Source organism: Ursus americanus, chromosome 17 (assembly GCF_024610735.1).
Source record: "Ursus americanus isolate L20-20 chromosome 17, mUrsAme1.1.p, whole genome shotgun sequence".
Taxonomy (NCBI): Eukaryota; Metazoa; Chordata; class Mammalia; order Carnivora; family Ursidae; genus Ursus; species Ursus americanus.
In genome coordinates, this window is record NC_142143.1 from 46,340,278 (window position 1) to 46,412,366 (window position 72,089).

At 40.4% G+C, this 72,089-nt stretch overlaps 1 long non-coding RNA gene across 1 annotated transcript; it reads right to left on the minus strand.

The window, feature by feature from the left end:
* Positions 1–21,889: 21,889 nt before the first annotated feature.
* Positions 21,890–38,096, minus strand: LOC123787290 (uncharacterized). The gene is made up of 3 exons (XR_006778138.2): positions 37,962–38,096; positions 23,752–23,879; positions 21,890–21,984 (listed from the first exon to the last, which is right to left on the minus strand). It is a non-coding gene; the product is annotated as an uncharacterized LOC123787290 (long non-coding RNA).
* Positions 38,097–72,089: the final 33,993 nt, after the last annotated feature.

Genomic DNA, 72,089 nt, shown 5'->3' on the forward strand with positions numbered 1-72,089 from the left:
GCACTAAGGAAGGTCAGCAGAACTTGGAATGGACTAACCAGGGTTAAATCATGGAAAACACCAGAGGTGTCAGGAGAACAGGGGCCAAGAGGAGTTTCACAGAGTCGACAAAAAACAGGATCGGCTGAACATTCTCCGCTGTGGGTAAATGGAGCTGGTCACCACTTGATATGATTTCGGAGCCTCTCTAGGTGTCCTCCGATGGCTTCACACAGGGCCAGAAGTTCTAGTTCCAAGCCCAACTTCCTCTTTCCAGTAAAGGCAGGGTGTGGTGCAGCATTTTCCAGAGTGTTCTGTGGAACAGTAATCCCCTGAGATGCTCCTTGAGGAAAGGTTTCCATGGCTGAATAACATTGTGCAATGCTGTGTGCTCTAGCTTGCTCGAGAAGATTCTCGGGAGTGCATTTGTACGTTAGAGGCTCTCAGAAGTTCTGCCTTACCCACAGCCTCAGAAAGTTACTGGGCCGCAACATGCTTCTTTCAAGTAACACCCAATAACAACTAGTAAAATTAATGTTCCATGGACATACTGTTCCTTCAACCCGCCAGGACACACCCACCTCAGGATCTTTGTCCTTACTTTTCCCTCTGGCTGGAATGCTGTTTCTGTGGATGTTCCCAAACTAACCCCCCAGTCTCTTCAGATCTCTGCTGCAGGGATGTCTTTCAGGACTACCCTATCTAAAAGAGCCCCTTCTTTCGCCCCCATCCATCTTTCTGTTTATGTCTTTATCCTGCTTCATTATTTTTTTCTTAGCATGTATACCTCTCGGACATTACAAATCATTTATATTATTACATAAGAATTAGTTTATTTTCAGTAAGTCTATTGTAACTGAAATGGAAGCTCCATGTTGGCAGAGACGTTGCTTTGCTCTCTGACGTATTTTCGGCTCTGGAATGGCGAAGCTGTGGCTCGACAGACGGCTGTTGGATGAACAGAACAGTGGAAAAGAGCAAGGGCTCTCAAGGCAGAAGACCTGGCACCGATCCCTGACTCTACCTCTTACTCTCTTGATGTGACCTTGAGCAGATCCCTTCATTGCTTAGACCCTCGAGGAGAAATAATACCAGTGTTTCCTTGTTAGAGGAACATGAGGAGGAACAAATGAGAGCTTGGCTAGGATGGTGCTTTGTAAACTGTCAGAGGCTGCTTAGTCCCTTTAAGCTGCTATAACAAAAATACCGCTGACTGGATGGACCGCTTATATGAGCAACAGAAATTGATCTCTCATAGTTCCAGAGGCTGGGATGTCCAAGGTCAGGGGGCTGACAGATCCTGGGTCTGGTGAGAGCCTGCTTCCTGGGTCACAGATGGCTTTTTGCCATGTCCTCTCATGGCAGAAGTACAGAGGGCTGTCTCTGGGGTCCCTCCTCTAAGGGCACTGATCTTGTTCATGAGGGATGTATCCTCCTGACCTCATCACCTCCCAAAGTTTCCACCTCCAAATACCATCAGCTTGGGGGGTAGGTTTCAGCACATGAATTTTGGAGGGACACACACATTCAGACCATAGCAGAGGCTGAGCAAATGCAGGATGTTGTTATCAAAGACAAAATGCAGCAAAAGAAAGGGAAGTAGCCCCCATGGTAGGAGATCAGATTCTTTGGGAGTGTGAGGTTAGGTAATTTTGACAGAAAAGAGGGACTGAGTAGGAAAAACCCAGAAGAGGTAGAATGGTGTAGGGAGGAAAGACCCCTGGATATAGTCCATAATCAACAGGGAAGCATCCTTAAGAGGGGGGAAGAAATATGCACAAGTAGAGGCTGGTGAGCATTACCATGGCTCTGATACTCAGCTTTTTAAACAAAGTTGATTTCATCTGCATGAAAACTCTCCATCTAGGTTTTATTTGTGAGGACACAGAGGCAGGCAGAGTGTCACTGCTATACCCAAGGCCATGTAGGAAGTGAGAGTCCAGATCTCAGTGCTGATCTGAGGCTGGGTTACAATGCAGTGTCGGCTCCCGCAGAGCCCACTGGGGTCTGCTCCTCCCCCTGTTGGGATGTGCTCTGTAAGAGCAAGGTCAGGGTTAACCAGGGAGCACCTGTAAGCCTTCTCAGCTCTGCGCAGGAAAAGAGCTTGAGCTGAGGAAGAGTTTATGCTGAGCCGTAGGACCACCCACAGGGGTTGCTCTAGTAGGGGGGCAAGGGAAGGAAAGAGGAAGGTAGGAAGTTGTTAGGATGCAGCACCAGTTTTGACATTGTTGTTGGCGGAAATGTGCATCTGTGCTGCAAAGGAAATTGTTGAGCCTGGGGAGCATGGAGACTACCGCTAGCCTTGTTTACTTGTGTTATTTTCTGTTGCTAGGGTTGATTTCTTCTCATATCTTGTTTCTCTTTATTTTTTTTAATCACGTGTTGATATTACTGTTTGCATTAACTAGTTATCTGTGTGTCTCCATCTGAGTCCAACTAAAAATCATAAATGACTTCAGTAACAAATCTGGGAATTGAATCAATGGAAAGAGATCTAATTTTCTTCTCTTAATGAGGACTTAAATCAATTTTGAAAAACCTTAATTTATTTGGGTACTACATTCACTAAAGGCAGCCCACCAATCCAGCTGCTCGACCTAATGTGTGAGAGTCACCTGCGTTGTAGACACTGGGAACTTTGCCCTTAAAATAGGGGACCGTGATTAGAAATCAAATCTTGACAATTCTAGAATATCGGATAGTTAACATCTCTGGGATAGCTTGAGCATGATCAAAGTGATTTCTATTTCGTAGAGCTCATTTTCCTCGTAAAAGTTGTCAGAGTGTGAGTCTGGAGGGAGGCGGTGGCTCCGTGTATAAAGCGGTAAATCTAAGCAATGATCAGGGTAATTCAGCCCTAAAACTCTTCTTAAAATAAATTGATCAATGATATTTAGAAGCGAGAATGGGAATGGGGACATATTTTTCCTCTCATGTTTTCTTTGAATCATGCTTTCAGTTTTCTCAGTTCAAGTGAAAGGACACTGTGCTTGTGTGTGTGTGTGTGTGTGTGTGTGTGTGTGTGTGTGTGTTAGAGAGATGAGAGAGCATTCCAAGCTTTTCGAAGTTTCCCTCCTAGCTCTCTCTACTCACGTGCTGTTCCAGCACGGTGATCACGGGCGCACTGTAGTGAATGACTTAGGGACGGAAATGCTGACAACAGACTCAGCATTTGAATCTTGGCTTCACCACTTTCTTCTGGCCTTGGCACATTTTTTTAACCCTTCTGTCTCCATTTCCTCATCTGCAAACAAAGATAATAACAGTCATTATATCTTAAGGTTGTGCTGAAATAAATTTCTAGGCCCAAGGTGGAGCCACTCCTGCCCAAGTTTCCCCATCAGCAAACCCAAACTTCGAGCACTTTTGTGTCCCTGTAAATGGTTCTGCTTGACCAAAAATAGTCTATTCAGTCAGCCACCCCCAAACTCTGGGCCAAGCCAACTCTGGGCCTTCTCACCCCAAACAGGGTTGACAATGTGGCCCCAGACAATCAGATATTTTTTATTTATCTCTTTCTAGTTCTTTATTTTTCATCTTAGAAAAGTTTCTTGCTTTCCACCCCATTTTGCAGGCCTCAGAAAGGAGACTGTCCACTTCGTGAAGTGTTAAATTGTTTGTTTCTTTCACCTGAATTGTCCTCTTTAATCATTTTTCTAGATAGTTGTTCATGCAGACTCCATGAGGTAATGCACGTGGGGCATCTGGCACATGGTAAACACTCGGTAAATATTTGTCAGGGTTATTTTTACCACTAACATCTTCTCCATTCTCTGTGACTATATGCTTTCTTAAGGACAAGAATGATTTTACACATGGGACCCTCATGATACCTTGTGGATAGTAGGTGTTTAATAACTGTCTATGGAAGGGAACAGAATCCACATGTTAGAGATACTCCGTGTGTTGCGACTGGCCCTCAGGCTTCTTGAAAAGACGCCTGTCAGGAGGCAGGTTGAGAGTTTGAATGCTCCACTACCCTAAAAATAAATTCACAGTGTATTTTTCAATATCCTAGACAACTAATTGTCATCTTATTTTTTAAACATGCACTAGTTAGTTGGATCCTACTGTTCTGCGGTCTTCCCTGAGAGCCTGATTTTTATGGGGCTGGTAGGGGCCCCGGGAGCATGAAGAGATTCACAGTTGTGGAAATCAAACCACTGAAGTTCTGAACAGCGTGGCTGGGAAAATGGTCATTTCTGTTTCCGCTGGGTCTCATTCTTGCGCTTGCTTTTCCATGAGGTGGTCAAACAGAGGCAGAGAGAAAACTGATTAGGTGAGTCATCTCTATTATTATTAATAGCTTTGGAAGTCCTTTGGGCATTTGCTAAGGAGAACTGCTTCCCTCCCCTCGGAAACTGAACCCAGCGTGCATTAGCCTCTCCAACACCCCTCTTTGCAAGGGGCCCCAGCCCAAGAAAGAGAGCGGTTCTGCCTTGGTGCTTCGGCCAGGGCTCCCTGCCACCATCCTGCTCCTCCAGTTAGCCCTCCTCTTGGCTCCCTGCTGAACCTGAAGGAGGTGCTCACCCCTCCTGCATTGTTCTTTGGGCCCTCTGCTCCCTCTGCTCCCCAAGCTTCTCCTGGGTGTCCTTTTGTTCTGGGTTGGGAGGGGAGCGTGTTCCCATTCTTTCTGTTTCTTCGCAAATGAAAGAGCTCACTGTAAAACATTTTTATAAGCTCTGAATAAATTCAGTCTGAATTTAAAAAAAATCAATCACTCCCTGTCCACGTGGGACAATCTGTGGTACTGACTGCAGAGATCATTTAGTCCCGCAGATCAGACTACTGAACAGCATTTCACTGCAGAGAGATGGCAAGAACGGACTCTTATTAAGAAGCACCGTGAGGCTAAAACGTGATTAAAGTGAGTCGGAAGAAATTACCAAGCAGGGGTCAAGAAAGGAGAGAGGGGGGCTTGATCATAGAAATACAGGCCCAGCTGAATTATTTCTATGGGCATTTGTTTATCATAATTGAGCATAAACATTTGAGTAATAATCACACCTCCAAATTATGTGAAAATGATGCTCTTTCCAATGGCACACAACAGTTTACATGCCCATGATCCACTTAGCCAAGGAACATGTAATGACGTAAAAGCGAAGATCGCCAGGTAATGTTTCCATAAAAAATGAGTCAGTGTTTCCTTTACTTTATATTTACTTGTCAGTTTCAAAGGAATCAAATTTCATTATATCACATAAATAAAGTATCCTAAAGGCATGAGCTCCTGCTGTTTCAGGAAGCTACCTTATATTAAGAAATTTTCTGTGGTTTTCCAATAAATATATTTCCTTTCGAAAAGCCATTCTCACCACCTAACCTGAGTAGATAGAGTAGAGGCTGTTTCTTTTTTTCTTTTTTCTTTTTTTTATTTTAATGTTTTTTTTATTATATTATGTTAGTCACCATACAGTACATCCCCGGTTTCTGACGTAAAGTTCCATGATTCATTAGTTGCGTATAACACCCAGTGCACCATGCAATACGTGCCCTCCTTACTACCCATCACCAGTCTATCCCATTCCCCCAATCCCCTCGCCTCTGAGGCCCTCAGTTTGTTTTTCATAGTCCATAGTCTCTCATGTTTCATTCCCCCTTCTGTTTACCCCCCTTTCTTTATCCCTTTCTTCCCCTACCGATCTTCCTAGTTATGTTCCATAGATGAGAGAAATCATATAATTGTCTTTCTCTGCTTGACTTATTTCACTTAGCATTATCTCCTCCAGTGCCGTCCATGTTGCAGCAAATTTTGAGAATTCGTTCTTTCTGATAGCTGAATAATATTCCATTGTGTATATGGACCACAACTTCTTAATCCAGTCATCTGTTGAAGGGCATCTCGGTTCCTTCCACGCTTTGGCTATTGTGGACAATGCTGCTATGAACATTGGGGTGCATATGGCCCTTCTCTTCACTACGTCTGTATCTTTGGGGTAAATACCCAGTAGTGCAATGGCTGGGTCATAGGGTAGCTCAATTTCTAACTTTTTAAGGGACCTCCATGCTGTTTTCCAGAGTGGCTGTACCAACTTGCATTCCCACCAACAATGTAGGAGGGATCCCCTTTTTCCACATCCTCTCCAACAATTGTTGTTTCTTGCCTTGTCTATTTTTGCCATTCTAACTGGCGTAAGGTGGTATCTTAGCGTGGTTTTGATTTGAATTTCCCTGATGGCTAAAGAGTAGAGGCTGTTTCTAATGAAACCCAGGGATTCCTGATGTCATCTTGGATGTGGCAATCCCTCAATTAAGAGAGGAGGATCAGAAAATGCAAAGCCTTATGGTTATACAGAGCAACTCGAAAGAAATGTGTCAAAAGCTCATTATGCACGGTCAAAGTTTGCAGCAAAATACGATCCTATAGAAAGTGAAAAGGTCCACTCTTCTCTGCATGCAACTTGTCTTTGGAAGCGGGCGGTGACAAACCTCGCAGATCAACAGCCTCCCCTTTGAGCAAATGTGGAAAACCACTTGTTAGTTCCTCCCCTCTGAGCACCCCTCCCTGTGGCTCCACTTTGTTTTCAAACTATTTTCTTTTTGGTAAAAGTCAGGCTCAGCAAGCTCTCAAATACACGAAACCTCCTGAGGTCTCTTCCAACACCGGGTGGCCCCAGTATGAGAATTAGTGCATCATGTGCCGTCAGGCAAAGGAACGTTATTTTATTAGCAGTTTGCACCAGAATTTCTCTCCGAAAGGGGGTTGTATTTACTTTGAAAAATACCCTGATGAGAGCGGGGAGAGGAGAAGCGAGCCCCGGAGGGGCTAGGGTGTGGGCGGAATGTTTCTGAGACAAAGGGAGCAATTGGGCAGGGACTTCCCAGCAGAGGGAAAGGAGAGACCGGGAGGGCTGCAGCCAATGGGAGGGCCGAAAGCGGCTTCCATCTGTCCTGACGCTTCCTCTCCTCCCTCCCACGCAAATCTTAGCTGAAAGTAAGGAACTGGTTTCATATTTGGTGGAAGTGTGTTTTTTTTTTTTTTTCTTCTTAAACTTGCGTCAGGGCTGGGCTTGTGTCCAGATCAATGGAGTAGGACAGAGTTACCTTGTGTGGACCCACGCAGAGAAAAACTTCTGAGAATAAGTATTTAGTAATTAAAAAAAAAAATGTAGGGAGGCCTCTAGACACAGATCTAGAGGGGTTTACTGAAATCTTTGAGGGGTTCAGAGGGGTAAGAGAGCTTTTTATGGCGTGTCGGTCAAGCCAGCTACTTTATGGGAAATCTCATTGGTGGGAACTACGGTGTGTCTTAAGCTAGGTCATGGACAGGTACTTAGAAACATGATTCTATAAACACCCAGCATTATAGTTGATTCTGCAGTCTTTGAACTGGCTAGACTTCAAAAATGATGTTAATTTAAGAGTCTGGCTGATGGAAAATAATGATTCCTGCATCGAAAAACAAAGGACTTTAAGATCCTAGTCTTAACATTTGTAAACATCCAACACCACCAGTGTTTCCAACATCAACTCAGAATCCTTGAGAATGAGGGATGAATTCAGAACCAGCTAAACTGGACACCTAAGATTCCCAAGGGAGTCTTCATTAGCCAAGGTTGCTAAGGTGCAGGTGAGGATGGGTCAATATATAGACCCTTTGCACATGAACATCACATCCGTGCTAGGATAGAATCTAGACTACCACTGCGTAAACCAAGAAACAAAAATACATTTGCCAATGTTTTACGGTGTGTCTTAGAATTATAGAGGTTTAAAAATTAGTGGTACGTCGCCTAAAGAAATGATTCGATGTCATCCGGTACTTCCTCCAACTGGAATGCTCTGATCCAGAGTTTCAGATTCTATCACCTCCTGAGAGATGCCTTCCCTGACCACCCCTTACAAAGTTGTCCCCTGCACATCACTCTGGATTTTCTTCACAACACTTATTACTACGAGAAATAATCTGTTGCTGTTGTGTTTTTTTTAACCTGTTTTTGGTCTGTCTGCCAACCATTGCAATATGAAGACCATGAAAGCAAGGAATTGACATTTCTTGTTCATTGCTTCTCAAGCTCTAGGATTGATGCCTGGCGCCTAATCAGAGCTCAGTAAATATTTGTTGAATCATCTAATGAATTTCACTCAGCCTTTAATCTACAGATTATCAAAATCCTCATAGGCCACTACAAATATAGTGTAGCTATTCTTATAAAGGAAATATGTATTGAAAGATTCTTTAGTTGGTGTTTTGATCTAATTTCTTTTTATTATCATCCTAATCTTGGATCATGTAAAGGATGATCACATTATACCCATCAGGATACTTTGCAAGAAAGAAATTCAGAATTATAGCAGCAATTTGGCAGTAACTTCCCAGTGCAGTTGGGAAGTGATACACTGAAAGTGAATCTAAAGATTCAATTAAATGATATAACAGTACAGTTCAGTTTTCATATGGAGGAATGTTTTGATGTTCAATTTTAGCTTTAGGTTAATAGCATTATAAGATTACATTCTTGGGTCATTAGAAGGATGAGTTTATTTTTTTTTTTTTTGTAATATAAGAAAAATGCAGTGGTGGAAGCTAGATAGCAATTCCTATTCACAAGATTTAGCAAGAATTAATATTACTTTTGATTTCAAGTTTATTTGAAAATATGATTATGACTAGGGGATATATAAATGTCTTCAAAATGGGAACAAATAACAAGAACGTTCTTTAGCTCCATGTTATGGATAATTAAAGGAAGATGTATTTCAGAATAGAAATGCACTGTTTTGAGAGAGACTGTTTTTCTCCTTTATACCTTATTGCTTTGATTTTTTTTTTTTGAGGATCTTATTTGTGATGTGTTGTCATAGGAGCCTTGTTTTATAATGTAACTAGGCTTGTTAAACATAAGAATATTAATTTTATTCTATGTATATTATTTTCTCCATCCTCATATGAGAACAATAACAGAAGCACTGCTGAATTAAGCTGAGTGCAGAAAAAGAAAGTTCCAGAAAATTTTTCAAAATTTCCTTTCCAGAATTGGTGTGTACATATTTACTACTGATGGAGTAAAGAAAGAGCTATTTTCAGGTGTTTATGTATGTACAAATTGTTTTGGTTTTGTTTCCAAAAAGGCATTTTAGTTATCTATTTTTCCATAACAGATTACCAGGAAACTTAGTGGCTTAAAACAATAATAAATATTTATCTCTCACAGTTTCTGTGAGGAATTAGGGACCAGCTAATGTTCTGCTGGGGAGTCTTTCATGAAGTTGCAGTCAAGATGTTGACCAGGGTTGCAGTCATCTGAAGGCTTGACTGGGGCTAGAGAGTCTGCTTCCAAGATGGTGCACTCTCGTGTCTGGAAACTATGTGCTGTTTGTTAACAGGAGACATTGTTTCCTCATGATGTCTACTTCTCCTTGGGCTGCTTGAATGTCTTCACAACATGATGGTTGACTTCTCCCAGAGCAAATGATTCAAGTAAACAATGTGGAAGTTGCTATATTTTTTATGATCTTACCTTAGGAGTCACACCATCACCTCCGTCAAGTTCTACTAGTCACACAAATCAACCTTCATACAATGTGGGAAGGGACTATGTGAGGGCGTAAATACCAAGAGAAAAGAATCATTGGGGATCATCTTGGATGCTAACTATCACGGTGAGAAATAGCAAGGTTATCTTAAAATCTACCACTGTTATGAATTTTGAATTGATTATCCATGTTCACTAAAACCTGCTTCGCAAATTATGGACTGGTGATGAAAAAATGGAAACAGCATTTAACAAAAAGGCCTGATAAGTATATAAATAACATTTCCCCCCGAATATTATGAATAATGTATATCATCACATTGGATAAGGCAAATAAGTAATTATTATTGAATCTGTTTCATTGAACATGGATGATCAATTAAAAACTCATAAGACTATAAACATTTTGGTGGGAAATGAGATCAGATCATTAAAAGGAAAAAATGGAGGAAGGGAAAGATCGGAAAACAAAATAATAGGATCCAGAGAAAGAATCCAAAGAAAGTAGTAGCAAAAGAGAAGGGAAAGGACAGGGAAAACGGGGATGAGAAAAGACAAACAGAGATAACAGCACAAGATATAGAAGACAAAGATATAGAAATAAATGACAAAAGAAGTAGAGGAAAAAGAGATAATTTGCACAAAAGAGAGAAGAAAGAAAGGGAGAAAAGAACATGAGAATGGCAGAGAGAGTTTATTTTATTTTAAAGATTTATTTATTTAATTTAGAGAGAGAGAGCGGGAAAGGGTGGAGGGAGAGGGAGAGAAAGTTTCAAGCAGACACCCTGCTGAGCATGGAGCCCGACATAGGGCTTGATCTCATGACCCTGAGATCGTGACCTGAGCTGAAATCAAGAGTCCAATGCTCTACTGACTGAGCCACCCAGGTGCCCCAAAGGAAAGAGAATTTAAAAAGGAAAAAAAAATGTAGGGATCAGCCTTCTCATTACTTTCCTCTGCTGGTGTTTTGATCCTTCACCACCTCAGATCAGGGCCAGGGACTTGCAGCCTCTACGTTGGTTTTCTCCCCGTTTCTCAGCTTCTCTGGAGTTTCCTTTAAGGCCTGGTCCTCAGAATCCTGGTTTTCAGCTTGTTGTGCAGACTGAGTTGGCCAAGTGGTTCTGGAGAGAAGAATGGAATGACCATTTTATTTAATATCCTACTTGTTCTTCTTAAGGACATACTATCTTGCTGGATAATATTTTTCTAAAAGTATTGAAAAATTATAATTTATCTGAAAAACAAACAGACATAAGCAAATAATTTTCTGAGAGATTTTGGTTCTGTAAAAAGTTATTACCATACTTGTGTTTGGTTCCCTTTGTGTTTCTGCAGATTAATATAGTTTTTTTTTTTCTTTTTGGGTTTTTGGTTCAGGATTTACTTTAGTTCAGTTTCCTGATTCAATTCATGTTTCTGTGATTAAAGAAAAATTCTGGTTAAAAAAGTACTCAGATGGTTGTTTCCTTAGCCAAGACTTTTTTTTTTTTTTTTAAGAGGAACATTACATAATTTGTCTTTCAATAATGTTTAACTTACAGATTTAAGGAAAATTTGGCTAAGCAGTTTTCATATATTGAAATATTAAATGAGCAAACTGATATCTGTTTTTTAATATGTTCTCCATGAACTTAAAAAAAAAGATTTATTTATTTATTTTAGAGAGAGAGAGAGTGGGGGGGTAGAGGCAGAGGGAGAAAGAATCTCAAGCAGTCCCCACGCCCAGCTGAGCCCAATACGGGTCTCAATCCCAGGACCCTGAGATTATGACTTGAGCCAAAATTAAGAGTCAGATGCTCAACCAGCTGAGCCACCCAGGTGTCCTTCCTCAATGTACTTTTTGATGTACAGGTTAACTCATGAAGGTAAAGGTTTCTATGCTAATTCAAACTGTGGGGTCCTCTCCTCTTCCTTTTCCATTTCATTGATTTTTTGTTTGTTTGTTTGAGTCTGTTTATAGGGGAATATAAGTGAGCTGAGGTTAGTTAATTAACAAGCATTTATTGGATATCCATTACACACATAATGAGTAAAAAAACATATGTAACACTTAACAAAGCATCTGGGGTGAAATAGAAAAAATATTTTTCTATTCCTGGGAAACTTAGAATGTAAATAGGTAGAAACAAAGTGAGAACAAATACGAGATGATATATGAAGTGTGAAATAATTGAGAACATATTAAATGTATCACTAGAAGAATACAGAGTGAATGATTAAAGCAGAACTGGGCCAGTCTTAGAAAACTGTCTTCAGCTGGAGAATATTGAATCAAAATTTGAAATTGGATTTGGTCCAGTATTAATGGGGATGAGTGAGATTGATTTCCTTGGTGTGGTGGGAAGTATGGGGGACAGTGGTAGCTTGGTCAGTACAAGGGGATTGCCAGTGAAGGTAAACACATATCTCTAGTGACTTGGGAAATGATTTAAAGAAGTGAATCTGGAAAGATAAATTTAAATGCACAATCTGTGACCCAAATTTTTTTAAACGAATCCTTTCAAAATGTTACAGAAGGCTTGTTGTTTGAGAAGAAGTGTGTATTTGTTCCGTCTGAAACAGTTTGAAATGATGATAATGGATAGCAGAGCTTAAATAAATGACAAGTAGCAAAATCTATATATATTTATTATCATATACCTAACAGATGAGTGTACAATATGAATGTCTTATTTCTTGAAGCAGAGAAATAATTGAAACAACACGGACACTTTTGGACTCTCTGTATCACTCAGATGTGCAAATGTACACTCAGAAGACCACTGTGATGAGCTCTTGTCTTGGAGTCCGTAGACTGGACTTCAAATCCCAGTCTATTTATTAAGACAGCTCTAACTTTGGAAAAGTTGCTTCCCTACATTCAAACTCAATCTCCCAGGGGTCTGTGAGGATCAAATAAGCCAATGTATATGAGATTACCTGGCATATGGTAGGCACTCAAAGCGTTTTTATTTCTTTATTGTTTTCCCTGAGAAGCAGTGGGTCTTTCTGGAGAATGTTGTCAGGCCAAGGTGGGAAACACAGATGCTTTGATTCATATTTTAAGTAAAGGGTGAAGCATGTCTCTTACAGTCTTTTTAATGGAAGGATTCAGGAAGCTCCATACCTCTAAACATCACTGAGTTTTCTGGAAACGGGTCTGGGGGAAAATAAGCCTACTCATAGCCAGTCACAAGGATTGGTCTTTTACTGCACAGAGCAAACATTTACAAAAATAGCTTTTTTCCTCCTCGTAGAACTTAGTTTCTTGTAGAAAGTTTGGAAAATCCAGAAGGTGAAGAGCACCAGCAATCTCACTAGCCACAGAAAACCATTTTGGTGTATTTTCTTCAAGTTCTTTTATGCAACATAAACCTACATTGGAATTAGCCGTACGTATCTTTTGTAACCTGATGTTTTTCATCTTACACTGTATAGAAAGCACATTCTTTTTTTTTTTTTAGCTTTCATTTTTTTTTTAATGATTTTTTATTATATTATGTTAGTCACCATACAGTACATCCCCGGTTTCCGATGTAAGGCTTGATGATTCATTAGTTGCGTATAACACCCAGTGCACCATGCAATACGTGCCCTCCTTACTACCCGTCACCGGTCTATCCCATTCCCCCACCCCCCTCCCCTCTGAGGCCCTCAGTTTGTTTCTCATAGTCCATAGTCTCTCATGTTTCTTTCCCCCTTCTGAAGAAAGCACATTCTTATGCCACTACACAGAAGAATTTTTTGAAAACATAATTTTGAATGGTTATGCAGTATATCCCACTGCATGGCTCTACCAATAATTTATCTAATTATTTCCCTATTTTTAAGGCTACTTAGAATATTTGCCATAATACATATGGCAATGATTATCAGTATACATAAATCTCTGATGATTTATTTGAAATAGATTTCAAGAAATGGAATTATTATACCACAAAGCATAAACACTTGTAAGCCTCTTAACTCACATTGAGGATTATCCTATGGAAATGTACCAGTTTTATGCTCCTCTTCCCAGTGTATGACACTCAGCATTTCCCAGAACCCTTGCAGAGAAGCATTTCTATGAAGGCTTCTTTCACAAGTGTTTGCCATGCTCATCTGGGCTGATTAATTTCTGGAAACCTTTGTCAATGGTTATTTATTAACAATCACTGCCATTGTACCTGAGGCTTTTCATTTCTTCTTTATCTTCATTATAATTTACATGTTTCCTTTTAAAGTGTCTTCTGAAAAACAGCAAAGAAGTAAATGGCTACTAAAACTAAAATTGAGATTTAATTTCATAGATAAAATTGAGGCAGGCTGACAAACTCAGACTTGTGGGTAGGCTGGATGGATGGTTGCCTGGCAAATACTTCGTGAGTCATTGTTTTTAAAACCTCCAGAGCCAGGAAGAAAGGGCTGATTAGCTGGAATGAGTTATCATATTCCCATTCCATATATTTCTAGAAGCAGTACAGTTTTGTGAATGTGTTAAATGGTCCCAAATTAATAAATAATGATAAAAGCAGAAGATGAGCTCTAGGCAAATTTGGCCCCATGACCTAGTTATGAACCTCTCTCAAGTAGGGTGAACAGTCCTTCTATAGCAGTCCCTTATGCATTTGTATTTATATGTGTACATGTCTGCTCCCTTACTGGTTGGTAGAGTTCCTTGAGATGGAGAATGAGTGTTTTCATCTTTCTTTTGCTGCTCAGACTAAGGAACAATACTTATAATAGGATTATGTAGATGAACAATTCCCTAATGGCTGGCTAGAAAAGGAATTTTTGAACATGGTAGCAATAAAAGAAATCCCAAAGGAAATTACTGAAAGATTTGAATATATAAGAATTTAAAATGTCTCTATATATCTCCTCTTCCATAAATGTCCAAGCTCATAAACAAACTTAAATGTCAAAACAAATAGGGGAAAATATTTTCCATAAATTTGACAGCAAGAGATTTAATGCCTTAATATATAAAGAACTCATAAAAATCAATAAGAAAAAATATTAAGAGCACAATAGTTAAATGGACAAAGGACATAAATACATAATTCACCAAAAATAAAACAGATGAATAAATATTAAAAATGTCCAACTTCACTTTTCAAAAAAAATTTTTTTTATTGTGGTAAACTACACATAACAGAAAATTTACCATCTTTACCCTACCATTTTTTAAGGGTATGGCTCAGTAGCCAACTTCATTTTTACTTGAAGAAATGCAGAATAAAACAGTCAGATACCATTTTGATCATTAGATGAAAAAAAATTCTTTTTCTATTCTAAAAAATGATAATAAGCCTGGCAAAGGCAGAGTGAATGGGAATGTAATTTGGTACAACCTTTCTGGAAAGCAATTTGGGAATATGTATCAAAAACTTTAAAGATGTTCATACTCTTTGACATAAGAGTCCCACTTTTAGAAATTTATCCTGAGGAAATAATATGAAATGTGAATAAAGGTTTATAGTACACAATGCTATTTACCTTAACAAAATAGTAGAAATATTTAAAAATTCTATCGTAAGAGTTAATCAAATAAATTTTGGTATAGCCAGACAAATAGATTATTAACATCTTTTAAAATGCCAACGGAAATTTTTTAATAACATGGCAAAATACTTATAATTTGAAGTGAAAAGTATAAAATAGTCATTAATACATACATGTGTATCTGCATAGAAAAATTACTAGAAAGAAATATACCAGCCTATTAGCAAGAACTACTTCTGGATAGTGAAATTACATGTAATTTCTCCTTCATACTTCCATGTATTTTTGAGCTTTTAACAACAATAATGTATTGCAAATAGTACTTGAAGTTAGCAGTAGTTTTTATCTCAAAGGAAGTTGGTTGTTAAAGAAAATCAAGGAATAAGCAACACATGGAAGGGAGTTCTTTTTAATATGGGAGACTTTTGAAAGCAATATGCTGCCGAGAAGAGTGGAGAGGGACAGGTTAAAGGTATAAGAAGAGGCTTCATTGGGGCTGAGCTCCTGGGGCACAGGCTTGGGTGAGACCTGAGGAGGCACCTCCTCTACCAAAGCCTGAGGGAGGAGGACACAGACATGTTGGTCACTGGCAGTGAGGAACTAGAGAGATTCTTGCCTGATGACTGCTATTTTCCCTGAAGGAGAAACAAGAGAGAATCTCTGCTGGGCGTCTTTGGTGAAGCTTGAGAAAAGTGAGCTTTGAAATTGCCACTGAGCACAAAGGAAGGACCTCATGTGTTATTTGCTTTCAAAACCTGCTCCTTCTTCTTATCCTCTGATTGGTGACTGGCAGCAATGATCTAAGACAGAAATCTGGAAATCATCCTTCCCATTCCTATCGATCAATAAAGTCCTCATAGTCCAATCCCCGAAACATCTCTCGAACCAATCTTCTCTCCATCTCCTCTCCATCTTCTTGCCTGCATTGCTCTAATAGATTCTAAACTGGTCTCTCTAGGCTCCTTTGTATCCTCACCTTTCAAAAACCCAATAGGGATTTTGTCATACTTCCATTTAAAATACTCCACGGCCTTCAGTTTCCTTTAGGATAAAAATCCAAATTCTGTAACAGGATATACAAGGCACTTCTTGATCTGGTTCTTGTACCTTTTCAACTCTATTTTTTTCCCATCCTTTGTATGTCCATCCATCCATCCATCCATCTATCTATCTGTTCATCTATTCCATTCCAGGCCATCCATCCTTCCATTCACAAGTGCCAACAAGATGCTGGAAACTGTGTAGGCTAAGTGTTAGGGAAATAACACAAAGAAGTCTAGACATGGTGTCTGTGCAAGAGCAACTTACAGCCTGGGGAGGCAAATAGAAACACGTGTGATACGTGCTATAGTTATCACGATGTGTTAAGGATGCAGCTAACGCACAAAGGAATCAGTCTTAGGTCCCTGAGGCATGGGTTGGGCAGGGAGATGGAATCAGAAAAAGTTTCCTAGAGGATATGACCCTTGAACTGAATCTTGAAAGGTACGCAGATTTTTTTTTGTCCTCCTTCTTCCCCTCCTCCTCCTCTTCCTCCTCCTCCCCTTCCTCCTCCTCCTCCTCCTCCTCCTCCTTCTTCTTCTACTACTTCTACTACTACTTCTTCTTTTTCTCCTACTTCTACTACTACTACTTCTTCTCCTTCTCCTCCTTCTCCTTCTTCTCCTCCTCCTCCTTCTTCTTCTTTTGTGAAGAAGATGGAGAAGGGTGTTTCAGGTAGAGGCATTAATGTGAGTAAAGGCATGGAGGTGTGACACAGCTAGTGGTGTTTGTGGACCTGCATGTCCTTTGGTATACCTGTAGCACAGAGTGCAAGACTGTGTGTGTGTGTGTGTGTGTGTGTGTGTGTGCGCGCACGCGTACGTGCGTGTGCTGGGGCAGTGGAGGAGGATGTGTAGGGAGAAAAGAGACTGGAAAAGGAGGCAGAGGTCAGATGGTGGAGTTCTAGGCTATGTCCTGAAGGCAAAGGAAAATAATTGACAAGGTTTTGATGGAAGAGTAACGTAATTAGATAAGGGACTTAAAAAGATCTGGTTGGCTATAACATGGAGAATGGATTGGAGGAACATATGGTACTGGAGGCAGTGAGACCATTTTGAGGTTGTTGCTTAGAAGAGAGATGATGAAGGTCTCAGAGCTGAACTAAGGAAAGAAAGTGGAGTGTTTTAGAGATGCTAAGGAGGTATTATGTTCTGTAGCAGTGCTTCTGCAAGTATGGTTCCCGGACTGGTGACAGTCTGTAAACTGGTTGTTACTCATCTACTATAAGATAAATACAGAAATTGACAGTAAGAATTTAGAAACTTTTGTAGCAAGTTAAAGGAGTAATCTTTTATCTGTTAAATCCAATAATGAAAAAATTGGACTTGTGTTTTGTAGATCTTTGCTTTTTATTTCATTTATCTAGTAATTAATTTGTATTGTATTTTATCTTAGTATTGGACCATATGGGCAAGCAATACAAAGTGGACCTCAGCACAGTTGCAGGAGGCACTCAGCTGCCGGACTTGGTGTTTGAGTAAATGTTGGAGTGGGTGGAAGGAAGGGTGTAAGATGACTCTTGGGTCTGACAACTGGGCGTGATAGTTACAGAAAGTTAAAGAAGTGGCCATTTTTTTGGCAAGAGGGTAAATTTGCACTTCCCTATTATTTTGGACTACAGTCATATATTTTTTAAAAGATTTTATTTATTTATTTGAGAGAGCGAGAGAGCACGAGTGGGGTGGGGAGAGGCAAGGGAGATGGAGAGGGACAAGCCGACTCCCTGCTAAGCAGGGAGCCTGACATGGGGCTCGATCCCAGGACCCTGGGATCATGACCTGAACTGAAGGCAGACACTTAACCGACTGAGCCACCCAGGAACCCCGGGGCTACAGTCATATTTTTAAAAACGCATTTGGGGAAACATGTTATAATCTTTTATGCATCTACGGTTTGCACGCACCATTTTCTCTATCAGTAACATTTTCCTTACTCCCTTCTTCACTTGACTAATACTTAATATAAAGACAAATGTTGTAAAAGCATTTATGTATCATCAGTATCAGGCTAAATGCCTTACATTCACTAATTTCATTCAATCCTCACAATAACCCTATGAAGGAGGGATCTCATTCTGTAGATGAGAAAATGGAGGTTCAGAGAGGCTAAGTACTTGCTTAAGGTCACCCAGCTAGTAAACTGGGAGAGATGGGTTTTGAACTGCAGAAATTCAATTCAAGAACACATGTGCATGTTGTCTAGCCAAGCCTCAGTGCAACTGTTGCCTCTTCTAGGAAGCCTTCCCTGCTGTCTTTACTTATGGGTGCATCTTCTGCATTTCCATAAAGCACATGCGGACATCTGTCTCTGTCACAGCACCTGTCATACCCGACTAGAAGCATTCATCCATTTGTTGTTTCCCTTTCTTTCCTAAACCGTGAACTACTTGAGGGAAGGAAGGATGCCTGATATCTCTGATTCCTCAATCCAGAGCACAGTGCCCAGTATTAAGTAGGTGTGAGAAAGGAGGTGTGAGAAAACATGGTATATTATTGCGGGATGTTAAAGGGGTCCAGAGAATTGGGAGTATGGGCTAAATCTAAACAGGTAAGTTGGGGCCACATCATGAAGATTGTATATTCTGGGTTTAGGAATCTGCAAATAGCAGTCCCAGAATCCTTTATCCTCTTCACCTGCATAGGTATTAGACTTTTCAGTGCTGTAACTCTGTGCTGGGGACACTAACCAGTGATATGCCAGTATATGTTTAACAGCTACCTTCCCTTCCTTGGCCCCACAAAAAGCCCCGATTTGTTGTGCTTTTCAATTTCCATGGCGTACATGCTCCCGGAATGGCCAATTTCAAGCTCCTGATGTGATGTTACTGAACATGAAAGTGGGAAGAGACTCGCAGTATCATGCCAATATGAAATATTTCCACCACACAGTTACAACAGACTCAAAGAACTTCAAGACCACAGGTAATAGAAAAATGTAGTGAAATAACTAGGAAGGGATGAGTTTTGAGTGTTTATTACCTTTGTTTTAATATGTCTTTAATTAGAAGTTTATGTAATTTAATTTTTAATAATGGCTGTGTTTAACATCTGGCTTACTAAATTCCTTAAATTTTAACAACTGGCTCCCATGAGCTGATGTGAACTGACACCACTGTCACTAACCCCTTTATCTAGAGATTCATTCAAGCCCAGCTCATGGGCCTAATCTTATTCCTAAGCAGGTCACTGTAAGAAGTTCTGGGTGAGTAGTTTTTTTGAGGTAGCATTGGCTCCCTTGTAATCTACTCTCATCTTCGTGATCCAGTTCCTGAGGACTTAAGTTTCCACCTTGTTTTGCAATAACCAACATGTCCTACAGATAACCACCATCCTTGTAGAGACTGCTTTTTGTCCTGAATATTAGTTTTCCTCCAATACCTTCTTGAGTCAGGGTTGATCAAGTCGTAAAAGTTCTGCACTGTACAATGTGGCGCCATTTACATGTGGACTGCTTGCTTGGACTGTCACCTGGTACATTTTGTTCTGTTGCTTACCTGCTCCACTACTGCTTAAATATGTGCCCTGGTGTTTGGACTTGCTTTGGATTCTAGTACATGGTTCTTCTAATCTGCTTATCCTTAGTTTTGGATCTACTTTTGGACTGAAGATTCTGTATTCCTTTGGTTTTAATAACTGACACTTGGTCTTATTCCATGATCTGATTACAGGGCTGTCTGGCTTCCTGACTTAGGCCTAGTCAACCACAGCTCAAATTCAAATGCTGATAAAATAGCAACATTAGAAAATGAGCTAATTTAAGCAGGTATTACTATCTCACTGTTATCAATATCTGTCAATAGTTGCAAAAACCAGAGTTGCCTTACTTGCAAACAATTCTTACAGATTCAAGACTTCTGGGAATTTTGATGGGTGCTTAAGTTAAAATAATGGAGCCAATGAATTAAACAAGTGGCAGCTCTTCACTAGCTATCAGTTCAAGGAAGGTTCAGAGGAGATTAAGTGAACATCTGAGTCTTTCATAGGTTGAGTTTCTCTTTGCTAGAGCCCATAGGAAGGACATATGGGATAAATCTGGGCTAAGCACTAGATGTTTCTGAAATAAAAGACAATATACTTATGTATAGTCTTACACTTCTTTGCTATTTGAACCTAATAAAATCAAGGCTCTTCATTAAGAAGGGGGCTTGGCATTTCTCTTAATGTTCAATAGATATTAGCACCAGTAACCTAATATTGATACAGAACTAATGTTAATAGATTTCAGTCTTGAATACTGTTGAATGATCTAGAGATCAACTTGAGGAAAAACCACAAGGGGAAAAACATGTTAAAAACTTGAGTTGGTTCTTCCAATGGGAAAAAAACCTGTAGTTGGTAGTCTAGGATTCATACTATTGGTCAGAGATGAAGAATTGTCCCTGTACCCCAGGATTCATTGACTCTTTGCCCCTGTGTAGAGGTGACTGGGGCAGTTCTCAGTCCAGGAAAAGGTCTGTGAGCTTATCACTGAACAGAATGAATCCTTATTAACTCCAAGATTGTTTGACTTTTCCACACTCCAAGAGAGTAGCTGTGTTTAACGATGTAGTAAAAATCTGCCCTGGGACAGGAAGTTGGTTTTCTGAAGAATATTTTCATTCTCAGACTATCTGTAGAGAGAATTACTTTAAATCTTTTCTTGGAAAGGTAGGGTTAGAAACAAATATTCCAAGAAATAAACAACTGAGTGAGTTTGGAGAGCTTGGTATTTTATGTTTTCATCGAGGAAAGTGATGCCAAGCAGGGCAGGCTTCAAGGGCCTGTGAGCCATGCAGTTGCAGAGTCCTGTGCTGAGAAAGCTTCTACACTTGGCTTAATGCTGTTGCCGTTTTGGATTTCTTACTTTGTGAACAAGGGGCCCCACATTTTCATTTTTCATCATCGGGCCCTGCAAATGACGTAGCTGGTCCTAATGACAAAAGAGGCGGGATTAGGTTTTCAAAGAGGATTTTTTTCTGCAAGAATGCCCCGGGATAACGCTTAAACATGCCTTGAAAAAAAGTTATAATTTTAATTTATCCAGCCAGGCAAGAATAAACTGAGAGTGCCACAAATGGTGTTATGATCGTCCAAGTGTGTACAACAGCTAACAGTTAGATACCCCATGCCGCATTGGCACATATCACCTCATCTTTCATTCCTTATTTTGCAGTTGAGGATATGAGACACAGAAAGGATAAGAAAATTATCAGAGGTCACATAGGTAAGTAAGTAGCAGAGCTTAGATTTAAACCACAGCAGTATGACTCCAGATGTTTTTTTTTTTTTTTAAGATTTTATTTATTTATTTTGACAGAGAGACAGCCAGCGAGAGAGGGAACACAGCAGGGGAGTGGGAGAGGAAGAAACAGGCTCATAGCGGAGGAGCCTGATGTGGGGCTCGATCCCGGAACGCCGGGATCACGCCCTGAGCCGAAGGCAGACGCTTAACCACTGCGCTACCCAGGCGCCCCGACTCCAGATGTTTTTTAATGCAATGTTTCCCCTTTTTACTGAGTAATGACATTGGTGCTAAAAGATGGCTTGCAGTATCTCCGGTTATGTTAGTTATTACTTTTAAATTCAGAGAAAACTAATGAGCTAGGGCCCTTTAAAGGCCTAAGCCAATGGGCATTTGGAAGCTAATAGTCAATTGCATCATAGAACAAAACACATTCTTTCCTTTGGAACATCAACTACTGACTATTTTTTTAAGGGGAAAGTACTAAACACATCACAGTTTAGTGTCTCATGACTGGCATTCAATTTTGACTCAAACGTTTTTAACTACACCACTAAGCTTATGTGCTAGAGGCAACATTTTCATCCTCAGAAATTTATCCTATACTTTATTCTTTCCAGGGAATTGAGGATTTGGCTTACACTTGCTGGATATGTTACATGATCTTATAAAGCCATTTTCAAATTAAAGAGTCTTACCTCAACTTTAGTTTTTAAAATCTTTGTAGGCATCAGACCATACTGGTTTGAGGATGGGCTCTAGCATCTCATGGTTAATTTTCTGGTCCTTAGATTTGCATCTGTAATAAAGATAATAGAAACAGATACTTCACATAGTTGCCCCAAGACTAGGAAGCACCCAGCACTTGCTAGAACATAATTAACACTCTGTATATAGGAATAATTGTTTCATTTATGAAAACTCATATAGAATAGTACTGTAGGTGGATCTCAGGGATATAACATCTCTAAGCTTCAGTTTCTTCAGCATAAAATCAAGTTAATAACACCCATCTCACAGGGTGTTATAAGGATTAAATAGGATAATGTATAAGAAGTGTTTAGCACAGGGCCTGGCATCTACTAAGTTCCTACTGAATAGTATCTTCTATTATTCAATTTAAATTTTCTCTCTGTAATGTAGGTCTAGGTAATTTCCCAGTGAAATTTGGGACCTGGTATATAAAACTATTTTATTTTTAATAATATTTTTCATCTTTTTCTTCTCCATAGGTCATATTCTGTTAGGAAAATGAGATAAATGTTGGTTTTTATTGTACAGTAATACTTTTCTGTATTAATTATGCATCTTAAAAATAAACTTTGGAAAGATATGTTGGTCTTTTTCCAATGATCCTTTTATAAAGGGCTATTAAAATAACACATAAAAGAAATAACGTTCATTCATTATTCATATGTTTTAGCAGTGATTACATCAGCTAAGTCTGGCCATCGATCGGCCCTCGGAGCCCTCAATTCAGCTGGAGCTCAGGGAGCAGACAGCAGAGGGAAGGCAAACAGCACATCTCCTGTGTCTTCTAGTTCCACCAGTGAGGCCCTCCTTCTCCTGTTCCTAAAGCTCTTCTCCTCCACGGGTCCCTTTTCCTCTGCCCACCTGTATGGTTGGGTCTTTTCAGACAAGAAACAAAATAGTTTTTCTCTCAGACTTGTTCCTCTCTTCAAGTACTTTTTCATCTTTCCCTTTTCTTTGACTGCCAAACTTCTGATAAAAATGGTCTTTACTTCCTTCACATCTCTTCCTTTTCACTCCCTCTGATCTCCCTGTCTTTCATCCCTATGACTTTCTGGCAACAGTTATCTTGAAAGCATTAAGAACCTCCCAAGTCATAAAGGTGTTTGACCTTTTCTTAGTGTTCATTCTTCTTGACCTGTCTGAAATATGTGATACTGTTGAAATTCTGACAATATCTTAAGAGTCTAGGACATTTTTCATGCTTTTCTTGACATTTGTGTCTTGGTTTGTTCACAGAAAACGGCAATGAGGCCCACTTTGCAGCATGTTGGGAGGATAAAATGAGATGTTATTGTTAACATGTATAGCAATCAGTAAGATTCACTTGACAATCTCATTTATTCCCAAGAGCTAAGTCTTACACTACATAGATGACTCCTGTATCTGTATTTTTGTTTTGATCTTTCTCTAGATGTTCATTCTTCCTCTTGACCTCTATTTTTACCTGTAATAATAAAATCGTGGGTGGTTAGAGCTGGAGGAGTTCTTACAGAGATCACTCTTAATTTACAGTGGAAGAAATGGTAGTGTGCAGAGTAAATTGGTTTGGGCCAAGGCTGCTGGGTCAGTAAGGATGGCTTTAGCTTTAAATAACAGAAATCCCAATGAAACGGGCTTAAATGTGTGATCTTCCATAACAAGAAGTACAAGAGTGTGGCATGGTAAGGTTGGTTAGTGTAGCAGTTCAATGACAGCATCACGGGGCCAAATTTCTCTCTTTCCTGGCTCTGCCATCCTCAGCATGTTGGTCTGTTCACAGGCCAGCTGCTGGTGGTCAGATGGCTATAAGTGGTTCCTAGTGTCCCATTCATACCTGGCAATGTCCACTGAAAGGACAGACCATCTCTTCTGGTATAGCTCTTCTTAAGGGTGGGAGTTCATTACCCTGAAGCACACAGCTGACTTTTCTTCATGCTTCATTGGCCAGACCTGTGACATGCCCTGGGAATGGAAGATGTGATTGACTTAGACCAATCAGAATTTACCCCCTGAGTCTGAGTCCAGCCTCCTCTGAAGCACATGGACTATCAAATTGGGTCAATGCAGAAACTAAATCAGGTTTCTTTGAGACCAGAAAGGAAGAAAGTGCTGTGGAAAATGAATGTTGGGCCAGGTCCCACAGTGTCTGTCACTGTCTCCCAGCCACAACTAGAACTCAGGTTTCCTGATCCTTACCCAACTCTCTTTCAATAATTCTTACTGCCTCTCAACATTGGAGTCAGACTCAAGATGTCCACCATCTAACTGATCACCTTTCCACTCAGACTTGCCCTTTATCATATTTTCCTATGTATTGACCATTTTCTTCTGCAAGTGGGCTACCATTTTCTCTACTAGTTAGCCATCTTTGACTTCTTTCTTTCCCTTGTTCTCTTTATTAATTATGTGTCTTAAAAATAGACTTTGGAAAGTTCATAGTTCATTTTCTAAATCTTATTTAACCTCTCTGTAAAAAAATCTCATACATTCACTGTTTTCTTTCCATTATTACTATTGGTTCTGGGAGACATCTTTATTGTATATGACCTGGATTATTACAATAGTCTGGTAACTGACCTTCCTGACTCACCTCTCTTTCCACTTCTCATTTACTCTTCAAATCACTGCTACATTCATCTTCCTAAAATATTCTTCTTACTTTGGAAAAAACTTCTTTAGAGGGGTGCCCAATGAGACTAAGCTCTAATAGTTTTAAAAAATTAGAATAAATTGGTATTTGCAAGTTGCCTGTAGCTTCTATTTCTAGTGTTAGAATTTACAAATTTCCTTGGGGGCAGATATCCTTTTACCTGAGAACAATCTATAGAATGGTCTCTTTTAGACAGATATAAGGCCAACAGATACCATTGTTTAGAGGAAACTGTGCAACAGAACTTTTGCTTTACATTGACAGATACTGCCTTTCTGGGAGGTTGCAAAAAACAAAAAAGATGGGTATATTTGCATATGGTGCAAGGAGCCTTCTGGGAAGTAGTAGATAAAACTATGACACTTTCCTTTTTGAAATTTAATATTATTAGAAAAGTATCAGATGAATTAAAATGGACTCAACTTAGGTCATTTGGCAAAGACATCAAAAACGATGAGGAGTAACTCATTGTAATAAAAGGAGAATTCAGAATGATGACCAAAGCCATATGAGAAGTTTAGGGTGGGTTTGGGGAGGCCTGGTTCTAGAATGGGGTATCTGAGCTGGGGAGGCTTTAAAAAAATGCTGCTTGCATATGTAAGTGTAAATATATACACGCTGGAAGCTGAAGTCATGCAAAGGTAAATTTAAGAGTCTAGTACTGTTGTGACTTGGGGTTTCTACAGCTGGCCTAATACTGATAGACAGCCATCTCCACTTGCACTTGAAGAATTCTTACGAAGTGCTAGCATCAATGAGTTATTACCTTGTGCTCTTTGGGAGGACTGTAGGATTTTGGATCACAGTTTTCTTGCTATCAGACAAGAAAAAAAGATATAAAGCTATCTGGATTGGAAAGAAAGAAGTAAAACTCTCTTTATACAGTGATGGCATGATCATTTACATAGAAATTCCTATGTAATCTATGAAAGAGCTCCCAGAATTAATAAGTGACTTTAGTAAGACTGTAGAATATGAAATCACATACAAAAATCCACTGGATTTCAATGTATGAATAATCAGACATTGAAACAAGAATGATTTAAAATAACATAAAAATATGAAATATTTGGGGATTCATTTGAGAAAAGATGTGAAAGATTGGTACACGGAAAACTATAAAACATTGCTGAGAGAAATTAAAGAAGACCAAAATAGACAGACATATTGTGTTTACAGATTGGAAGACTCAATATGGTGAAGAGAGCATGTCTCTAAATTAATATATAGATTCATTGCAATCCCAGTGAAAATCCCAGTGTGGTTTTTTTTTTTTTTGGTAGAAATTAATAAGCTGATTCTAAAGTTTCTATGGAAATGCAAGGGATCTAGAATAGCTTAAATAATCTGAAATAAGAGAACAAATTTGGAGGACTTACACTATCTGACTTCAAGGCTTTTATAACACTTTAGTAATTAAGACAGTGTGGCAGTGTGGCATTGGCATCAAGGTAGACAAATAGATCAATGGAACAGAATAGAATCCAGAAATAGACCTAACATATATGGTCAATTGATTTTTGACAAGGGTATTTAGATAAAAAGGATAACTTTTTCAGCAAATGATGTTAGAACAATTAGATATTTATCTGCAAAACACCCCCAACTCCCCCCTGAAAACCCTTCAATTCATACCATATGAATTTTGCACCATATATAAAAAAATTAACTCACAATGGATCATAGACTGAAATGTAAAACTCTAAAACAGGAAGAGAACACAGATCTTTGTGACTTTGAGTTAGGCAAAGATTTTTTAAATGCATTGTGAAAAGCACACTTCATAAAAAAATGGATACGTTAGACTTCATCAAAATTAAGAACCTCTACTCTTTGAAGCCCCTTTCAAGACTGGGGAAAATATTCGTAAATCATGTATCTGATAAAGGGCTTACATTCAGAATGTATAAAGAACTCTGGAATCTCAATAATAATGTTAATTTTAAAATGGGCAAAAGATTTGAGCAGACACTTCATCAAAGAAGCTATAAAAGTGGCAAATAAAAACATGAAAAGTTTTAGTCATTGGGGAAATGCAAATGAAAACCATAATAAGATATTACTACACACCTACCTGAGTGTCCAAAATTAAAAAACAGCAACCACACCAAGCGTTCTGACATGGAACAACTGAAATTCTCGTATGATGCTGGTCGGAATGCAAAGTGATAAACCATTTTGGCAAGTACTTTGACAGTTATTTGAAAAGCACAACAGAAACTTACTATGTGAGTCAGTCACTTCACAGCTAGGTGTTAATGCAAGAGAAATGAAGGCATAGGTCGATATGAAGATTTGAATATGAATAGTGAAAGTAGCGTTACTTGTAATAACTCCAAACTAAAAACAATGTAAATGTCCATCAAAATGGTGAATGAGTAAACAAAGTATGGCATATCCACATAATAGAATACTACTTACTAGTAAAAAGGAACAAACTATTGATACACCCAACAATATGGATGAATCTCAAAAAATTGTGTTGAGTGAAAGAAGCCAGATTGAAGAGTCCATACTGTATAGTTCCATTTATACAAAATTCTTGCAAGTGCCAATTAATCTACAGTGGCAGGAAGCAGATCAGTAGTTGCCTGGGGATGGGGCAGGGGGTAGAGATTACGAAGGGGAACAAAGAAACTTGTGGGGGTGATTGATATGTTCATTATTTTGATTGTGGTGATGGTTTCATGGGTGCACACACATGTCAAAACTTACCGAATTACATGCTTTAAACACGCACAGTTAATTTTATGCCAATTATACTTCAATAAAGTTGTCTAAAAGAGAGATATTTTAAATAGGCAAAAATAGGTAAAGTTTGAAATACTGGTTATACCTAGTGAGTCTGTATTCTCCAACTGACTAACCTCCAAACCCTTGGGTCTGGAATTTGCTCTCCATGATCCGATCTCTGGCTAACACGCCTGTTATATTTCCCATTGACATTTTGAATTCCAAAGGGGATTGTTTCCTGAACAGGTATTACCTTTTCTCATGCATTTCATTATCCTAGAATGGTCAGCCTACCATCTTCTTCTTCTTCTTCTTTTTTTTTTTTTAAGATTTTATTTATTTATTTGACAGAGAGAGAGACGGCCTGCGAGAGAGGGAACACAAGTAGGGGGAGTGGGAGAGGAAGAAGCAGACTCCCAGCAGAGGAGCCCGATGTGGGTCTCGATCCCAGGACTCTGGGATCACGCCCTGAGCCGGAGGCAGATGCTTAATGACTGAGCCACCCAGGTGCTCCCAGCCTACCATCTTCTGATCTCCTCACATAGAGAATATCCCTCCTTCTTCTGAACTCCCTTAATGCTCTGCACCTTACTTTATGGCACTTACCACATTTGTCTTTATATTATAGCTTGTGAACACATTTCTTACCTCCCTTATAAGACTGAAAGATTCTTGAAGTTGGTGACCCATGTATTTATTATTTGTCCCAGTCCCCAATGGCATCTTAGAGAAGTCTTACAAATAGTAAATGTATATATGTATACACAGTAAATATGTTTAACCAAGGATTTTTAAAATACTTGTCCAAAGACTAAAAACATTTTATTGTGTTTAAAAAATATGAAACTTTTCCCAATTGGGATGTATGCAATCTTCATTCATATAAGATTGGGGAATATTTCCCTTCTATTTAGGTTGTTTCATCTCTCAATCTATTGTAAATACCTTGTGTTTATCATCTTTAAGAAATTCCTCAATACCTAAGTACCAGAAACTATTGTTTGTAGTAGATTTGTAATTGTTTAAGGATCTCCCATATGATGTGCAAGGGTTGAGCAAAATGGCATGATGCGATGATTATATTGTAGAGAAAATAACAAAAGTCTGTTACTGGAGCATTTTTTTCTATTTTTGACCCCATGTTGAAATAATGAAACCCAAATCCCATGTAAGAAATAGGCCAATGATAAAACCTAAGAATAATTTTGTTGTGGAGTTAAAGTGAACAAGAAACTGGGCTAAGAGGAAAGCTTTATTTCAGTTTCAAATATCTGAAAGATTGGGAAATTGGATAAAAGGAGTTCAGGAAATTGTACTGGATGAAAATGATGTTTTGTGTTTGTTCTAACGTAAAAGCATCCATTTCCCTCACACAGCGATGGAGACGTAATGGTCTCAAATCTAATGGAAGTGCTCATTGCCAGGGGTATTGTAGTTTTGAAACGGGTTTGTTTGAGCATTCTAGGTCTAATTTCATATCATTAAACTCTGAAATTACAGAAGGCTTTCCGAAGTAATCCTTGCGCCTCAAAATGGCCGCATGATGCACCAGGAGGCTGTGTACGAAGTCTGAAGGGCTTGTAATACAGTCCTTCTTTCTATAGCAAGCGGTGCTGTGTCTCCTTCTTGCCTTTCCCATGGGCTGGATTTCTTGCGGTGCTCAGTGTCAGAGCTCAGCTTGGTACTACATGTTTCTAAAGCTGATAATATGGCAGAGGTGACAGTGTCAGGGTTTGGATGAGACCTGGGTTGAATACAAATTCCACCACACATGAGCTCTGTGGCCTGGATCCAGTCTGCTAGCTTCCTGAGCTGAAACTTCCCCATCTGCCAAAAGGGTACCATGAATGTCAAGACTTAGCATGGTGCTTGGCACGGAGAGCACACACTCAACACGTGTGCGGTTAGTATTATTAGCAATCAGAAATCATCTTAGTTTTACTTCAAGAAAATAGTCTTAGCCTTGTGCTAGGGATAATTTTTTTTTTCAAGATTTTATTTTTATGTAATCTCCACCCCCAACATGGAGCTTGAACTCACAACCCTGAGATCAAGGTTGCATGCTCCACGACTGAGCCAGCCAGGCACCCCTGTGCTAAGGATCATTTTTAAAAACAATAGTGTGGATGTGGGTGTTTTTCTTAGAAACATTTCTAGAGGAAATTTGGGCTGTGTATCTAGTGTTAAAAGGCCTACCCAGCCTGACCAAAAGATACACGATGTCCATGCCTTCAAATAGATATACAAATGGTGTTATGGAACCCCCAGATATTGTCCACTCAATTCACTGTGGGCAGGAAGAAGGTCTATTTTTAAGGGGAAGGAAGAAGACCATAAATGGTTAAAAATAGGATTCTCCTATCTTCTGGCTGCCACTTTCACACTTCATTTTTCTGTCCACCCTCATGGTTCCTAAAGTCCTCTCATCACCTCTGTTCCCTTTCCCCTCCTCTTTCTCTACTTCAGAAATGGTACATATTATGAAAGAGAAAATTCTTGACACCGTCCCCAGAAAGTCAGTGGTGGGGGTAATGCATTTTTAATCCCGAACACCTGGCCTCCTTTTATTTGGCTGCCAGAATGAGAAGGTTTTTTGATTATTCAAAAAAGTCCCCTTGCTGGTGATCACAAATGACTAAAAAGGTTAATAAATTTCAGAATCTGCCTGGTAATCCAGGGAGATAGAACTTTGCAAACACAGACTTTTCGTTTTAGATTGAATCTGACATTATGAAAAGCTACCCTCTCTTCCCACACTCAAAGTATTTATCCAGGCTTTTAACAGAGTAGCAAGAACGTGGCAAGAGAGCTAACATTAATTGTGGGTCCGCTCTGCAGAGGGACTCTCACATACATCATCTCACCTGGGATTCATGACAGTCCCATGGGGAATGCATCACCATTTCCATATTTCATAGGTGAGTGCATGAGGGGGCTTCAACATCCCCCATCGGGGAGGGACTCACTCTGGTGCCTTTTCCCTAAGCACTGGTGACCCCTTGCAGGATTTAGCTGTTGTCTCCTGCTGACCCCCTCATCCCAGTTGTGTAAAACCTTGATACGAGTGCCTCTTTGCCCACTATGCAGTGCCAATTATGGCAAGAGGTGGCTCCCAATTCCAACCACCTGTGTGACCAGTCAGTTCTTGGAGTGACAAGTGCAGAGGCCATCTTTCTAGGAAAGAGGGCTTTGAAATGGATATCCCTACCCTCAGCGGTACAGGCACAGCATCTGTCTCCCTAAGTCTCTTTTATGGGCTCTGCTTCCATAGAGGCAGGTCTGCAAGTCCCCTTCTGTTGGCTGGGGTGGTGAGGTAGTGTCTGGGGGATGATGGTGGGTGGGAACTCCAGCTACCTCTCAATGGTGTCTCTCAGTAAAGGCTGCAGAGCCCCGGCAGGCGTGCGGGGTGGTTTTGGTCTTCAGTTATGATTTCGAGAAAAGAAGAACATCATTTACACATAGATGATCAGATTTAGTCCTATAACAAGTCTGTGGGGAAGGTTCAGTTATGATCCCAGGGTCATGGATTGATTACGAATATGGGTGTGGGTTTGAATCACTGCTCTTATACTGTCCATGGTAAGTTCAAGCAACTTGATATCAGTGTGACTCTCACCTTTCTAAGCCCCAGCCTCCTCTCTGTATGATTCGCCTACCCTATTCTATTGTGAAAAGCAAATGGGACAACCCCCATGGTAGTAAGTGCTCTCTACGTACTCACTGTTGCTATCTCCATTTTCCAGATGAGGAAACTAACACCCAGAGGGGTTAGATAACTGCCCAAAGTCACAGAGCTACTAAGTGCAAAACCTATGCTCTTAGCCGTGATTCCATGGCAGTGCCTCTTAGCCTTTTTCACATCCTGCCACACATGGAAAATACTATTATACATATGGCCTTGGGGGGAATGAATGGGACAACTCAAGGCTTGAGGCGATGTCTGGCAGGCTCTGGCCATCCCGAGCTCCTTCTTGTGCTGGTACTTTGCTGTACTGGAACAGATGCCAAGGATGTCAGGTAAGGCTTCCTCAAGGAAATGCTGTTTTCAGTGTAGCTTGAGCAGTTAATAAAGTTTAGTAGTGAAAGCGGGGGCAGTGAGGTTGGGTGTGAGGCACTGCTTAATTTTTTCTTCTGGAAAATGGAGATCACAGTACTATCTATTTTACAGAATACTCAAAAACTGAATGAAAGAATGTATATGGAAAGGCTTTGCAAAATGTGATATCAATTCTAGCTGTTACTATTTCTAAGGAAAATGGACAAAATATTTGAAATTGTAAGAGTGATTTAGGCATAGTGGTTACAGAGATGGAACATTTCTACCAAACATTCACTCAGGGAAAGGTATAGCTTTGATAAGACCTTCCTTCCTTCCTTCCTCCCTTCCTTCCTTCCTTCCTTCCTTCCTTCCTTCCTTCCTTCCTTCCTTCCTTCCTTCCTTCCTTCATCTTTAACCAAATAAAAATGGACATTAGCTTCTTCCAAGGTTTGTTATGAGGCTTAACTTATTTTTATCAAATAACTAAAGCAAGTAGGAATAAGTTCAAGAGTCCTATAATCCCAAGCTAGGTGATCTCTGAAGTTCAGACTAATTTGGCTTTACCTGAGGAAATGGCATGCCAGGCCATCTCCATGACATAGTCCTAGGGCTTCTTTGGTGAGGACTTGTTCTGACAGGCAAGGCAGCCAGGCACAAGCCGGACCCAGAAACAAAGCTTTAATCGTTAGATGGCTAGACGGGAGAGATTTGGGGCTGTCGGTCAGCTTGTCTCTTGCCCCAGGGCCTGATGTCTGAATCCTGTGGAAAGGGGGATGGGGAGGTTGTGAGTAAAGCTTGTAAGGGCCACCGCACTGATAATGTTGTCCATCTCTGGGGCCCAAAGATGTCTGCCTTGGTCCTGTCTCTCTGAGAGAGTAAGTCAAGAAAGGAAGAGAGACATTCTTCCTAATTATTCAGTGTAACACCAAAGTTGCCTTGTCATCCTGACATCAGCTCCATGGCATCAGCTGTTCCATCTCCTGATGGCAATGCCGGCTGGACATGGTGAACGGTGAAAGGATGAAGGCAACGGGAAGAGAGTAGCAGGTGCCATGTGAATGGCTACTAGACTTATTTGTCAGCATATGGAAAATGTCCGTATGCTGACATATGGAAGAATGATTAGAAGCAAAAAGTAGAAAGACATGGGTTGCACTTAGAACAAAAACAAGTCTTGGGGCATTTCCGCAAGTCTTCATTGCTATTTCAATCCTACTATTTTGTACCCTTGAGCTACTTATACTTTGAGATCCAGGATGAGATGTGTAGACTAATTCATCTCAAAATATTACCCATTTTAAGAAGTATTTTTTTTAAAGAGTTCATTTAAAATTAGTTCAACTTTGACATTTTCTTTCCTGAGTTTACTGTAAAATTCAAGTCAAGTAACTTGCACAAATGCATCAATATTTTAAAAGCTACCAATCTTACACATAAAAAAGAAGGTTCAAAATCTTTAATAATCTTTAATGTAACATGCATTCATTATACATGAGCCCTCAAAGGAGAAACTCACGTTGTTCGGAATCCTAAGGGCTACAGAATGGTGGCTTTGGGATAGTTAAATACCACACATTTGCTTTGTAAAACCACCATCAAATGACTTTAGCAGATTAACCCTGAAAGTTATCACGACTCTTTTGTCTCTAATAATGAGGACCAAGCAAAAGCAGAGTATTTTCTCTGATGTGACATTCTCGTGGTTTTAGTTTTAACAGGATACCCTCCTTGAAATTTGACTTTGATGATGTTCCTCAGGCCTTGGAGAAACTGACTCATTCTTTGTGGCTGAACTCAAATGTCACCTCCACGGCGAACTAGTCCCTAACACCTCAAAAAGAATTAATTGCTCCCATGGAACTTGGTACATGCCTCTGTTATGGCACCATTATCACACAGTGTCCTAGCTATGCTTGTGTTTGTTTACCCAATAAACTATGAACTCCTTGGGTGTGGGGATAGTTTTTGGTGCAGGAGGGACTTCATAGATAATGGTGGAATTAAAGAGAGTATCTATCATCACTGATACTATGTTTAAGATATAGATACATTTATGCACTTGTACAAACAAACAGAAAAAAAAATGTTCAAGGGGCTATTGCCATCCAGACATAGAATTAAAAAAAAAAAAAAAACTTTAGGAAGTTGTCATCTTAAAATCTCCTTAACTGGAGAGGGTCAAGAAAGGTCGACAATATTCTGAGGTGAATGGCTGAGTTAATGAATTGAAGAAGATTTTTCTGTTATCTAATGTGTGCTTGATTTACACCTATATTTAAAGCTAGAACCCAGGGGAAGGGAAGGGGTTGGGTTTGATATTTATTTAATGACTTCTGTCTACTAGGTTCCATAACTGGAGGTTTCTGATACATGATTTCACTTCAGGTGCAACCACCCTACTGATTGAGTCTTATCAGCAATTTTTGTCAAATGGGGAAAACTGAGTTATGGAGGTTCAGCAATGTGAACACAGTCATTCCATCTGCTAAGTGGCTGAATCAGAATTTGAACCCAAATCTGAAAGAATTCTTAGTAAATGTCTCTATGTGTTTAAAAAAGGGAAGGTTTCAACAGTTATTAAGATAATTCAGGGCAATCCTTACCTTGTAGCCTACACTTTCCCTTCTTAAATAAATATCTAAGGAAAAGGTTTGGGGGAGGGGCTTGAAGTGGGTCATAGGTGCGGTGGGTAAGCAGGTGGACTCAGAGTCAGAAACCTGGATAGAGAGCCTGCTCTGTTATGTTCTAGTGGTGTGACTTCGGGCCAATTATTTAACCTCCTTGAGCCTCAGTTTCTTTAACTGTGAAGTGTGGAAATGGGTGGAGGGAAATAATCATCATTTGTATACGAAAGGATGTTTTAATAACAAAATGGGAGAATGCATTAAGCAGTTACCAAGTGCCTGGCACTTGGCACTAGCGTTCAGTACATTCTTATTATAATTACCCAAATGATCTATGCTTATTGCCCAAAGTCAACAGATAGTTGCTCATCTCTCTATTGAATGTTGAATAGATGCAGTCTTAGAGTAAGTGGAAGAGAAGCCCATTGAATGACCTTTCCCCTGTGACTTGCAGCTAACATGTGGGGGCTGGAATCATTTGATGGGAGTTTGGTTCCTGGTTCTGCTTGGTGATCTTGGAAAGACAAGCCACTCAATTTCTCTGAACGCAGTTTTCTTATCTGCAGAACGGCAACCAAAACTACATCCATCTTACAGAACTCTTGCCAGGCTTACTTGACAAGTGCTAAGGTAAGAAGAACACGAAAGGGCACCTAATCTGTTCTAAGAAGAGCCAAGAGAGTCTTCTTAAAGGGAGTGAAGTCCAAGTGGACACTTAAAAAAGAAAAGAGCCTTGTAAACCATGATACACATTCCTGCCAATAATAATTACGTTCTCACTTTAATAATATAAGTATATACAGATCTTCCTCCACTTAGGACAGGCTTCCATCCCATTAAACCCATCATTAGCTGAAAATCTCTTAAGCCAAAAGGCATTTAATACATCTAACCTACTGCACATCACAGCTTAGGCTAGCCTGCCTTAAGTGTGCTCAGAACACTTACATTAGCCTATGGTTGGGCAGAATCATCTCACACAAGGCCTATTTTATAAGAAAGTGTTGAATGTCTCATGGAATTTATGAAATACTGTCCTGAAACGCAGAATGGTCGTACGGGTACGGAAGGCTGGCAAGCATACCAGTTGCTGACCCTCGCGATGGCATAGCTGGCCGGGCATTACCACTCACTGCTGCTGCCTGCCATCATGAGACCGTGTCGCACCACATACCGCTTGCCCAGGAAAATATCAAAATTCAAAATTTAAAGTACAGTTCCTACTAAATGCATATTGCTTTTGCACTGTGATAAAGTCAAAAAATCATAAGTTGAACAATGTCTGTATAACTGATATTTAAACTTATTTCAGACTACGTTTTCCATTCTACTGGTCTCACTTTTTGACATAACCCTTGAATTTCATTAAGTTTTTAGGGGGAGGAATGCCGTGATTTTTTTATTTTACAGTATTTATTTATTTATTTATTTATTTATTTATTTATTTATTTATTTTTAGTGGGTTGCAATTATCTCCAAAATTTGGTCTATCATTTTCCTAAAGGCATTTCTAGTAGAACTTCAGTATTTTGCAATGTCCTGAGTCATTGGCTATGTAATGTGAGAACTGAAAGAAATATAGACTGTGTAACTCCTTTTTTTTTTTTTTAAAGATTTTATTTATTTATTTGACAGAGAGAGACAGCCAGCGAGAGAGGGAACACAGGCAGGGGGAGTGGGAGAGGAAGAAGCAGGCTCCCAGCAGATGAGCCTGATGTGGGGCTCGATCCCAGAATGCCAGGATCACGCCCTGAGCCGAAGGCAGACGCTTAAGGACTGCACCACCCAGGCGCCCCTGTGTAACTCCTGAACCAGAAGAAATATAGACTATGTAATTCTTTCTGGCTTTCATAATGAATGGGATAAGTCCATGAACTGTGTGTGTGTGTGTGTGTGTGTGTATAAAAACGTGTATACATCTTGGACTTGATCCTGAGTTATTCCTTCTGTATAAATAGGACACTGAAAGGCACATTAACTTTTCCAGGTCACGAGGGTTTTCATTAGAATGCTGGACTATTAATAGTTACCTAGTGGTGGAGAGGAAATGATGTTCCATTCCTTCTCCTCCCTAGAGGGCTTAGCATACCAGAGATCCACAGTGATTTGCAAGTGTCTGGTTCAGAGTGTGCTGGTATTGTTTGTAAGGTCAAATTTTGGATGAAACTTTTTCAATGAAAACAAATCATGAAGGGTGTCTTCACAAACATTCTGAGTCTTAAGGAAAATTATTTTGCATGGAATTTACCTAGTGCACCACATAAGAATTCTTAGCACAGAATATCCAGCACGGTGTAAAAATTTATTTCCCTCGAGTTGCTTAAATATCATGGTGTTTGGTACAAATAAGGAAATACCTCCTTGTGCAAATAATCTTGCCAAAGCTTCTCTGCTATGGTCTCATATATAATGGTGCTATCTACATAGAAAAGGATAATTGAGTTATTACCTGGTGAACACAAACAACAGAGCCAGCCCCAAGAGATAATTCAGAAACCTTTATTTTGTTTTGTTATTCTGTAAAACAAGATTATCTGCCCAAAGAATCTAGAAAATTACCTGCACTGTTTCCAGCTGATTTTGTCTGAACTATTTCCGTGAGATCCACTGAACAGGCCAAGCTGGGATGAAGTGATTTGTTAGAATAATGAGATCTGTCACATGGCTGATATTATCAGGTTTTTACTAGACTATAAGCTCCTTGAGGGCACAGCCTGTATCATATTTATCTTTGGATCTCTCCTGTGTCTGAATGTAGTAGGCATTGTCTAACTAGTTATGGAATTGATTTAAGTTCATCTTACTATGAAAAAAATTTCTGAGCCTCCCAAGAATCAGACGGTACTTGAAAAATATATTCCTCAATGCCCTTTTTTTAAAAAAATTACATCTGGTTTATGGGGCGCCTGGGTGGCACAGCGGTTAAGCGCCTGCCTTCGGCTCAGGGCGTGATCCCGGCGTTATGGGATCGAGCCCCACATCGGGCTCCTCTGCTGTGAGCCTGCTTCTCCCTCTCCCGCTCCCCCTGCTTGTGTTCCCTCTCTCGCTGACTGTCTCTATCTCTTTCGAATAAATAAATAAAATCTTTAAAAAAAAAAATTACATCTGGTTTAGTTTCTCATTGGGATCTATGTATGTATGGAAACATAGGTGTATATTTGTGGAAATTATGGATTGTGATAAGGAAAGCAGCCTCGAAAATTGGGTAACATTTGGCAAACATGGGTAAAATTAATGCAGACTTGTCTGGCCTAACGGAATTCATATGGATTAAGAGTTTTGTTTTTTTTTTAAGATTTTTATTTATTTATTTGACAGAGAGAGAGATAGCCAGTGAGAGAGGGAACACAAGCAGGGGGAGTGGGAGAGGAAGAAGCAGGCTCCCAGCGGAGGAGCCTGATGTGGGGCTTGATCTCAGAACGCCAAGATCACGCCCTGAGCCGAAGGCAGATACTTAACGACTGAGCCACCCAGTCGCCCCAAGAGTTTTGTTTTTTTAACTGTTTTCATGGCTGTAGTACATTAAACAGTTTGTTTTACTTTTCTATTTTGACAGTTTTATCATTAGATAAGCCTGAAAATCAGGTGAGGAGACACTTGTGTATTTGTGCGTGTATGTACGTAAACAAGAGACAAACGAAATTTTACCCCAATAAGATGAGTCTGGCATAGAATGATGATAATGGCTATTAGTTGAGAGCCCAATATGTATCAGGTCACCTTTAAATACAATAACGTATTTAATGCATATAACAACCCTAGGAATTAACTGTTATTTCCATTTTTTAAGGTTAATAAGCTGATGTTCAGAGCTGTTTAATAACTTGCTGAAGCTCATACAGTGAGTGGAAGAGCTGAGTTTCAAACCCGAAACTGACGAGTAAATTGGTCTTCTTCCCACGTATTGTGCTTGACACAGGAGGCACCTACACCTGGTGATTCTTAACAGTGTCAAAACATCTTTTTCCTTTGGAACAACCCTTGTCTGTAATTATTACCTGTAGAGTCTTTCTTTGAGCCTTACAGCTAGATTAAGACTTTGTTGATGTAGAGCAATGAACTAGTCCCATTGCAGCTTCGAGCACTGGCAACATTTCCTGGGAAGTCAGTAGCTGGACGAAAGTGAGTCACCTAGAATAAAAGAAAAACAGTGAAGTGAGAGGGCGTTTAATGCTTTGTCTCTTTTTAATACAACAAATTAAACAATTTGAATTCTGAGTAGAAAGAAACGGGGAGATGTTATTTCACTTTTCAAACCATGTTGAATTAATATCCTAGCATTTTTATCTTCAGGTGGTGATGAACGAGCAGCATCAGAGAGCTGCAGGTGGAAGAGGTGTTTTATCGGCTGGTAAGGGGGCCAAGGTGGTATTTTGACTGGGAAGGTGAAGGGTGATATTAGAGAAGCATTAGCTGGTTTGTACTCAATCTCTTTTCCTATGCACACAGGACAAAGATAAAGTTAAAATGTTAAAACTGAGAACCAATTTATCTATCTGACTTTTTTGTTCAGGTGCTGTGATGCTCAGCCCCCAGGAAACCCAGGTCTGCCAGGATGGGCTGATAAATTTCCTTGTTGTGCTATGTGCTAGGTATAGCGGTGAACCAAGGCAGAGTGGTTCCTGCCCTCATGGAGCTTATAGGCTAGACATAAGACATAATAATTTCATATAACAGTATGTGAGGACTTTTATTTTCCTTATAAAGATTTTATTTATTTGAGAGAGAGAGAGAGAGCATAGAGGGAGATTAAGGGGGAGAAGCAGCAGATCCCCTGCTGAGCAGAGAGCCCCACGTGAGGCTCCATCCCAGGACCCTGGGATCATGACCTGAGCCGAAAGCAGATGCTTAACCGACTGAGCCACCCAGACATCCCCATGTGAGGACTTTTAAAGATATCACAGTCAGAGAAAATTCAGCAACTCAAAAGGAGAAAAATTGCCTCCCAAAGGCCCCTGGAACTAGCCCATGGCTGGAAGTGTTCAGAGGGGACTGTGGGAAGACAAGACAATGGAGAGAAAAAACGAGGGCCCCAATGCAGTTTTCAACTAGTTAAAGGTAATGGCATCGGTAGGCGATGGCACTGCTCTCACTGGGGCTACTCATGTTGTGAAACAGGAGAGAATGCCTGGGCATTAATGCCTGGGTCCCAACGTGGTTTAACGCAAACTACTTTTCATTCACTGGTGACTTGAGTCAAGGGTCTATACAGCCAATCACATTCAGTTTCTATGAAGAGTCTTTTGTAATAATTAGAAAATGTAATTTCACTTATTTATGTTATTGAGGTAAAATTAACATGAAATTATCCATCTCAAAGTGAACATTTCAGGGGCATATACTATATTCACCACGTTGTGCAAACATCACCTCTACCTAGTTCCATAACATTTTTATCACCCCAAAAGGGAACCCCATACCTATTAAGTAATTTTCCTCCCTGTCTCTGGTAACTACCAATCTTTGCTCTGTCTCTACTGTGGATTTACCTGTTCTGGTTATTTATTATAAATGGAATCATATAATACATAATTTTTTGTGTCTGGCTTCTTTCACATAGCATAACGTTTTCCATGTTGTAGTATAGATCAGGACCTCATTTCCTTTTATGGCTGAGTAATATTCTATTATACGTGTATACCACATTTTATTTATCATTATTAATAGACACTGGGCTGTTGCAACCTTTTAGCTCTTGTAAATAGGGCTTCTATGAACCTGTGTTGTCATAGTCCTTTTGAACTGCTAAACAAAATATAGACTGGGTAGCTTATAAATACAGAAATTTATTGCTTTCAGTTGTGGAGGCTGGAAGCCTGGGATCAGTGTGTCAGCATGGTTCGATGAAAGCCCTTTTCTGGCTCAAAGACTTCTTGTATCTTCATGTGGTGTAAGGGGCTTGGGAACTCTGTGGATCTCTTTTATAACACTAATCCCATTCATGAGGGCCCCACCCTGATAACTTAATCATTTTCCAAAGGTTCCACCTTCTAACATCATAACATTGGGCATTAGGATTCCAACATGTGATTTTGGGGAGATACAAACATTCAGACCACAAGTGTTTACCTGTGCTTGTTTGAATACCTGTTTTCAATACTTTTGAGTATACCTAGGAGTAGAATTACTGCAATTCTATGTTTAATTCTATGTTTAACTTCTTAAGGCAATACCAAATTGTTTTTCACACTGGCTAAATGATTTTACAAATCCACCAGCAATGAAAACAGCTCCAATTTCTCCACATCTTTGTCAACATTTGTTATTTTACTTTTTTTTTTTTAATTATAACCATCCTAATGGATACAAAGTGGTATCTCATTGTGGTTTGATTTACATTTCCCTAAAGATAAGCATATTTTCATGTGCTTGAAGCTACCTGCATATCTCCTTTGCAGAAATGAGAAATGTCTATTCAAGTCCTTTGCCCATGTTCTATTGGGTTGTTCTGTTGTTGTTGTTGAGCTGGTACACTAACTTTTGAGCCATGTAGTTCAGCTGTGTCATGATGCAAATCTAATCACCATAGCAGTCTTAAAGGTGGGGCATGGGCTGGGGGAAGAGAAAGCAAAGAGCACCAGAGAGGTGGAACTTGGGGTGTGGCAGAAAGGGTGTCACACACAGCTTTATCTTCCTCCATAACTTAGACATCACAGTTTATCTTCCCTGATAACTCAGAAGAGGAAGTGATAGCGTTGACATGGCACTTTGAGGGATACCATTTTCTGAATCTGTGACCTCATCTGCAATCTCACCTCCCTTGTGTAGCTCCACCATAAAGAGCTACCATCTTTTAATGCATGTCACGCACCTTCTCTTGCTTAACTTTCACAGCCATGCCAGGTTGGTGCTATTATCCTAATTTTACAGATTAGAAGAACTGAATCTTGGGGAGATGGAGTAACTGTTTCAAGATCACAACTAGAAGGCTGGGGTGCCTGGGTGGCTCAGTCCGTTAAGCCTCCGACTCTTGGTTGTGGCTCAGGTCGTGGTCTTGGGGGTTGTGGGATTAAGTCCCTTGGTGGCCTCCGTGCTCAGTGGGGAGTCGGCTTGAGATTCTCTCTCCCTCTGTCCCTCCCCTCTGCTCGCACGTGTGCATGCGCTCATGTACTCTCTCTATAATAAATAAATAAATCTTAAAAAAAAGATCACAGCTGGAAGGCAACTGAATGAGTAGGGACTCGATTCTCACAGATTCACACCCTTTCCCTATTACTCCACAGGTGGTTCCTTCCTTGCATGCATTATTGTCATAGTTTCCTTGCCTGTCTCCTTTTCTTCAGTATTCCCCCACACTGCTGACTTGGTAGTTTTTCTAAAATATAAGGCTTTTCACACCACATCCTTGCTGATGGTCTTTTAATGGCTGGTCATCCTATAGGATCCTCTGTTTTCCCTTTCAAGTTATTGTATTTTGCTGTCCTCATTTGCACCCCACCTTATAGTCATGTCAAACTACTCTTAATTTCGGGAATGGGTCAACCTATTTCTTAACCTTGTGCTCAAAACACAGAGTTCCTGTTGCCTGGAATGCATTAAGGACTTCCCTTCACCACAGGATTACATTATGAACTCTTCCCTATGCCATAAAAATGCACAAAAATTGGCAAATAAGGTAGTCAGGAGAAAGAAAGAGAGGAAGCTGTCATTATTTATATACCTCATCTTGACAGCCTGGAATATCCAAGAGAATCAACTGAAAAACTAATAAGACCACTTAGTAGTCAGATATAAGACATAAGAAAATCAATCGATTTCCCAATCACCAATAGTAACCATTTAGAATATGTAACGGAAAGAAAGCTCTCATTCACAGTAACATCAAAAACTATAAAACATTTTTGGTGGGAATGCAAACTGGTGCAGCCACTCTGGAAAACAGTACGGAGGTTCCTCAAAAAGTTAAACATAGAGCTACCCTATGATCCAGCAATTGCACTACTAGGTATTTACCCAAAGGACACAAACATAGTGATCCGAAGGGGCACATGCACCCCAATGTTTATAGCAGCATTATCAACAATAGCCAAATTATGGAAAGAGCACAAATGTCTACTGACTGATAAATGGATAAAGAAGATGTGGTGTGTATATATATATAGGCCATCAAAAGAATGAGATCTTGCCATTTGCAACAATGTTGATGGAACTAGAGTGTATCATGCTAAGCGAAATAAGTCAGAGAAAGACAAGTACCGTATGATTACACTCATATGTGTAATTTAAGAAACAAAACAGGTGAACATATGGGAGGGGGGAAAAGAGAAGGAAACAAATCACAAGGGATTCTTAATGATAGAGAACAAACTGAGGGTTGATGGAAGGAAGTGGGGGATGATGGGTATTAGGGAGGGCTCTTGTGATGAGCACGGGGTGTTGTATGTAAATGATGAACCACTGAACTCTACTCCTGAAACTAATATTGAACTGTCAACTAACTAGAATTAAAAACAAATAAACTGTAAAACACCTAGAAACAAACAAAATATGTGAATTCACACTTGAAAAAAAAACCCTTTCTGGACTATTATTGAAGGATAGAAACAATAACACCTGAATATGCAGTACAGTCCATGTTTCTGCATAGTGTCCTGTGGCGAGGAGCCTGAGGTCTGACCAGTCAGGTCCAGTTCTTTCCCGGGTCATCTCAGGACAGTTACTTCACTCCTCTAAGTCATGGCTTGCTTGCCTTCTTCCTTCCTTCCTTTTTTTTTTTTTTTTTTTTTTGAGATTTATTTATTTATTTGAGAGAGGGAGAGCGCATGAGCAGGAGGAGCAGGGGGAGACAATCTTGAGCAGACTCCAAGCTGAGTGCAGAGCCTGAGGCAGGGCTGATTCCGTGAGCTGGAGATCACGACCCAAGGCAAACCAAGAGTCATAGGTTCAACCGATTGCACCACCCAGGTGCCCCTGAGGCGTGGCTTTCTTGTTTGTGAAATGAGAGTAATAACATTTGTTAACTCCTGTGTCAAGGATGAGAGTTGAATAAAATGAGCTGATTAAATAAAATGATCTGTTTAGAACACTCAGCCCAGTGCCAAGCATATAGTAAATACTTAATAAATTACCTGTTATACTAAAGATGAGCTATGCATTTAATGCAATTCCAATTGAGCATTTGTTTTGGTTGCAATTTGTAATTTTACTGAGGGCTTTACAGGGTATTGTTTTTTCACTTTCTGTTTTTGGAGTCATGTGTCTTCTGAGTTGTGGATGTCTCCCAGCAGAAGTGTTTTGCTTTTGGTTTTGCCTTTGCTTTTGCTGCATATGACCCCATATATTTCTCTCTCTCTCTCTCTCGTCCTCTCCCTTTTTTCCTTCCTTCTTTATTTTGCTCTTTTCTTCTTTCCTGCCTCAAGTTCACAAAGACACTCTTTTTGTGTCCTAGAGGTTTCATTATTTTTTACACTTAGATCTATAATTCACCTGGAAATAATGCCAATATCATACTGTCTTAATGTTAAGTCTCTTCCCATCTCGTTTTTCTTCAAGAGTGTTTTGGCTATTTCTGGCCTGTTTCTTTTCCATATAAGTTTAGAATCAGCTTTTTAATTTCCACTGGAAAAAAAAAAGCCACTGGGATTTTGAACTAGAATTGTACAGTCTATAGAACAATTTGAGGAAAACTGACATCTTTTTAATACTGGGTTTTCCAGTGCTTGACCATGGTACACTCTGTTTATTTAGATTTTCTTTATATTCTTTCAGTAATGTTGTCTATTTTTCTGTGTGGATGTATTTATGCTAATTTCTTTTTTTTTTTTTTTAAAGATTTTTATTTATTTATTCGACAGAGATAGAGACAGCCAGCGAGAGAGGGAACACAAGCAGGGGGAGTGGGAGAGGAAGAAGCAGGCTCACAGCAGAGGAGCCTGATGTGGGGCTCGATCCCATAACGCCGGGATCACGCCCTGAGCTGAAGGCAGACGCTTAACCGCTGTGCCACCCAGGCGCCCCTTTATGCTAATTTCTAACCTTGGGGTTCCTATAAAACTACATATGGTGCAGGCTTGAGGGTTTAACTTCACAAGGTGGTATTTTTTTCTTCCCAGAGTGGTTCTGGGTTACAGTAGGCTTATTCATGACTCCTCTGGGTTGGTAGACGATGTGTTTCTGATCCTTTCTTTGATGGCCATGTGACAATTCCAGCTGCTTGCAGGTGCTCAGTTCTTGCTCACGCCCCCCTGCACGACTGAGCTCTCATCCCCTACCCCTGCCTGCATGGGAACCACAGGCCTAAGACACCTGGGCCTCTGATGGAGACTGACATGCCCATTCTGGCTTTGCTTTCCTTCCACATTTGTGGCACCTGTGGGTTTTCCTCTCCCTCTTTTGAGCAGAGCTGTGTATTTATTTTGAGATAGTTGGTTGAGAATTTCTACTGTTTAGAGTGGGAGACAGAGGCTTTGGTGCTGGCTTAGAATTCCATATTCCTGGAAGTCTTCTGCAATACTACTTGGAATCTTGAAAAAAGGTCCACTAACAGGGGCGCCTGGGTGGCATGGCACAGCAGTTAAGCGTCTGCCTTCGGCTCAGGGTGTGATCCCGGCTCAGGGCGTGATCCCGGCGTTATGGGATCGAGCCCCACATCAGGCTCCTCCGCTGGAAGCCTGCTTCTTCCTCTCCCACTCCCCCTGCTTGTGTTCCCTCTCTCGCTGGCTGTCTCTATCTCTGTCAAATAAATAAATAAAATCTTAAAAAAAAAAAAAAAGGTCTGCCAACAGAAGAATAGTGAAATAAAAGAATGAGGTAGATCCAAATATAGAAAGTAGGGAAAGATTGTTAAGTCATATTACTAAATGAAAAATTTCACAATAATATGCATAGTATAATTTAATTTATGTAAGCACAATGCAAAGCAACTCTCCCTTTAAAATACTTACAGCAATAGATTTGGAAATCCACACACAACACTGTTCATAGTTCTTACTCTTAACCACTATGAGTTGGGGTGGAAGGTACATGGTAAAAGGAGACTTTCAAGGAGTTTTTCATATCATTTTGTATTATGTGATTTGTTTATTATGTGTTTACAAGCAATACAACTTATGTTACTCGTACAATGTAACGGTCAACCATGTCCTGTCTCCCAGCTCAGCCCTGAGCCCTTGATAGCCTTCAGAGCCTTGCTCTCTCCTCACCTGCTTGGCGTCTATGCTCCAGCCACCTGGCTGTCTCTCTGGGCCTTGAGAATGCCTTTCTCCTCTACACCTGAGGGCCTTTGCATTTCCCCTTCTGTCTGTAATGTTCTTGCCCCATCTCTCTAACTAGTTAACTAAAACTTATCCTTTAGGGGCTCCCAATTTTTACAACATGTCCTCAGAGCAGCCTTCCCTGAACTTCAGACCAGGTAATGTTCCCTGTTATAGGCTCTCCTAACATCTGACACTTCTCTTTTGCCACACTTCCCACAATTTTAATTACATAATTTTGAAAGTAGTTGTATACTGCTGGACAATTCCAGTAGAACATTAGCTTTGTTCTATGAGGCACTAGGGCTGCCTCATTTGCTGATTAATTCCCAGAACCTAGCAGAGCAACTTGGACATAATCAGTGAAGGAATCAACAAGTAAGTGAATGAGACTTTGTTTGAATCTTGTGTGTAGTTTCTGATTCCCTTAAGCCCCTTGATGGAAACATAGGGATCTGAGGCTCCCGTGTTGGGAAATACTAATTCCTTGTCTGTTCCTGCTCAGGGCTGCACGGATTTGTGCAATGCAGGCCATGTGGCTTTGCAGTCCCTCACACTGTACCCAGAGTGCATGTTGAGAATACCACCCATAACATGTCTCCTCAAGAATTCCCACCGTCTGTGAACATAGGAGGGACCTAATAGACCTCTCAGGATTTCAGTAAGAAAGGTAATTATTTCCTGTGCTGAGTGTTGCCTGGGAGACTAGACTCTCCCTCTATCCCCAGGAACCATTTCCTTTATGCTTGTTTCCAGGCTCCAGCCATCCAACTTCTTCAACTTCAGATGCAAGCTGGTCTTTTCTGTCTCACTGGAGTTTCACCATTGGACAATTTCCTGTCCATGTATCCTCAGGAGATCATGCTGAAATTTCATTCCCAGTGTCATCAGGAGTGAAGCTAAATAAATTGAACTCTAGAGAATGCGCTTTCACACGTAAGAACACAGCTAAGTAATTGCTGTGTTGAGCAGAAGAGGAAATCAGTCACTATAAAACTCATGCTCAGGATAACTCATTTCCAAGCAAGATCATAATGGGACTCACCTAAACAGAATTAAACTTTTATGATTTTTTTTAACAAGGACCCATTCAACCATCAGACTAAGAGAAACATTTCATTTCACTTAACTAAAAGGTCAGAACTTTTTGATGTCCCAGTTACACAGGCAGTATGTTACGCCCATGCTCATCAGAACATCATGGATGACTTCAGTTACATAAAAGTCCAGCCACGTTGAAACTCCTGCTGAATGATCCCTAGGAAAGCCCTTTTTGCTATTCACTTTATAATCAGATGTTGCAACTAACCACCCGATTCTTTTGAACGATTTCTAAAAAGGAGAGGCCGACGGTTCAGACGTGCCATTTAGTGCCGGTCAAAGGGCGATTTGCAAATGGACGTTACCCTCTAGGAAGCAGAGCCCTTCCATTCTCGGAGAAAAGCGATGATAATTGGACTTTACATATGTTTCCCTTTTTGAGATACAAACCACAGAGTTTGTTTATGACTATCTTTAGCACGAACAGGAAACTTGCAATGAAACGAAAACGGAGGGGAATAGAGTTAAAATGTCATCAAACTCATGAGAAATATGTTCCAAATGATCCAGTGGCTTTAAAAAGCCCATTTTAAAACATAAGAATGATGCAGCACTGCTGTGTTTTCAGTAGCAGGGAGGGGAATTGCTGTGCCAACCGTACTCTCTGGCCCTGTGACCAGCTGCTCGTTATGTGTCAGAAGAATAGCTGGGTGGGACCACGGCTGCGGGCTCTGGCTGTGGAAAAAGTGTTCTCTGCGAGAAACTTACAAGTTTGTATAAATGTCAAACCAGGAATGCAGATCTGTAGCAGCACCCTCACCCTACACTTAACCTCAGCACTAACTTTGGTTTTTAAGCAGGATAGTTCATGAGTAATCCTGAGGAGACTGCCTTTGGGGACACTCATGCCACCTGAAGAAGGTACCAAACACTTCACTACTCTTACTTCCTCTCTGGGTCATGGCTTCACCAATGGGTATCCCCACCAGTCAGAATAGGCCGGGGTATGCTGTTGCAACAACAATAAAAAAGCCTAAAATCAACCAAAAGCGTTGGTTTAGAGATGGCTAGTGGATGGTGAGAGAATGTTTTCTGAGGCAAGAAGGATGTTTTCTTTCCCTTTGAACTGGGGGCGGGCAATGGTTGAGATGGTGGCTGCCCCATTCACCTGGCTTCTGGAATGAGATGATGAGCAGTATAGCCCCAGTTGATCGGCAATGCAAGTAAGCTTTCGGGATTCTTTTTTTTTTTTTTTTAAGATTTATTTATTTATTTGACAGAGACAGAGACAGCCAGTGAGAGAGGGAACACAAGCAGGGGGAGTGGGAGAGGAAGAAGCAGGCTCATAGCAGAGGAGCCTGATGTGGGGCTCCATCCCATAACGCCGGGATCACACCCTGAGCCGAAGGCAGACACTTAACTGCTGTGCCACCCAGGCACCCCAGCTTTTGGGATTCTAAGCCACTAAGATTTAGCAGCAGAATCTGGCTTATCCTGACTAATACCATATCTACTGCAGTTCTACAGATGAACAGACTACAGTTCATATGGGTTAAACAGATGACTCTAGTCAAAGGCCAGGGAAACCATGCAGGAGCTCTGTGAATGTGTCAGGCCAATCTTCATTTGTCTCTGGCAGAGCCATGGGAGACATCAATTTTCCATCAACTACTGAGTCTTCAGTCTGATAAGGTCATTCTGATCCCTTGTGCTCCTGGGAATAAGCTTGATCTTTTTCAAGGAGAGTAAAATTAATTTTTTTTTGGGGGGGGTTAGGATCTCAGGTAGGGTAACCAACCATCCCACTTTGCCCAGGACATGTGACTATCAGTGGTAAAAACAGGAAATCCCAGGCCAACTGGGATGAGTTGGTCAATCTAATTACTGAGGTGATTATCTCCTGGCAACATTCAATAATGACGTAGTATAAGCTCCCATTGCACCTTATAAATCTTTTCATCATAATATTTATTACATTATGTTGTAAATGATTCAGACTATTCAATGTCTGTCTGCCCACAAAACCCTGAACCTGAGACCAAGGACTGCTTCTTGTCCATTTTACAGTCCCAATACCTTGTATGGTGCTTGCCCCTTCAAAAGAGCACAGTAAATATTTGTTGCATGGATGAATGGATGCTATTTCTCTGCTGTTTTTCATTCAAAAACCTGATGTGGTATGATTGGCTTTTTCTCCTTTAAGGGTCAGTTCTGCCTGGAAACTAATTTAACTATAAAGAAAGGTAGGAGTCTTCCTTGACTGCAGCTACAAGCTGGCATAAAGTTTTCAGTGTGACCCACAGTGTAAAATTACATAAACCTAGCATGGAGGTTCAGCATAAACTGATTCCTTATTAGACTGACTGAATAATTGAATCTCCTTGTTTGGCATTTGTTTAAAGACAGAAGGTCATGGGACGAATGGTGGGTATTTGAGGCTGTGGAAACATATGTTATAAATTTGGTTTAGCTGTTTCTGGTAACTGGGATTATTGTGACTGAAGACCCAGGCCTCCCAAGTCTGCCCTCCACCCTTGGGAATGCACAACAACATGCCCTCCAAAACCAGAGGCAGGAAGAAAATGTCCATGGGCACGTCTCACGGGTGGACTGCACTCATGCCCAGTTAAGGACAGCAAATAGTGGGCTGAGAAGCTTGCTCTGGAGAATTAGATCAGGCTCCAGCCAGATGGATATTTTCATAACAGGCCTGTGAGGTGTGCTGAGAAAGCATTTGGTAGTTCTTGACTCCACTTACAAACTAAATCCTCAGAGATCTTTCTTTTCATTAATAGTGAAACATAGGGAGTCTCTGCTAAGTGACTAAGCTTTTCTGAGAAGTGATTTAAATTCTATAAAGAGGCCCTGTGGGGTGGTGGGAGGAGCACTGAACTTGTGTTAAAAAGACTTAAAAAAATTCCATCCTCAGTTTCCTCATCTGTAAAATGGGTTTAATGATATCTCTCTTTCTTACCTCATAAGGTAGCTTACGAGGTCAAAGGAGATTAAGTCAGCAAAAATAGTTTGACGAAAATGCAGAATGAATATAAGATAATGTATATTTCCTACCTCTATTCATTTACTTGATTCTTCTCATCCTATAACAAAACTTACCTAAGCTTGCCTTCTGCTTCAGGACTTCCTTTCATTTATCTTAATATTTTCCTCACCACAGAAAGGGAATAAGCATTTGCTGTGTGTTTTGTATGTGCATCCTCTTTATAATGGTATTTATGGCACAGGTACCATTATCTTAATTGTGCATATAAATTCTAGTTCATAATAGTTCATGCCCAAGATCATGCAACTAGACCTTAGGTTTATTTTTTATTTATTTTATTTTATTTTTTAAAAAAGATTTTATTTATTTATTTGACAGAGAGAGACAGCCAGCGAGAGAGGGAACACAAGCAGGGGGAGTGGGAGAGGAAGAAGCAGGCTCCCAGCGGAGGAGCCTGATGCGGGGCTCAATCCCAGAATGCTGGAATCACGCCCTGAGCCGAAGGCAGACGCTTAACGACTGAGCCACCCAGGCGCCCCTAGACCTTAGGTTTAAACTCAAGTGTCCCTATCTCACTGCCCTCATGAAATTTCTATCACATCATATTACCTTCCATTCCAAGTTTTAAAGAGTTTCCCTCTTTTGTTTCTTTTGTATCTTCGATTTTGTATACAAGTTCACCTTGGGCTTGATTACAACATTATGATTTTTTTAAAGATTTATTTATTTATCTTAGAGACAGACAGAGAGTGAGAGCATGGGGGATGGGGGGGGCAAAAGGAGAGGGAGAGAGAAACTCAAGCAAACTCTGCACTGAGCGTGGAGCCTGACATGGGGTTAGATCCCATGACCCTGAGATCAGACATGAGCCAAAATCAAGAGTCAGACCCTCAACTTACTGTGCCACACAGGCACCCACAACATTATGATTTTAAAAATTGTGATCATATTTCCTCATCTTTTGTCACTCCTACTTATTCTGGCAGTCCTCTCCATTTCCTGGATCTTTGTACTTGCTTTTATTTGGACGTTTCTTGAGCTATAACAGCTAAAGTTGCATAGAATATTGAGGTGCAGGCCCTCCAGGGTTGGGTATCAGGGCAGGATAATGTTTCCAGGTGTATTGCCAATATTGACCATGATACCCAGGTTATCATTATCTGTTTGGGCCAAAGTAGGGCAATTCTAGTGGAACATCTCCCAGCTATAGTCAGAAACCATGTGGCCAGCCATCAGGGAACATGGTGTCTTGAGGTCTCTAAAACTTTTTTCATTCATTTATCCAGCAAGTATTGAAAAAGCAACAATCCTGTGCCAATCTCTGCTCTAGTTGCTGCGGGTAGGGTAGAATATAAAACACCCCAAGTTCTTGTTTCCATGGAGTATATCAAGTAGTGTGGAGAGACATTTGACAGATAAAAAATGTATAATATGTCAGAGATTATTACAGTAGCTGTCTAACTGGCCTCCCTGTCTCCAAGGAGGCAGTAAGTGCCATGTAGAAAAATAAAGCTGGGTGAGAGAAAGAGAGGAAGACTGGGTGGAAGATTTGCTTCTCTATGTGGGATGGTCAGGGACATCTGTGATAAGGTGAGATCCAAGCAGAAACTTCAAGTACAGGTTATCTCAGAGAAGAACATTCCAGGCAGAACAGCAAGCACAACTCTCATGGGGAAGCTACTTACCACATGTGAGGTGTGCCAGCATAGTTGAAACTATGTGAGAGTAGAGGGGACTAGGGAGATGAGGTAAGAGATAAGGTCAGAGCTTCAAGGTTAAGGAAAGGCAGATCATGCATGGTCTTGTAAGTTACGGTGAAGGACTTTGGGTTTTCCTCTGCCAGGGAGGAAGGCATGGGAGTATTATGAACAAGGAACTGGCCTGATCAGACTTAACATTTTAAGAAACTCACTCTGACTTGTCTGTGGAGAATACACTGTGGGACAGGAATGGTGGAGGCAAGGAGGCCAGTTAGCTCTTGTAATAATCCAGGTGAGAGATGGTGGCTTAGGGCAATGGCAGAGTTAAGGGCAAAATGTAATTTGATCCTGGATATGGACTGGATATGAGAGAAAGAGAAGAGTCCATGGTGACTCCAAGGTTTTCACCTTGAGAAATTGCACAAGTTGAATGAATGGAGTTGCTTTTTATTTAGCTGAGGAATAGTGCAGGAGGCATATTGTGTGTGTGTGTGTGTGTGTGTGTGTGTGTGTGTGCATGTTTGCATGTGGTAGCAGAGAATTCAAAGTTGTATTTTGTGTATTTGAAGTCTGAGATACTTCCAAGTAAGGACTTCAAGTAGACAGCTAGATATGAGTGTGATATGTTCACGGGAGAGGTTGGGGCTGGAGTTATAAGTTTGGGATCTTAAAAGCCCTGGGGCTAAATGAGCTCACCTAGGTAGATAGATAAATCGATAAGAAAGAGGTCAGAGCACTGAACCCTGGAGCACTCCAACATACCATTTAGAGCTTGAGAGCTAGATGGAACCAGTAAAGAGGAACAGTCACTTAAAAGTTGCTTTGATGGCTGTATGGCAGCTACTGTAAATACTGGGTTCGCCTATTAGAGATCTGATGCTCCCAAAGGGGGAGACCACCAGGGATATTTATGCTTGCACATGTGGCCGCTACACAGGATCACTGAGAAAAAACACACAAAAAAGGCTCCTGACTAACGTATCATAAAAAAAAAAAAAAAGTCTCCTGGCTTATCTAAATTAAAAAACCTGAAGGAGACTGGCCAGGATGCAAAAATTGGGGTGAATTAGTTTTGATTCGGAAAATTTGAGGAGAAAGCAAAGAAATCATATAGTCTTGATAATATAAACATATCTATAATATGACAGAAACAAGAAACTCTTGATACCATGGATATACAAATCGTTAGCATGTGCATTTGTAAATTCAGAAGATTAAACATACAAAACTGCATATTAAGAAAATCATCTATACAATACATATAAATAAAGTCTGGGCTTTGGAACTCTCTTTTTTTTTTCCCTCTCTGATTGCAACTGGTGTTTAGTTTTTAAGTCACCCCATAGAAAACTTGTTTATCCCGTGATGTGTCTCAAGCGTGGACCTAACTGTTCAATTTTCAATTTTCAACCATGTTGTTAAAAGTTTTCAGTTGCAGTTCTGGAGAGCAGCAACTACCTTATCTGATAGACAACCAAACCATGTGTTCAAGAGGGATGAGATATTAATCGATTTTCAAAAAAACTATTCTTTTATTTCTTTCTGCACCTCTCCTGTCCCCAAATGTGCTTCTTCTCTATCCCTCATTTGGCCAGCCAGAGGTAGGGGAAAGGGAAGTGGAGCCAGAGAACAAAGATATTAAATTCTTGGTTAAGTTGGAAAAGTCTGGATCTTTGTCTAAGATAGAGAGACTTAAAAGAATAGTAGTAGAGATAAGGCTTCTCTAGACTGGGTCATAGACTCAGCGCAGGAGCTGGACAGGAAATGGGAGGCCGGGACAGTCATAGGGGTACTTCTAAGGGACCTGCCTTGCACCTCTACTCCATTATTTCCAAAGCCATAAGTGGGGTAAAAATGTAGTTACTTCTCCAAACATCATTTACTCAAGCCCCATCCTCTAAGTCCTAGAAAGAGCTCATTGCTTCCTCTGGTTCAGTTTCAGAGGAGGTGCTCTGGGACAGGTCTGTCACCAGTGAGACCACCAGGAATATCCAGTTGGGCCATGGTGGTATGGAGTGGGGTCTTGGTGGAAGAAACTCAGTGGCTTTGAGCCTTCTTCTCCGTGGGGCAATGTCTTTAGGACAAATGCTTTTCTCTTCCCTTTCACGTGGCAGAGAAGCGGGGTGGGCTAAAGCGGCCCCTGTTTTGGAGGGACACCTGCCCTTAGCTGGCCTAGCGGGATCAGTTTGGCCTCTTTTTGGATGTCTTCATCTTCATCCTTTCATACTTTTTTTTGAGGAGCCTTCTTTGTGCCCACAAATGTAGATTTAAGATCTGCTTTCTTGTACTCCAACACTACCTCTATTATAGCATTGGCCTTACTGCATTATCTACTTGTCTGTCTTTTCTACCAGATGGGGAGCCTTTGGAAAAGAAAGACCAAGTTACAACCGTCTTTATAATTCCTGAGACCCAGGACGGTGCCTGGGTCATGGTCAGCAAGCAATCAGATTTATTACATTACAAGGAAAACAAACACATTTACATACCCATTTCTATGCCCTGAGTGTTCTGTTACCTGGTGTGAGTAACTAGGTAGGCAGAGGAGAGTGACTTGGCCTGGGCGGTAAGACACTTTCTGTTCGACAGATGTTCAGTAACAATGACTATAACCACCAACAGCATGTCTTCTCATCTTCACTCAATTCTCTGACAACAGATTGAGGCCGATTTTCTCTGGAAAGCCTCTGCAGATGATCCATCCTACAATCTGCCAGTCTCCTTCTTCCTGAGACGTTTCCTGTTATCAATTTGTAGCCATAAATACATGTTTCTAGATTTTATAGTCAGTCTCTTTTCTTGCCACTTCGTGTTCTTAGAAATCACATCTTCCATGAAATGGAACATTTTCTCCTCTGGTGCCAATGTTGTAATTGAGGGCTGACCAAGGACTCAGTGTCACAGAAAATATAGTCACGATCGATAACATGTCAAAAAGATAAAGCTACAACTGCAATCCTCTAAAATAATTTAACATAGTAAAATCATGCCTGAGTCCCATAAAAGAGTCGTAAACACACATTGATTATACAAGGATACCTGGAATTATGTAAAATCATAAAATTCAACTCTACCCTATCATAAATTTTTTCCTAAAATTAATATACACATTAAAATGACTATTTTCAGCACATTCAAGAACAACAGTTTGCTCCACTTTTACATTATAAATGGAATCATGGAGGATTATTTCAATAGTTTAGACCTCTTGTAAAAGTCAGTCCAAGCAAGTTGGAAGTTAGGCCCCTCTTGCCCTTCCTAGGCTCTCTTCTTCAAAGCAGGGCTCCTAAGTCATTCAATTGATCCTGTAGTTGCACCCACATTAGTAGGCTCAAGAAATGTTTCCTGTAGTTTATGACAATAGTGATGTTTCTTTCCTTCTCTGAAAAGCTGACCCAATCTTTCTAACCTTCCCCTTCTCCTTTCCTTTTTTTTTAATTTAAAGCTAAAGGCAGAGTTGCTTGGTAGAAGACCAAAGCAGAACTAGAGAGAAACATGAAATGGCCTTAAATCATTCAAGTTCCACTTCCTTCTGTGAATGACTCCTCCTTGATTTAATTTTTATTGTAAAAGCAATAAAACAACTGCTGATTGTGAGCAAACTAAAAAAAAAAAAAGAGGTTTAAAACATCTGTGACATGACTGCTAAGAGGTCTGGCTGTCTTTACTTAAAATTCAATAAAACAATTCAGTCCATATTTATTGAAGGCCCACTATGTGCCAGGCCTGATGTGTGCTCAGGAGATGCTGAGACAAAGGTGATAGATTGGACTTCTGGGAGCCTGGGGGAGTTGTGAGTGTTAAGAAAACAGCAGTGATCTATGAAGGGTTTGCAACAGGGTCCCAGAATTGTCTAGAAAGGAGCAGGTTACAAGTACTGTTCTAAATGTTAACACCTGTTGCATTTATATTATTTCCACTTGCTATCATGTCAGTGAACTCCAGGAGTATTTTCTTTGCAACTTGTGTAACATTTTCTGTTTTTCAGGTTTTACTGATCGGGCTCGTGAGCCAATCAAAATAATGTTTGTGATCCCTGTGACTATTGATTTTGCCCTTGGAGCAAACTGAATAAAACAAAAAGATGAAAAAAAAAAATTTAAGGGGCACCTGGGTGCCTTAGTCAGTTAAGCGACTGACTCTTAGTTTTGGCTCAGGGCATGATCTCAGGGTCGTGAGATATAGCTCTGCGTCAGCTCTGTGCTCAGGGCAGAGTCTGCTTCAGTTTCTCTCTCCCTCTGCCCCACCCCCCACTGCTCTCAAATAAATAAATCTTTAAAAAAAAGGGAGAAAGCAGCGTTTAAGCCTAGTCCTGGGGACGTCGTATAGGGCAGTAGCAGACCTGGGTAACCCTCTTTGGGGTATGCTGGCCGTGTGATTTGTGGGGTTTGTGATTGATACTGATCTATGATCATGTCTGGTAAGAGGAAGGACATTTAGAAACTGTTTAATAAGCAGCTTCTGTGTTTTCTAAAAAAATTTTGTAAGAGAGGGAGTGGGGAGGGGCAGAAGGAGAGAGAGAATCTCAAGCAGCCTCCATGCCCAGCACAGAGCCTCACTGGGGGCTTGAATTCACAATCTTGAGATCATGACCTGAGCTGAAAACAAGAGTCCAATGCTTACCCGACTGAGCCACCCAGGTGCCCCACTTTGAGTACTGAAGTTTGCTTCATGTTTAATTAAGAAAAATCTCACAATCCCATTGAAAACAAATAGGATTATCATGATGTTTGGTAACGCCTGATATTATACGCAATAGGGAATCCAATTAAGGAAATACAAGGGTGAGACAGTGATATTGAGGAAATAATCCCCTTAGCCTTGAAGTTGAGGAACACACAGAGTAATCGTTCAAAGAGGAACCAAACTGGATTGCCTGCCTTGGATTTATATGGCTTAGCTATTATTTGTCTCAGAATTTTTATAAGCTTTTTCAGGAGACAGCAAGTTCCACACTTCCATGAAAATAATACATGTCCATGTGCATGGTAATGTCTGGGAGAAACGAATAGCATCAGGGATAAGATTATTTCCAAATGATCTAGCAAAAGCAAGACATGCAAGTAAAGACTTAGTGAGTGCAATTCAGAAGTTGACAATTAGGCCTAATTTTGTGTGTCTGGAAAGTTGTTGCTGCATGGGACACTTATTCATCTCTTGACTTATAAATAATTCCCAAGTGACCTCTGATAAGGATGAATGCCATCAGAAACAAGACCCCAGAGGTTTTCTTTTTCTCAGGGGTTACATAGTCCTGTGTTTGGAAGCATTACTCTGAGCTTATTTTTTATATATTTTGCATAGAATGCATTTCTCAAAATAGATTATGACCTCAGTGGAAAATTAAGTGAAACCATGAGTTGTCTCTGTAAGCATAATGCTCTAGAAGTAAAAATATGTGCAATAATAAAGAGGGAGGCCTGAGAGCTACCACCCTCAAGTCTCCATAGTCAAGCAAGAAGCCTTCAACAGGACCATTCAAGAGAAACGTAGAAGTACCATGGGATTTGAGGGCAAAGGGATAGGCATTGGTCCTGGGCCTGAGCATGCTGAGCGTGAGGGACTGGGGCTAGAGCCACCTGCCTGCTGGCAGAACAGAGAGAAACAGTCTTCATGGGGGAATATGCTGCACTTTCATTCATGATGACTGGCAAGAGTGTGTAAAAGTTTCTCATTGACTGGACCAGGGACTCACAGGAGCAAAATAGCCTGGAGCCTTTTCTGATTTCTGCCCAAGAAGATAACTGGAAGAGAGCAGTTACTCTAGTAGAGGTATGACTCTGGGTGGCTGAAGGCAGAGAGAGAGAGGGGGAGAGAGAGATCAGAAGCCAGAGGAGAGGCATGGCCTGTGTCCATTGGGCTATTCAGAAGGCTTTAGTGGGGGTATCTTGAGATCCCACCAAAGGGCCCCATCATAGGAACAGTCAGCCCTAAAACTCTTCAAGGCCACAGAACACTGCTGCCAGACCGCAAGAGGACTGGATAGCTAAGTCACCGCCTCCTGTTCATCCCTCTCTTTCTCCCTCCATCGCTGGGGGAGCTGCAGTATTGGGAAGGCACAGAAGAGGAGGAGCGGCACGATGCAGAGAGACACAGGAGAAGCTCACCATACCCCTTCCTCCTCACTTATTCTCCAGCAGGGGACCTGAGAAGCTTTAACTGTGAATGAGGTTCAGACTATTGAATTAAAATCAGACTGTTTTTGTGACTAACAGAGACAGAGGGACTTTGCACTAAGAGTGTTCAAAAGGGTTTATGGAATCTGCCCAAGATTTCATCTACTTTCCATGTAGGGAAGACACGGGCCTCAGAACAGAGTCAGAGAACTGGCTGACAGAAATAACAGAATCCTTTCTTTAACCCGAGTTTGGAGACCTACTTGTTCAATGTACCAGTTATGCTTGTTTATTGATTTGTTGACCTCTTTATACTGAGAGCTTCTTGGGATAGAGACCGTATGTTATATTCATCTTTACAAATCTTGATGAGTCAGTATTGGACACACAGCAGATGTTTGTTGAATGAATAAATGAACAAATTAATTGATAGTTGGGGATCATTTACTGTAGTGATTCAGGGTCCAAACTTGGGCTTTGATATTGATTAGTTGTGAGTTCTTCAGTCAGTTACTTAATCTTATTATAACTTAACCAGTTAAATAACATTTACTTCCCTTTTAAAGTATTTTATTTTATTTTTTTAGGTGGGGAGGGGCAGAAGGAGAGAGAATCTTAAACAGTCTCCACACCCAATCTGCAGAGCCTGACCTGGGGCCTAACCTCACGATGCTGAGATCATGATCTGAGTCGGAATCAAGAGTCAGATGCTTAACAGACTGAGCCACCCAGGCACCCCTTATAGTATTTTAAAGTACAAAATAGTATTTACCGCATAGGATTTATTTGAGGATCAGATGTGATGCACGTATAATGCTTAGCCCAGTGGCTGGTATATAGTCAATGTTCAGCAAATGGGAGCCACAATGGCATCATTACTGTTGCTGTAGTTAGGGATGGAGCTGCATGGTTAGTGGGCACAGACCACTCCTCCACTCCAGCTGGGCCTGGTGTCCTTGATTTTTTTTTTTAAAGATTTATTTATTTTAGAGAGAGAGAGAGAGCAGGATCGGGAGGGGCAGAGGGAGAGGGAGAGAGAATCTCAAGTCAACTCTCCGCTGAGTGCATAGCCTTACGTTGGGCTCGATCTCATGACCCTGAAATCAGACCTGAGCCGACATCAAGAGTCCGACGCTCAACCAACTGCACCACCCAGATGCCTCAAGTGTCCTTGATTTTGACAGTATGTCCTTGACCCCAGCTAGGCCTGATGACTTCGATGCTTGAGTCTCTCTGTTTTATCTCCTTAAGGAGGAGGCTTGGTTTTCTGCTAGGTTGAGGAGGGGCAGCTGTGCTGCTCCATTGGGTAGAGGAGTCCTGGCTGGTGGACTTAGTGCTTTTTTTTTTAAATAACCGAAGTATAGTTGACACACAGTGTTGCATTAGTTTCAGGTGTGTAATGTAGTGATTCAACAACTCTATTTGTTGTGTCTTGCTCACCGCCAGTCACCATGAAATGCTATTACACTACTACTGACTATATTCCCCATGCTGTGCCTTTCATTACCAGAAGAAAGTGCTTCTACATGGACACTCAGTCAAGCCTTCAGTTTTCAGCCTCCCTCCTGAACCAAACCTCCATTTTCAGAGGTATGTGCAACTTCTCCTTCCTAAGTCTTTCTGGGATTCTGTAGGACAGACTGGTTTACCCCTGAGCTTCTCGCAAAGCTGTTCCAGTTCCTTGGCTTTGTGAAGTCAGTTATCACTGACTTTCCAGTTTCCCATGTTTTGTTGCTTTTGCTTCCTCTTTGTCTTTGTGTATTTATGCTTTAAATAAAATCCTTTTATCGTCACATGGGCAGAGAGGGCAAGGGAGATTGGGAAAAATCTATAATAAATATGAGTGTTCAATATGCCGGGTATAATTAGAAATAGGTGTAACTTTTATAATAAAAAATAAATTTGGTTGAAAAAAAGAATTGAGGGGTGCCTGGATGGCTGAATTAGTTGAGCATCCAACTCCTGATTTCAGCTCAGGTCATGATCTCATGGTCTTGAGACCAAGCTCCATGTGGGGCTCCTCACGCCGGGCGTGGAGCCTGCTTAAGATTCTCCCTCTCCCTCTCCCTTGGCCCCTCACTCCTCCACAGCTCGTGTGTTCATGTGTGTGCATGTGTGCACACATGCTCCTCTCTCTAAAAAAAAAAAAATTGAGTTGGAGATATACAATGTATATGTGCATATTTTTCTACATACAGTTAATAATACAAAGAAATTCATGCTATTTTGCAAAATAAACTATGTAGACAATAAGCGCATTAGCATTTTGATAACGTAGAAATTACTAGGGGTGAAGTTATCAAACAAAGCTACATAGCAGAGGTGGCAATTTTCCTGGTCTCTGAATAATGGGTAGAACTTGGGTTTCTTAAGGGAGCAGGTCTCTATTTAGCTTGTTTCTTTATTAACAATCATATGTAAATCAGGATATTATCTAGTGTAGTAGCCATTGCTTTGGCTTCTCAACATGCTTTTTCCTTGTTATTCCTTCATTTTGATAAGAGATGAGTTCTAACTTGGAGAGAATGAAACCAGCACAACAGAGGAAAGCAGAGCCTGGAGACAGAACTGATGACAAGACTTGAGCTCGATCCAGCTCCCTCTAAAGCCAGAACGCCCGTGGACTTGCAGGTTGCAAGAACTGATAAATTCCACCCGCCCCCCATTTTTTTCCTTAGGTTAGTTTTAATTGGGTTTTAGCCACTTTCATCAGAAAGAATCCCAGCTAATATGACAGAGTAATGAGACAGTATTTAACTCTGAATTTTAGAAGAACACCACCGTGGGTAGTGCTAGACCTCAATTTATAGTCTATTGAAATTAGAACTTGAGGTTGTTTCTCATTAGGCTTATTGGCGGTAGATAATTCTTATCCTTTGACTCAAGGCAGTGTGGGAACAGACGGGTGTCTGCATTTTCCCTTTGGAGCTTGTTATTTTTCTCATAACAGATGAATTATTTGTAAGCAAAAATTAAAGATAAAAATCAATTCCCATCATGTTTAAAAAATGTGGTGAACATATCCCTAGAGTTATGAGAGCTGCGGAGTAATTCATCTATGGAGTCCTGCTGGAAGGCAGAGCCCACCAAACCCCCAGAATTCAGGGTTAAGGGAAATGATAGTTTTATGCTTATTGATTAGAAGTTTTTGCTGCAGAAGCCAGGGCGGAGATAGCCAATCTCTGAGTGATCTGGCAAATTACTTCATAACCGTTAACTAATAACCGCTAATTAATACATAAGTACACACTTATCTGTACTTCGTTATGTATTGTTTATGTATCACTGCAAACCTGAATACGTACTGCTGTTGTCATCATTCTCATTTTCCAGATAAGAAAAAATCAAGGCACAAAACTGTTTAAGGCAGGATAGGCAGCTAGGCATCTGATGCTTGTAGGACGTTCCCGTCCTCACTGCACTACACTGCTCTAGCTTATTAGTCGCCCCACAGAAGCTCCCTTTGCTATAGCTGCAACTCTCAGGTCTCAAAGCAAAGAGTTTGAGGCCAGAGACAAAATTACTTGAATAGGAAAAGGGAAAAAAATCAATTTCTCCATGAAATGCATTCCTCCATTTGCTTTAATTGGGTGAATTTTTCTTGGGAGGCTTTAAATACTGTTCCATGAATGGTTATTAGCATTGATAAAGAATAAAGAAAGATAATAACTTAATAATGCCTTCTCATTTGGAAGGAAATAATACTTAAAAACTGTGGTTCTCACCATGGGGGCAATTTTGCCACCCACAGGACATTCGGCAATGTCTGGAGACCTTTTTGGTTGTCACAGCTGGGAGACGCTACCGGCATTGAGTAGGTGGAGACCGGGGAGGCTGCCAACCATTTGACCATGCACAGGTCAGCCTCCACAACACAGAATTGTCTCCAAATGTCAATTGTGCTCAGGTTGAGAAACTACCTAACACAACAAGAATTCATTGAGGACACTTTTAATGAGCCATGTAGATGTCATTTTTCCAAGTTGAGAAAAATTTGAAAACAGGAGACAATATATTATCTCGGCAAGTCCAGAACACAGAAATAAGTTTATGGAAGTGACATAGCTTATATTGGACATATGAATAGAATGATAATCTGAAGTTTCTCATTAGAAAGAAAACTTATCTGTTCTTCGTGGTTTAGAAAAGTTCTTTGTGGGTTTGAGGGACCAGTTTTCAAAACTGCCAGCTTTTAGTTACTGAAAAAAATAAAATTTCTTATCACAAGACAACTCAAATTCATCAGCAAATGATCTTTGCTGACTTTTCATCATTCTTCAAATATTTCTCAATGGCTAGGGCTTTAGTAACTCCAGTCAGACATGATTTGATTTAAAAAAAAAGAAATTTTTATCTAAGTAAAAAAGAACATAATTTAGATTTATTAGTATAAAGACTAAAATGCAGTATTCTTCTACTTCATCAAGAGACTCAGTACTTTTTATGATAATCTTAGTCTCCTTAATTTGAATATTTCAAAACTAATTATATTACGAAAATTGAATGCTACACACCAATTCACTTAGATTGTATTGATCATGATGAACTAATTACTTTAGATTTATGATCTGAATAATTTATTATTGTGCAACCCACTCCACATTAGTGGTTTTCGTAAAGTAGTGCAGAAAAGCAATCTTTTGCCAACTTCTGTTCGTGTTTGAAGAAGAATTTCCTATATGTATGTCAAAATCTGTCACCACAGAACCCAGAGATGTCAGGTTATATAATGCATCGACAGAGATGTCGAGAACATTTATAAAGGGAGATTACTTTTTTAATGGAAATGATTAAAGAAAGATGCATTATTGCAGTTAAACAAAAGTCTTAACCATTGTGACTCCAGCCTGAATGCTGTTCCTGGAAGGCCCTCAAAGGTATCATTCACATAATCAACAAGGGGCAGGGCATATACTTCTTCGGTCCTACTGGAGCCAAGTAGTCATTATGGTTGGAAGTGAGAACTAGGTGTAGCATTGAAAGAAGAGTAGGGATGAAAAAAGGGAAAAGTTTTGATTCATTCATTCACTCATTCATTCATTCATCTACTCAATATGTATTTTTTCTTTCCAGCTTTAGGAAGTATAATGGACAAAAATTATATATATTTAAGGTGTATAAACTGATGATTTGATATATGTATACATTGTGAAATATTCATTGCAATTAAACTAATTAACATATCCATCACTTCCCATTTCTTTTTCTTTATTTTGTGGTGCATTCAATATGTATTTATTGATCTTCTAATATGTGCCACGCCCTGTGTTTGTGTTGGCAGCAGAAAGTGAGGAAGGCAGAATAGAAAAAAAAGAGGACAGCTTGACAAGGAACCAACTGGGCTTTTTCCTGGTCTCATAAAGTTTATAGGCTGCGGCGGAGGGGTGGTGTGGGGACTGTCAAATAGATAACTAGACAATTTGTTACACTGGTCATAAATGAAACAACAAAAAAATACAAGTATTATGAGAAAGAATGACTAGAAGAACTAATTTAACCTTGGGGGTCAGGAGAGGTACCTGGTAGGTTAGTCTTCCTTAGTGTAAAAAAACAACAAACAAAACCAAAAAACAAAGGCATGGCTCATAGTTGATAAGCAGCACAATTCAAATATTAAATGTTCCTAATTAAATGTGAGGTTTTAGGCCTTTAAAAGACATGGAATCCTGCAGGCAGTGATTTTCACTATTAAGCTAATAAAGCAAACCAGCATCAACAGGATAGTAAAAAGTTCCGGTTGGCCTTAGCTACTGAATGACTTTTGTGGAAAAGATGGTTTTAAGGAAGGGTGAGGCTGGTGAGTGGGTAAAGAACAGGGAGAGAATGGCAGGTCTGGGAGACAAGTCCTGAAGGCGTCAGGAGCAAGCAAGAGGTAAACAAATGGTGGGACAGGCTAAGGAGCCGGTGAGGAAAACTGGCATCAAGTTCACAGGAAATGAAGCATGCTCTGAGGCAGCAGGAAGTGGAGCCCTGGCTGAACCTCCAGCAGAGGAATCTGACCTGGGCAGGAAGCGAAGGGCATCATCTGAGGAGCAGGAAGGGGAGATTGTCTTTTGTGTTGGTCGTAATGAGGAAAATAAGTATCAGTTACATAAACTTTTGCTAAAGCTTCTGTCCTGTTTGGAGTTTTAGGCAGTTTGGAGCTTCTCTAAAAAAATAATCTGTCGTTCTGGGAGGTATTTGTGAGGGACAAGAACAGAGAGAAAGACTGGAGTGTGGGGAATTGCAATGGGGATGTCTTGCCTCGGTTCCCTTCTGGGTAACACAAGATATCTGTCTCGGATCCAAATCAGAAGGAAGTAAGTCCCCCCCACCCTCCATCTTCCTTCTCATGATGAAGCGATCCACATGTGACTCTTGGTTGAGATAAATCTAATTTATGTTATAACAAGATCAAAGTTTGAGGAGTGGGAAATAGTTAAGAAGTTGTTTTTTGGTGATTATATGGATAATTTATTCTGTTTTGACTGAAGAAGGAAAAGGATAAAAGAAGCCCAAAACCCCCACCAACTCCCCTTGTGTAAATGGGAGAGGGGAACACACTGAGAAGTTACCACTGATATAATTTATTTAAAAAATATAATTTTTTTAACCAGTCGTAAACAATGTGGTATAAGGACAGGTGGAATAAAAATAACCAGCATTAAGTTAAAAAGGATAATTAAAGGAGCCAAAATAAGAGGTGAATTTTGCAAGAATCTAGCTAACTTTAGAGACTAGAGGGTCCTTTGAACATTTCTTTTCAAGACACTGTGGGGTTTTACACATTTCAGGAATCCAACAAGATACTAAATGTAAAGATCTTAAATACACACAAACATTTTTTGCTTTTTCCTCTGAAGGGAGGAGATACTAGGAGATGTGTTCTTGGCTGTCATTTGAAGAATAGCTTCTAGTACATTTTATTTTCTGTTAAAAGCTCTGGAGAACAGTTGGCAAATAGAAATTGGTCCACAGAAATAACATAGCTTCCTGGAACTTAGGAGGAAGGAAATGGGTGGTTTCTTTCATTACTATAGTATTTGTGTGTGTGTATTATGGCTAAAGATAGCCTTCTGGCTAATGTCCTCAGGAGGGAAGGTGAATCTGGAAATTAATGAATTCAAAAGTGTATACAGTTGTGTTGAATTTGCTAAGTAAGACAATAATGCTCTTTGTTTTTAATATCCTGGCTAGATCAGAAAGAGTGGATTGCAATTTGTTCCCTGATATTTAATCAGTTTAAATTAAAGGACATTATTATTTACATATGGAGAGCTAATGACTTTAATGAAGGCAAGAAAGCTTATTTACAACAAAGATGTGATTGGGGGGTGGCAAGAGGAGTGTCAATAGGGCCTTAATTGATTTGCTAATTATTTTCATTTCTGCTGGGTGTTACATAGTACTTTTACTACTGAGCAGCAGTAATAAGAATGCTGCAGCAAGCTATTTGAACTCACTAGTAGTAGCAATAGCTTCTTGAACATTTTAAGATATTTTGGGATTTTTTTAATCCTCTTTTATGTTAAAATTGTGGACTTTATAAACTTGAAGAACTAAATATATTCTTTATGTGAACTTATTTATCAGCCCAGGTCTGGGCTTCACATTTAGTGAAGTTGGAAATAAATTAGATGACAGATTTGAATTTAAATAAAAATTTAAAATGTATCTCCTAGCAATGCCAGGTATTTCTTTTTTCTTGAAGCCAATGACTGGTAATAGGTATATATATCTATCCTCATTGGTATAGAGGTTCAACTTTTCTGTAGGCTTACACTTTTTTCTTAGAAAGTCATGATGCTAAAGAAAGTCCGAAATCTCCAGGAGATTCTGTACAAATGCAAACTCATTTTTTTTCTTCCACGTGTTCACTTCTCATAACTCCTTGACCTGAACCCTTCACTTCATCTAGTTTGTGAGTCCTGTACAGTTTCTTCCTTCTGCATGCTCACTCCTGACACCAAGTTTTTGCTTAGGCGGTGCCTCCTGCCTAGAATGCTATCTCTTCCCTTATGCACATCTTTTCTCCACCTCATTTTTGTCTTATATCTACACTGACTGGGAGGAGGTGGTGAGTGATAGGGGTGGTTAATATTTACTAAGCAGGTGTCATGCTTTAGGCACTGTGTTGGCAATTACATGTATTGTTTAATAATGCCCCCATTTTACAGATGGAGGAAATGAGGCTTAGAGAATATCAGTGGACTTGTCAGTAATAAGTGGTATAAAGTCAGAATATGAATCTAGGACTTTTTGTTAGTGCTGTTGTCATTTCTAGACTTAATCATAGCGTGCCTTGAATTGCTAAGGCCTGATTTCCCTAACCAGATGGTCAGCTGCTGGCAGGCAGGGACCTTATCTTTTAGACTGCATAGAGTAGATACTCAATAGTTATAGCCTTCTGTTGAAATAAAAAATAAAATGTAAAATGTCAAAGAATTTTATAAATAGATTAAACATTGGAAGAAAGAAGCAAGTTCCAGAAAACTAGTTTCTCAAAAATCACTGCACGAAAGCCACAAGACACTGGTTCTGTGTGAGCCAGGCCCACCCCCACGGGTATCTAGAAATGAGGGGGGGTTTTCTTGGGGCATCAGGATACTGCACTTAGTGGGTGGAAGACAGGGATGTCACATGTCCCGCCCAACAGGGGAGAGCTCCATAACATGGCCAGTCCCCACATGCTGAGCAGCAGCACCAGGCTTTGTAGACCAGTGATGGAAAACGTGGGCCCAGAAGCTAGATTGAGCTCTGACCTTCCTCCATGTTTTTCTAGCTGTGTAACTCCCATCACGTTAACTGTGTGCCCTCTACTCCTTACACATAGTTCGTGCGCCATAAAGTCAGTTATTACTCACTGCTTCCCTGGAAGTGTCCCCAATGGCAAGCAATGATCTTCGAGGAGTGACAGACCTTACTAGACTAATAGTAACAGCTTATGAATCAAGATGTATTCTAAAATGGTGCTTCTCAGACCCCGATGTGCTTACAGGTCTCCTGGAAATCTTGTTAAAATGCAGATTCTGATTCAGGAGGTCTGGGGTGCGAGTCTGCATTTCTGACAAGCTCATGATGCTGGTACTCTTGTCGGTGGACGGTGGGTTGAGCGGTAAGATTCTAAAGTAACTTGGGGGAGCGGCTCACTTAATAAACAAACAATCAAGCATTTATTGCATGTCTATTGATATCTTAAATTACAGAGATGGAGGTAATGGAGGTTGGATATAAAGAGTATAGAATTTGGTTTCTTTACAGAAGGAATGTCCATCTGTTTTGCTACTTGAGAGAGAGAACATTTTCCATGGATAACCAATGGAGAACTACATTTCTCAAGAGAAAAAGGCAGAGAAATACTTTCTACCTGTGTTTCCTCATTTAAAAAAAAAGGGCATTTGGAGTACCCAAATAATTAATAATTTTAGAGGAGGTCCAGTAACTAAATAAATGAAAGACTTGGCTGCTATTCGCAGCTGCAGGATGAGGCTTGCCTATCTCAGGACTAATGTGAGCTGTGTCTTTGAGTTTTTCCATGTGTGTTTGTGGGCTGTTGTGTATGTGTGTGAGCTGGGAAGTGTCTGAGGTCTTTGCTAGGCAATTGCTTTCTTCAATATCAATAGAGAAGGGAGATCTAATCACCGCCTCCCAACCCCCCGAAGATTCGAACTCTGAGTTAAGGGGCAGAAGTTCCTAAGGCAGCCTTGACTAGGGATTTTGCATATTTTAGGCAGTGGAAGTTATTTGAATATAGTCATTGAGAGAAGAGACTACTCATTATCCACTTAAAATACTTCCCGGCTGCAGCACGCTGTTGTACCGACGCCAAAGCAATTGGCTTTGCATTTGGCCAGCTGATTTAGCAAGAAATTTTGCAAATTATGCAGTCCTTACAGATGGTGCTGTTGGGTTTGTTAGAATGTTTTAAAACACTGACATACTTGACCATGAACTGAATTTCCAGCCTCTTAGAGCTACTCCAGCCAATTCTAGACTCTGTCCACAGGCAGCTGGAGACCAGGAACAGACCTTTCCTGCAACCTTATGATAAATGATTTCCTTTAAAAACCACTTGTCTAATAAAATAACTTGGTGGTAAACTTGGCCAAGGGGAACTCCTGGAATTTTCAGTATCTTTGCTTATCTCTGAGTTGCTTGAGTAACATTTTAAAATGGTTCTTAATTGACTTTCTGATGCTTTGCCTGGAGGTCAAGGAGGAGGAATATTTCTAGGAGGGATGATGAGTGTGCTCTGCCAGTGTGATGTGTAAATCCCCGAGAGACTGTGATGAGGGTCTATGCCTGAATGTGTAGAGACAGAACAGCTGGAGGCTGTGGCTTTCTCCTGAAAGAGGTTTCTAAATTTGCCACTTTAAACTATTAGAAAGTTCAAGGTACTGTATCACCATCAGAGGCCCATTTCTTGCTCAGATCTTTGCAACGGGGACTAGTCCTCATCTTTGCCGTTAACTGCTTGCTTGTTTTCTTGGTTTCTATTTGAATCATCACCTTTTCTCAATCTCCCTCAGTGCCCTTTGGTTGTGCTTATTTTGGCTTTACGTAAGCAGCATCTCTGGATGCATGAATGAGGCAGATAAAATTCCCCAGGGTTACTGAACTGCCCTTCATCTATTTTTAGCACTGCAATGAATTTACCATAGCCCACAGCATAATTCAATCACTCCAAGCCAGAGAGCAAATTCGGAGTTTTTTTTCTTTTTAACCTTTCCCAGAGGCATTTGGTATAGGCTAAGCTTAAAGGCACATAATTCAATCATTGATTATTCAAGATAAGTCATACCTAGCCTTCTGTGATAACCAGATTGTCACTTCAACTAGATGTTCAGCTCTCATTCCTAATTTTGGGTTGGAAGCAGCACAAAGCCTATTGGTGTCCCCTGTGTGCGTGTGTATCTGGCATTGCAGAAATGGCAACAAAAAAGTATCTAGTACCCACTAAGGGACTGGACTGATGACAGCCAATTTGATAGCTCTCTCTCTCAGTCAAAGGCTCTTTCTCAAGAGAACACTTGGCCTGTAGCTGGAGCTGTTTGATCTTTGCCCTAGGAACCCTCCATTAAGGTGTGTCTTATTTACCACCATTGTTTCACATAGGGCCTTAACCTTTCCTGAATAGATGAGTTAGAAGGAGGAATGGGATAGACTGGTGATGGGTGGTAAGAAGGGCACATATTGCATGGTGCACTGGGTGTTATACGCAACTAATGAATCATCGAACTTTACATCGGAAACCGGGGATGTACTGTATGGTGACTAACATAATAAAAAAACATTAAAATAAAAAAAAAAGAAGGAGGCATTCATTCATTGATTGATTCATTCATTCCTTCAACTAACTTTCATTGATGAACACCTACTTATATTCCAGCTTGGAACCCTGGAATGCCAGCTTTTGATAGAAATAGATCCTTACCACCCACCATTTTGGCTATAAGAGCCCCCTTATGCCTCCTCTACTTCTTGAGAACATGCTCCTCTAAGGTGGTTAGCTCTGTGCTCCTATTCAGGGTTACTCATTTGCTTTGCCTCTGCAGGGTCAGCACTACTTCTTTGAGCACAGTGGCCCCTCCCACTTATGCATGTTGCTAGTTTCTGTCACTGATTTCTTTCACTCAGGGTCAGACTGGAGGTTCAGGAGATGGTCGTCCTAGGATGTGACCTGTGATGGTTTGGGATGTGTCCACTTGGCTAGGCTGAACTACATCCTCCAGAATTCCCTTTCTAGTATGTTTCTGGCTATAGTGAGCTACAAAGAAGATTCTTTTGCAAAAATTAGAGGCTGATAGCTTGGCAGCAGCTATTTCGTAACGCCCCCCCCCCCCATTCAACCAAGCACCGATCTAGGTGCTGTTGTGAAGGGATTTTGCAGATGTAATTAAAGTCCCTACTCAGCTGATTTTAAATTAACCAAAGGGATATTGTTCTAGGTGATTTAATCAGTGGAAAATCCCCCCAGTTTTAGTGAGATATAATTGACATACAGCACTGTATAAGGTTTAAGGTGCACAGCATGATGGTTTGATTTATATTGCGAAATGATTACCACAGTGAGTTTAGTTAACATCCACATCTCGTTTAGATATAGAAAATTAAAAAAAAATTTTTTTCTAGTGATGGGAACTCTTAGGATATACTCTGTTAACAACTTTCAAATGTACCATATAGCAGTATTAACCAAAGTCAACATGTTGTACATTGCATCCCCAGTACTTATTTATCTTACACCTGGAAGTTTGTACTTTTGATCACCTTCATCCAGTTCCCCCTCACCCCCAAGAAAAGCTTTAAAAAACAGGGTTTAAACCCTCCGTGATGTCAGAGAGTCCATGCAAAGAGCAGAAGGAAAGTTGTAAAATCTTTTTCTACACTCTGGGACAAAACTTATGTTGGGGTTGCTGATCTGCTGATTTGCCTTGTTGGTGTGAAGCAGCAGCTGGGCCTGAAATTGATTTCCATTCCAGCTGGATCCTCATTTGATTTCACTGACTCCTGGGCCAAGTGTGTGTATTCAACTCCAGGACTGAAAGCCCTGGCTTCTGCAGGATACTCCCATCATCAAGTTCACTCTTGTGCGGTCCCAGCCTGCTTGTGCTCTCTGCTTTCTGATTGCCTGCCCTGTGGATGTCAGGCTTGCTTAGCCAGCTTCTACAACTGTGTAAGGTGATTCCTTGTAATAACTAAATGGATAGATTTAAAAAAAACTGAAAAAACCCTTATACTGGTTCTGCTTCTCTAGTTAAATTCTGACACGCAACATGAACTAAAGAAGCAATTGTTTTCTTTAAATGTCATGAAGTTAGGCAGTTGGAAACCTAAATGGCCACCAACATTCATTCATTTATTCATAAAAGTGCTAGGGTTGGCAATAGAGCAAAAACAAGGTAAATTTGGACCTACCTTGGGAGAGCAGATCTTCTAGCAGGAAAGCAGATGTTGAGCAATATTTACAAGGATAATAAGTTAGCATGGAGCTATAACTGGGAGATCTGATCTACTCTGACACATTAGAGAAGGGAAGTAAGGCCTTGGAGAGAGAGCAAGAGAGCATGACAACAAATGAAAAGCATTCAAGCGGCTCTTAAGAGAGTTGTTCATGGCAGTAGAAAGGACGGGGCTGGAGAGGCAAGCCACAGAAAGCCCTGCAAGCCAAGATAATGATGTCTGACTTTACCCTGAGGGACAAACATTTCTATTTAAAAATCTTGATACTTTTTTTTAAAAAGATTTTATTTATTTATATGACAGAGAGAGACAGCAAGAGAGGGAACACAAGCAGGCGGAGTGGGAGAGGGAGAAGCAGGCTTCCTGCTGAGCAGGGAGCCCGACACGGGGCTCGATCCCAGGACCCTGGGATCATGACCCGAGCTGAAGGCAGATGCTTAACTACTGAGCCACCCCAGGCATCCCTAAAAATCATCATACTTTGGAACCCTCTATTTCTTTTTTATTTTATGATGTCCTACTATGGTTTCACTCTGAGCCTTTAAAAATCCCACAGTGTTAGTGTGCTTGCTCCTGACTCTGCTTTTATTTTTTTCAAGTTTTTTTCTACAGTCCTCTTGTATAATCCATGATGTTTTTTATATCATGCTATTGTCACACTGGCTATTGTCATACTATTTTTAACCCATTCTCCTTCCTCATTCTTTGGATTCTCACAGCACCTGTTAAGGGGAAAAGGAAAACAAAATCTGAACTTTTAATACTAATTTACCTGACAATTCCCTTGTCTTAACATTTATTTTCTGTTCTATTAAAACTTGCATCCAAGGTTTCTGGAGGGTGGGCAGTTCACCTGGCTTCACTATTCCTGGCCTTCTGTGCCAGCCTGAGGTGCAGGGAGCTCAGCCCTTCCTGGGGCTATTAACCCTTCCTGCCTGCTAAACACCCTGATGCTCTAAGGATTTTCTTAATTAAGTAATTGAGCCACATACCATCCTTGAAAAGTGGGGCAGTAAATACCATCAATTCCATGGGCTAGAGAGATAAGAAAGACTGATTTGGAGAAGCTAGAACTTATGTGACAAAACCAACCACAAATCTGAGTAGGTTAAGCATGAGCTCAAATTTAATTTTTGTCTTCCTTTGCTCTTCATCATTTTTCAAAATGTCCTCTTCAGGTGTCCCCTATAGCTGTCTTTGGGGAAGCAACTAGGTATAGAGGGGTGAACCAAATTTTAAAAGCAGATTGATTTGGGTTGAAAATCTGGTCCCACCATAGCCTATTCCTTTATCTGTAAAATGGGAAAAATATTATCTACCTGTCAAATGACATGTGCAAAGCCACTAGTTTAGTGCTAGGTACGCAGATGGAGTTCAGTAAATTTGTGGAATTAAGCACCATGATCTTGAACAAGGTGACTTACCTAGTGGCAGAAGGAGAGGATTTAACTACATAGTAGTTTATCTTTCTTTTTACCTTTTGTACACATTTTTATACAAGAAGTAAGAAGCATATTTGCTTTAAGAGCCAGTATCTGATCTCTCAAGGTCCAAGTCAGGAGTCATGATAGATGGTCAGGTTCATGGATTGTGAGGACACTTGTAGAACTTAGCCAGACTTGTTTAAAAGTGAATTGGAGTTGGGGTGCCTGGGTGGCACAGTTGGTTAAGTGTCCGACTATTGGATTTGGCTCAGGTCATGATCTCAGAGTCCTGACATGGAGCCTGGGGTTGGGCTCTGTGCTCAGCAGGGGGTCTGCTTGATATTCTCTCTCTCTCTCTGCCCTCCCCCTGCTTGTGCACACCCCCCCTAAAAATAAATTAATTAATTAAAAAGAAAGTGAATTGTAGTTAACTAAATTTATTGTGGTAATTATTTAACATATACGCTATCAAATCATTATGTTGTATACATTTATTTTTTTTTTAAAGATTTTATTTATTTATTAGACAGAGATAGAGAGAGCCAGCGAGAGAGGGAACACAAGCAGGGGGAGTGGGAGAGGAAGAAGCAGGCTCATAGCGGAGGAGCCTGACGTGGGGCTCGATCCCACAACGTCGGGATCATGCCCTGAGCCGAAGGCAGATGCTTAACCGCTGTGCCACCCAGGCGCCCCTATGTTGTATACCTTTA